The 55,677-nt window shown below is 36.1% G+C and overlaps 1 non-coding gene and 1 pseudogene across 1 annotated transcript; both read right to left on the bottom strand.

Moving 5' to 3' along the window:
- Positions 1–14,379: 14,379 nt before the first annotated feature.
- On the bottom strand, positions 14,380–14,492 carry LOC123323467 (annotated as a pseudogene).
- Positions 14,493–38,823: 24,331 nt separating this feature from the next.
- Positions 38,824–38,930, bottom strand: LOC123323449. Its single transcript, XR_006539394.1, has one exon. It is a non-coding gene; the product is annotated as a U6 spliceosomal RNA (small nuclear RNA).
- Positions 38,931–55,677: the final 16,747 nt, after the last annotated feature.

Raw genomic sequence — 55,677 nt, 5'->3', positions numbered from 1 at the left:
TTTTTTGAATTTTTCTTTTTCCCTTTTTCAACCAACATCTTATCAATTCCTTTTTTAAAAAACATTTTTATGTTTCATTTTTAGAGTCATATTCTATCCCTTCATAGTAGTTACCCTTATTTTTGACATATATATATGTTGTTCTCTCTTTAAAATGTTGAGATACAGTTTCTTCTAACAGATCAAAATATACCCTAAATCTCTAGTGTATGGCTTTGTTCTACTCTCCTGCCTGATCACATTCTCTCCCTTTTTTCTTTTTCTTTTTAAATCCTCTTCTTTCTTTTTTCAAACAACTTCTTATCAATTCCCTTTTATAAAATTTTTTATACTTTTCATCTTTACAGTTATATTCCATCCCTTCATCATATCAACCCATATTTTTGTACATATATAAGTTTTTCTTTCTTTAAAATTTTGGGAGGCACTTTCTTCTAACAGACCAAAATACACCCAAAAATCTAGTGTGTGGCACTGATCTATGCACCAGCCTGACCATATTTGAGCATATTCTGTTTTTTTGTGTTTTTTTCTGTTTTTGTTTGTTTTTACCTTTCTTTTTTTCTTTCTTTCCCTTTCTTCCCCCCCGGCTTCAGGTCTTTTCTGATTTGTTTAGACTATATTTTCTGAGGAGGCTGTTACCCTGTTATCATTTTGTTCTCTCATTCATCTGTCCTCCTCTGGACAAAATGACAAGATGGAAAAAAATCACCTCAACAAAAAGAACAAGAGGTACTACTGACTGCCAGGGACCGACTCAATACGGACATTAGTACGATGTCGGATCTAGAGTTCAGAATCATGGCTTTAAAGATACTAGCTGGGCTTGAAAAAAGCATGGAAGTTATTAGAGAAACCCTTTCTGGGGTTTCTCTAATCTAACCAAGTCAAAATCAAAAAGGCTATTAATGAGGTGCAATCAAAAATGGGGGCGCTAACTGCTAGGATAAATGAGGCAGAAGAGAGAATCAGTGATATAGAAGACCAAATGATGGAAAATAAAGAAGCTGAGAAAAAGAGAGATAAACAACTACTGGATCACGAGGGCAGAATTCGAGAGATAAGCGATACCATAAGACGAAACAACATTAGAAGAATTGGGATGCCAGAAGAAGAAGAGAGAGAGGAGCAGAAGGTATATTGGAGCAAATTATAGCAATGAACTTCCCTAATTTGGGGAAGGAAACAGGCATCAATATCCAGGAGGCACAGAGAACCCCTCTCAAACTCAATAAAAATAGGTCAACACCCCGACATCTAATAGTAAAACTTAAGAGTCTCAGAGACAAAGAGAAAATCCTGAAAGCAGCTGGGGAGAAGGGATATGTAACCTACAATGGTAGAAACATAGATTGGCAACAGACCTATCCACAGAGACCTGGCAGGCCAGAAAGGACTGGCATGATCTATTCAGAGCACTAAATGAGAAAAATATGCAGCCAAGAATACTATATCTAGCTAGGCTGTCACTGAAAATAGAAGGAGAGATAAAAAGCTTCCAGGACAAACAAAAACAGAAGGAATTGGCAAACACGAAACCAGCCCTACAAGAAATATTGAAAGGGGTCCTCTAAGCAAAGAGAGAGCCTAAAAGCAACATAGACCAGAAAGGAACAGAGACAATATAGAGTAACAGTCACCTTACAGGCAATACAGTGGCACTAAATTCCTATCTTTCAATAGTTACCCTGAATGTAAATGGGCTAAATGCCCCAATCAAAAGACACAGGCTATCAGATTGGATAAAAAAAAACAAGACCCATTGATATGCTGTCTGCAAGAGACTCATTTAAGACCCAAAGACACCCCCAGATTGAAAATTAGGGGGTGGAAAACCATTTACCATGCTCATGGACACCAAAAGAAAGCTGGGGTGGCAATCCTTATATCAGACAAATTAGATTTTAAACCAAAGACTGTAATAAGAGATGAGGAAGGACACTATATCATACTTAAAGGGTCTATCCAACAAGAAGATCTAACAATTGTAAATATCTATGCCCCTAACATGGGAGCAGCCAGTATATACGGCAATTAATAACAAAAGCAAAGAAACACATTGACAACAATACAATAATAGTGGGGGACTTTAACAACCCGCTCACTGAAATGGACAGATCATCTAAGCAAAAGACCAGCAAGGAAATAAAGACCTTAAATGACACACTGGACCAAATGGACTTCACAGATATATTCAGAACATTCCATCCCAAAGCAACAGAATACACATTCTTCTCTAGTCCCCATGGAACATTCTCCAGAATAGATCACATCCTAGGTCACAAATCAGGTCTCAACTGGTACCAAAAGATTGGGATCATTCCCTGCATATTTTCAGACCACAATGCTTTGAAACCAGAACTCAATCACAAGAGGAAAGTCAGAAGGAACTCAAATACATGGAGGCTAAAGAGCATCCTACTAAAGAATGAATGGGCCAACCAGGAAATTAAAGAAGAATTTAAAAAATTCATGGAAACCAATGAAAATGAAAACCCCACTGTTCAAAATCTTTGGGATGCAGCAAGGCAGTCCTAAGAGGAAAGTATATAGCAATACAAGCCTTTCTCAAGAAACAAGAAAGGTCTCAAGTACACAACCTAACCCTACACCTAAAGGAGCTGGAGAAAGAACAGCAAATAAAGCCTAAACCCAGCAGGAGAAGAGAAATAATAAAGATCAGAGCAGAAATCAATGAACTAGAAACCAAAAGAACAGTAGAACAGATCAACAAAACTAGGAGCCAGTTCTTTGAAAGAATTAGCAAGATTGATAAACCCCTGGCCAGACTTATCAAAAAGAAAAGAGAGGGTGCCTGGGTGGCTCAGATGGTTAAGCGTCTGCCTTCAGCTCAGGTCATGATCCCAGGGTCCTGGGATCGAGTCCCACATCGGGCTCCCTGCTCCTTGGGAGCCTGCTTCTCTCTCTCTCTCTCTCTGTCTCTCATGAATAAATAAATAAAATCTTAAAAAAAAAAAAAAGAAAAGAGAAATGACCCAAATCAACAAAATCATGAATAAAAGAGGAGCAATCACAACCAACACCAAAGAAATACGAACAATTATAAGGACATATTATGAGCAACTATATGCCAGAAAATTAGATAACCTGGAAGAAATGGATCCATTCCTAGAGATGTATCAACTACCAAAACTGAACCAGGAAGAAATAGGAAGCCTGAACAGACCTACAACCACTAAGGAAATTGAAGCACTTATCAAAAATCACCCAAAAAACAAAAGCCCAGGGCCAGATGGCTTCCCAGGGGAATTCTACCAAACATTTAAAGAAGAATTAATACCTATTCTTCTGAAACTGTTCCAAAAAATAGAAATGGAAGGCAAACTCCAAACTCGTTTTATGAGGCCACCATTACCGTGATCCCAAAACCAGACAAAGACCCCATCAAAAAGGAGAATTACAGACCAATATCCTTGATGAACATGGATGCAAAAATTCTCACCAAAATACTAGACAATAGGATCCAACAGTACATTAAAAGGATTATTCACCATGACCAAGTGGGATTTATCCCTGGGCTGCAAGGTTGGTTCAACATCCACACATCAATCAATGTGATACAATACATTAATAAAAGAAAGAACAAGAACCATATGATCCTTTCAATAGATGCAGAAAAAGCACTTGACGAAGTACAGCATCCTTTCTTGATCAAAATTCTTCAGAGTACAGGGATAGAGGGTACATACCTCAATATCATAAAAGCCATCTATGAAAAACCCACAGCGAATATCATTCTCAATGGGGAAAAACTGAGAGCTTTCCCCCTAAGGTCAGGAACATGGCAGGGATGTCCACTATCACCGCTGCTATTCAACATAGTATTAGAAGTCCTAGCCACAGCAATCAGAAAACAAAAAGAAATAAAAGGCATACGAATTGGCAAAGAAGAAGTCAAACTCTCACTCTTTGCAGATGATATGATACTTTATGTGGAAAACCCAAAAGACTCCACCCCAAAACTGCTAGAACTCATACAGGAATTCAGTAAAGTGGCAGGATATAAAATCAATGCACAGAAATCAATGGCATTCCTAAACACCAACAACAAGACAGAAGAAAGAGAAATTAAGGAGTTGATCCCATTTACAATTGCACCCCAAACCATAAGATACCTAGGAATAAATCTAACCAAAGTGGCAAAGGATCTATACTCAGAAAACTATAAAATACTCATGAAAGAAATTGAGGAAGACACAAAGAAATGGAAAAACGTTCCATGCTCATGGATTGGAAGAACAAATATTGTGAAGATGTCAATGCTACCTAGAGCAATCTACACATTCAGTGCAATCCCCATCAAAATACCATCCACTTTTTTCAAAGAAATGGAACAAATAATCCTAAAATTTGTATGGAACCAGAAAAGACCCCGAGTAGCCAGAGGAATGTTGAAAAAGAAAAGCAAAGCTGGCGGCATCACAATTCCGGACTTCCAGCTCTATTACAAAGCTGTCATCATCAAGACAGTATGGTACTGGCACAAAAACAGACACACAGATCAATGGAACAGAACAGAGAGCCCAGAAATGGACCCTCAACTCTATGGTCAACTCATCTTCGACAAAGCAGGAAAGAACGTCCAATGGAAAAAAGAGAGTCTCTTCAAGAAATGGTGTTGGGAAAATTGGACAGCCACACACAGAAAAATGAAACTGGACCATTTCCTTACACCACACACAAAAATAGACTCAAAATTGTTGAAAGACCTAAATGTGAGAGAGGAGTCCATCAAGATCCTAAAGGAGAACACAGGCAGCAACCTCTTCGACCTCAGCCACAGCAACTTCTTCCTAGACATATCACCAAAGGCAAGGGAAGCCAGAGCAAAAATGAACTATTGGGACTTCATCAAGATAAAAAGCTTTTGCACAGCAAAAGAAATAGTCAACAAAACCAAAAGACAACCGACAGAATGGGAGAAGATATTTGCAAATGACATATCAGATAAAGGGCTAGTATCCAAAATCTCTAAAGAACTTATCAAACTCAACACCCAAAGAACAAATAATCCAATGAAGAAATGGGCAGAAGACATGAACAGACATTTTTCCAAAGAAGACATCCAAATGGCCAACAGACACATGAAAAAGTGCTCAACATCACTCGGCATCAGGGAAATCCAAATCAAAACCTCAATGAGATACCACCTCACACCAGTCAGAATGGCTAAAATTAACAAGTCAGGAAACGACAGTTGTTGGTGGGGATGCGGAGAAAGGGGAACCCTCCTCCACTGTTGGTGGGAATCCAAGCTGGTGCAGCCACTCTGGAAAACAGTATGGAGGTTCCTCAAAAAGTTGAAAATTGAGCTACCATACGATACAGCAATTGCACTACTGGGTATTTACCCCAAAGATACAAATGTAGGGATCCGAAGGGGTACGTGCACCCTGATGTTTATAGCAGCAATGTCCACAATAGCCAAACTGTGGAAAGAGCCAAGATGTCCATCAACAGATGAATGGATAAAGAAGAAGTGGTATATAAATACAATGGAATATTATGCAGCCATCAAAAGGAATGAGATCTTGCCATTTGCAACGACGTGGATGGAACTGGAGGGTGTTATGCTGAGCGAAATAAGTCAATCAGAGAAAGACATGTATCTTATGACCTCACTGATATGAGGAATTCTTAATCTCAGGAAACAAACTGAGGGTTGCTGGAGTGGGGCATGGCGTGGGAGTGATGGGGTGGCTGGGTGATAGACATTGGGGAGAGTATGGGCTATGGTGAGCTCTGTGAATTGTGCAAGATTGTTGAATCACAGATCTGTACCTCTGAAACAAATAATGCAATATATGTTAAGAAAAAAAAAAGATAGCAGGAGAGGAAGAATGAAGGGGGCGAAATTGGAGGGGGAAACGACGCATGAGAGATGATGGACTCTGAAAAACAAACTGAGAGTTCTAGAGGGGAGGGGGGTGGGAGGATGGGTTAGCCTGGTGATGGGTATTAAAGAGGGCACGTTCTGCATGGAGCACTGGGTGTTATGCACAAACAATGAATCATGGAACGCTACATCAAAAACTAATGATGTAATGTATGGTGATTAACATAACAATAAAAAAATTTTTTTAAAGTACAGAAAAAAACAAAAAACATAAAACAAAAAAAAATGTTAAAGGAAGTTTCCAGGTCAAAGGAAATTGATAAGATATAAACAGAGGGAGAGGGAAATCATAAGAGTCTCTTAATCATAAGAAACAAGCTGAGGGTTGCTGGAAGGGAGGGGGGTGGGAGGATGGGGTAACTGGGTGATGGGCATTGAGGAGGGCACTTGATATAATGAGCACTAAATGTTATATATAACTGATGAATCACTAAATTCTACCTCTGAAACTAATACTGTATATGTTAACTAAATTGAATTTAAATAAAAAAAATTTTAAAAATAACAAATGGAAATCTAGGTCTACACAAAGGATTAAAGAGCACCAGAAATGGTAATGACCTGGGTAAATAGATGAAATTTTTTCTTACTATTTATATATCATTTTTAAAAGATAACTGTTTAATCAAAAATAATAACAATGTCTTGGTGGTTTATAAAATATGTATAAGTAAAATGTATGACAACAATAAAGACTGGGAGGGGAGAGATGAAAGTATACTATTGTAAGGTTCTTATAATATGTGTGATGTAGTATATCACTTGAATGTAGACCATGATAAGTTAAAGATGCATACTTTAATCTCTAAACCAACCACTATAATAACAAAACATTTATAGCTAAGAAGGCAACAAAGGAGTTAAAATAAAATCATAAATATAATCTGAAAAAAGGCAGAATAAAAGTAAAATGGGAACAAGGAATGGATTGGATGATTAGAAACCAAGAACAAGATGATAGACTTAAACCTAACTGTATCAATAACTACATGAATGTTCATGATCTAAACACCCCAACTAAAATGCAGAGATTGTGTAACACCCAGTGCTCATCACAACGCATGCCTTCCATAATACCCATTACCTGGCTACCCCATCCCCACACCCCCTCACTTCTGTAACCCTCAGTTTGTTTTCTGGAGTCCAGAGTCTCTCATGGTTTGTCTCCCTCTCTGATTTCTTCCCATTTAGTTTTCCCTCCCTTCCCATATGGTCCTCCACGCTCTTCCTTATGTTCCACATATGAGTGAAACCATACGATAATTGTCTTTCTCTGCTTGACTTATTTCACTTAAGCATAATCACCTCCAGTTCCATCCATGTCGATGCAAATGGTAGGTATTCATCCTTTCTGATGGCTGAGTAATATTCCATTGTATATATGAACCACATCTTCTTTATACATTCATCTGTTGAAGGACATCTCAGCTCCTTCCACAGTTTGGCTATTATGGATATTGTTGCTATGAACATTGGGGTGCATATGCCCCTTCTTTTCACTACCTCTGTATCTTTGGGGTAAATACCTAGTAGTGCAATTACTGGGTCGTAGGGTAATTCTATTTTTAACCTCTTTAGGAACCTCCATACTGTTTTCCAGAGTGGCTGTACCAGCTTGCATTCCCACCAACAGTGTAAGAGGGTTCCCCTTTCTTTACATCAAAAACTAATGATGTACTATGTGTTGGCTAATTGAACATAATAATAAAAAATAAATTTAAAAAGTAAATTAATTTTTAAAAAGATATTGTGCTGAATATCTTTTTTATCACCTACAAATGCATACATTGAATAGTGTTTTACTCATGACATTTTGACTCTTGGAATTAAATAAAGCAGTGACTTGATAGTTTTTATATTGAATTTTTTCAGATATCAACTTCAACTATTTTTCAGTACCTAATGTTAGGACATTCCATGTTCCTAATGATTTGCAGAGAGTTGCACGTATGTATAGTATCAAGCATATCTTATCTCCCCCAAGATAAATATGGAAATAGTGTTTCAAAGATCTTAAAATTAAAACCAAAAACATTATAAAATAAAATAAAATGCAGAGATTGTCAGATTGCACAAAAAAGCAAGACCCAGCCACATGCTGCCTACAAGAAATACATTATATACCTTATACACAAAAAAGCAGGTTAAAAACAAAAGAATGAAAAAATACATACCAAGCTAACAATCAAAAAAGCATAAATGGCTATTATAATATCAGATGAGGATTTCAGAGCAAAGAATACTACCTGGAATAAAGAAGGTTATTTTGTAATAAAAAAAAAAAAGATCAGTTAATGAAGAAGACATAAGAATTCTAAACATTTATGTACCTGATAAACAGAATTCAACATACATGAATTTGTACCATTTCTTACTTATACATTTGGTAGAATTCATCACTGAAATCATCTGGTTTTGAAGTTTTCCTTATGGTAAGATTATGAATCTACTAATTAAATGTTTTTTATAGATGCAGGAGTATTCATCTCATGCAAATCTTGAGTGAGATGGCAGTTTGTGTCTTTAAAAATTTGTGCATTTTCTTTAAGTTACTGATTTATAGACAAAATTTTTCATAGTATTCTCTTATATTCCATCTTGACTCTACTTGCTTTTTTACTTATCTACTCATTTATACATCTAACCTCCCATTAATCCATTTTATTTTCAAAGTAAATTGTGGGTATCAGTAAACTTTTCTGTAAGTACTTCAGTATGCATGTCATTAACTTGAATCTACTATTTGTTTACAGGTTTTCTAGTAAGGTAAAATTTACAAAAAGTGAAAATTAAAAAATCTGTACTAGATATTTGCTGAAAGTAATTGTATGTATATGTATATACCTGTGTAACACAAACACTTTTCAAGATATAAACATTGACTTCAAAAAAACAAAAACATTGCCTTCAGGGCGCCTGGGTGGTTCAGTCAGTTAAGCGGCTGCCTTCAGCTCAGGTCATGATCCCAGGGTCCTGGGATCGAGCCCCACATCAGGCTCCCTGCTCAGCGAAGAGTCTGCTTCTCCCTCTCCCTCTTCCTGCCGCTCTGCCTGCTTGTGCTCTTTCTCTCTCTGTGTCAAATAAATAAATAAAATCTTTTAAAAAAAACATTGCCTTCACTTCATAATGCTCCTTTATGGTTTTTTTCTGTTAAGTGCTCTTTCAACTTGCAGAGGCAATCATTGTTTTCTTCCCCCCACTGAAGCTTAGTTATGCTTATGAAACTAAATTTTGAAATAAATAAAAATATTACATACAAATAAATATCTATGGAATTATTACTTTATCCCTGAACCTCAGTGAACTACCTTTTATACCTCTTGGTTTACCCATCCACTGCTTTGAAACCCACTCCCCTAAAGTACAAATTGTGCTTCATTGTATCACTAATTAAAATCTCTAAATGGTTTCTATTTCAAAAAAAAACCTTCTTTGTGAATTTATTATCTTACTGGGGTTATATTTTGGTAGTGGATGTTGCTGATATTATTTCTTTTTGTTAATTATGTTTTAAAAGAAATGCGAGGTAACTAAAGCATTTATTGTTATTTTCCTATTAGAGAATATACTTTAGGAAGAAGGAGTAAGTGAGGGATACATAAGGTCCTCAGCTGTATATTTCACATTATGCTATGGAAAACCTGGGACTCTACCAATCACATTTTTCCTTTAGCAACTGGCTCCCTGTTAGGTACCACAGTGAGGTATCACAGAGAAGGGGTTTGCAACTTTCTGTCTGCTTCCTGTTCCTCTCAGTTTCACCTCAACAAAGCCTTTCATTTTACTAGAGCCATGTCGTCTCTGTAAGGACAGGAGGGTGACCAATTTTGCAGTTTTTCTGACTTTCCTAAAAGTCACTGCATGCTAATGACTTTCTCTCTTCAGAGGTCTGAACCCAACCCAGGGGAACCTCTGCTGAGATCCTATGGCTCAGCACCAGCTAGACAACTCATCCTCTACAGAGGTTGATTGCCAGGTATGCATCAGGGTCCCTGCTCAGAGCACATTTAGAAACCACCACTAACTGGGCAGCCCCCTTTCCACAGATGTCTGTGTCCCAGCACTGACGGGCCCTTCTTCCATATTATGGTTCCCCAGAAACCCCAGATCTTCCCTTGGCTTACCCAGCTCTAAGGGTGGAAGCTCTCTCCTGCTCTTATTTTTTTTTTCATTTTATTTTCTTTTATTTTCAGCATGATAAATGTACTCTTTAATTCTCATTTCCTATTTCACCAATTCACCCATCCACCTCCCCTCTGGCAACCATCAGTTTGTTCTCTATAGTTAAGAATCTGTTTCTTGCTTTGTCTCTCTCTCTCTCTTTCTTCCTTTGCTCATTTGTTTCTTAAATTCCACATATGAGTGAGATCATATGGTATTTGTCTTTCTCTGATTTATTCCACTCAGCATTATACTCTGTAGTTCTATCCATGTTGTTGCAAATGGCAAGATTTCATTCTTTTTGATGGTCAAATATTCCATTGTGTATGTATATTATATATATGCACCACACCTTCTTTATCCATTCATCAGTCAATGGACACATGGTCTGCTTCCATAACTTGGCTATTGTAAATAATGCTGCCATAAACATAGGGGTGCATGTATTATTTCAAGTTAATGCTTTTTTATTTTTTGGATAAATAACCAGTAGTGTGATTCCTGGGTCATAGAGTAGTTCTATTTTTAATTTTTTGAGGAACCTCCATACTCTTTTCCACAATGGCTGTACCAGTTTGCCTTCTCACCAACAGTACAAGAGGGTTCCTTTTTCTGCACATCCTTGTCAACCCTTATTTTTTCTTGTGTCGTTGATTTCAGCCATTCTGACAGGGGTGCGGTGATATCCCATTGTAGTTTTGATTTGTATTTCCCTGATGATAAGTGATGCTGAAAATATTTTCATGTGTTTGTTGGCCATCTGTGAATTTTCTTTGAAGAAATGTCTGTTCATGTCTTCTGCCCATTTTTTAATTGTATTATCTGTTATTGGGTATTGAGTTGTAACAGTTCTTTTTATGTTTTGGATACTAACCCTTTATTGGATATGTCATTTGTGAATATCTTCTCCCATTCAGTAGGTTGCCTTTTAGTTTTGTTGATTGTTTCCTTTGTTGTGCAGAAACTTTTTATTTTGATGTAATTCCAATAGTTTATTTTTGCTTTTATTTCCCTTGCCTCAGGAGACATATCTAGAAAAATGTTGTTATGGTCAATGTCAGAGAGATCATTGCCTATGCTCTCTTCAAGGATTTTAATGAATTCAGGTCTCACATTTAGGTCTTTAATCCATTTTGAGATCATTTTTGTGTATGGTGTAGGAAAATGGTCCAGTTTTGTTCTTTTGCATGTGGCTGCCTAGTTTTCCCAACACCATTTGTTGAAGGCACTTTCTTTTTCACATTGTATATTCATTCCTCTTTCATCAACGATTAATTGATATATAACTGTGCATTTACTTCTTGGTTTTTTATTCTATTTCCTTCTATTGATCTACATGTCTATTTTTATGCCACTACCATACCATTTTAATTACTACCCCTTAGCAATTTAACTTGAAGTCTGGAATTGTGATACTTCCAGTTTTGATTTTCTTTTCAAAATTGCTTTGCTAAATACCCAGTAGTGTGATTCCTGGATCATAGGATAGTTCTATTTTTAATTTTTTAAGGAACCTTCATACTATTTTCTTCAGTAGCTGCTCCAATTTACATTCTGAAGAACAGTGCAAGAGGGTTCCTTTTTCTGCATATCCTTGCCAACACTTGTTTTTTCCATACAAATTTTTGGTCTTATGTGGTTCCATACAAATTTTAGGATTGTTTGTTCTAGTTCTATGAAAAATGCTGTGGTATTTTGATAGGGATTGCATTTAATGTGTTGATTGCTTTGGGTAGTATAGACATTTTAACAATATTTGTTCTTCCAACCCATGAGCATGGAATGTCTTTCCATTTCTTTGCATCATCTTGAATTTCTTTCACCAGTGTTTTTTTTTTTTTAAGATTTTTTATTTATTTATTTGACAGAGAGAGACACAGTGAGAGAGGGAACACAAGCAGAGGGAGTGGGATAGGGAGAAGCAGGCTTCCCGCCAAGCAGGGAGCCCGATGCGGGGCTCAATCCCAGGACCCTAGGATCACGACCTGAGCCGAAGGCAGATGATTAACGACTGAGCCACCCAGGCACCCTTCACCAGTGTTTTATAGTTTTCAGAGTACAGGTCTTTCACGTCTTTGGTTAAGTTTATTCTGAGATATTTTATTGTTTTTGGTGTGATGGTAAACAGGATTATTTTCTTAATTTTATTTTCTGCTGCTTCATTATTCGTGTGTAGGAATGCAATAGATTTCTGTATATTGATTTTGTATTCTGTGACTTTACTGAATTCATTTATCAGTTCTAGTAGTTTCTGGTGGATCTTTCTGGTGTTCTCTATTTAGTATCATGTCATCTGCAAATAGTGAGAGTTCTACTTCTTCCTTATCAATTTGGATGACTTTTATTCTTTTTTCTTGTCTCATTCCTGTGGTGAGGACTTCCAGTACTATGTTAAATAAAAGTGGTGAAAGTGGACATCTTTGCCTTGTTCCTGACCTTAGGTAAAAAGCTCTGTTTTTCACCACTGAGTATGGTGTTGTCTATGGGAGGCCTTCATTATGTTGAGAAGTGTTCCCTTTAGACCTACTTTGCAGAAGGTTTTTATTATGAATGAATGGTGTACTTTACCAAATGCTTTTTCTGCATCTGTTGAAGTGATCACATGGTTTTTATCCTTTCTCTTATTGATGTTACATATCACATTGATTGTTTTGTGAATATTAAACCACCCGTGCATCCTAGAAATAAATCCCCTTTATTGTGATGTATTATTTTTTAATATATTGTTGGATTTGGCTTGCTAATATTTGTTGAGGATTTTTGCATCTATATTCATGAGAGGTATTGCCCTGTAGTTCTGTTTTTCTGATGTCTTTATCTGGTTTAGGTATCAGGGTGATACTGGCCTCATAGAATGAATTTGGAAGTTTCCCTTCCTCTTGTATTTTTTGGAATAGTTTAAGAATGGGTATTAACTCTTTAAATGTTTGGTAGAATTCCCCTATGAAGCCGTCAGGTTCTGGCCTTTTGTTTTGGGGGAGTTTTTTGATTACTGACCCAATTTCTTTTTTTTTTTTCTTTTTTCTTTTTCTTTTTTTTTATTATGTTATGTTAATCACCATACATTACATCAGTTTTTGATGTAGTGTTCCATGATTCATTGTTTGCATATAACACCCAGTGCTCCATGTAGAACATGCCCTCTTTAATACCCATCACCAGGCTAACCCATCCTCCCATGCCCCTCCCCTCTAGAACCCTCAGTTTGTTTCTCAGAGTCCATAGTCTCTCATGGTTCGTCTCCCCCTCTGATTTTCCCCCCTTCATTCTTCCCTTCCTGCTATCTTTTTTTTTTTTTTTTAACATTTAATGTATTATTTGTTTCAGAGGTACAGGTCTGTGATTCAACAGTCTTACATAATTCACAGTGCTCACCATAACACATACCCTCCCCAATGTCTATCACCCAGCCACCCCATCCTACCACCCCCCACCACTCCAGCAACCCTCAGTTTGTTTCCTGAGATTAAGAATTTCTCATATCAGTGAGGTCATATGATACATGTCTTTCTCTGATTGATTTATTTCGCTCAGCATAATACCCTCCAGTTCCATCCATGTCGTTACAAATGGCAAGATTCCATTCCTTTTGATACTGACCCAATTTCTTTGCTGATTATCGGTTCATTCAAATTTTCTATTTCTTCCTGCTTTAGTTTTGGTAGGTTATATGTCCCTAGGAACTTATCCATTTCGTCAAAGTTGTCAAATTTGTTGGCATATGGGTTTTCCTAATACTGTGTTACAATTGTTTTTATTTCTGGTATTGTTGTTATTTCTCCTCTTTCATTAATAATTTTGTTTATTTTGGTCCTGTCTCTTTTTTTAATGAATCTTACTAGAGGTTTACCAGTTTTGTTGATCTTTCAAAGAATCAGCTCCTGGTTTCCTTGATCTATTCTATTGTTGTTTAGTTTCTATATCATTTATTTCTGCTCTAATCTTTATCATTTCCTTCCTTTTTCTGGGTTTTGGTTTTGTGTGCTATTTTTCTAGGTCCTTTAGGTGTAAGGTTAGGTTGTTTATTTAAGACTTTTCTTGCTTCGGGCGCCTGGGTGGCTCAGTTGGTTAAGCGACTGCCTTCGGCTCAGGTCATGATCCTGGAGTCCCAGGATCGAGTCCCGCATCGGGCTCCCTGCTCAGCAGGGAGTCTGCTTCTCCCTCTGACCTCACCCCTCTCATGTGCTCTCTCTCTCTCAAATAAATAAAATCTTTAAAAAAAAAAAAAGACTTTTCTTGCTTCTTGAGGGAGGCCTGTATTGCCATAAACTTCCCTCTTAGAACCACTTTTGCTGCATCCCAAAGATTTTGAACCATTGTGTTTTTTTTATTTTTGTGTCATCCTTGCACAGGGGTCATGCTAATGTTCTCTGTATCATTCCAATTTTAGTATATGTGCTGCTAAAGGAAGCACTGTTTTCATTTTCATTTATTTGCACATACTTTTTTATTTCTTGTTTGAAAGGCAGCTATGCTCACCACTATACCACCAACGCTCATCTCCTTATTTTGTCTGACTTTCTGTGTCTGTATATGTGTTCTAAGAAAGTCAGCTACTTCGCTTGCTCTTAATGATAATAGGCTTATGAAGAAGAGGTCCTGTAGTGCCCTGCAGTACAGTATCCCCTGCTCCCCAGGGCCTGGTGCTTCGGTGAATGTCTGCTATGTATGTTGCGTGTACTCTGCTGTTGAGCCTTGGCCTCTTTTTCCTTCAGTCCAGTTGTCTATAGAGGTTCTCTTTACCTACTGTGTGCGATGTTTGGTCCCCAGCAGGGGTGGGGCACATTTTAACAAGGTGTTTGATGGCTTGCTTGCAAAATGAGACCCACTACCACTGCTGCCAGAACTGAGGCCCCACAAAAGCTGTGGGTCAGGAGACATGGTGCTGCTGAGGTTTGTACTGGTCCTCTGGGAGAGGGGACCCACAGTGCAGGGACTCAGGTGAGTGACTGGGAAGGGTGGATCAGTGGAAGCACGGGGTGGTGGGGCTTGTGGTAAACAAGTTAGGTAAGAAGTGTTGGCTCTGTGCTGGTTCCTGCAGGTGGCCTTTGTTTACTCTGGGGAGTGGGGGAGGGAAATGGCATCTGCCAGCTCCTTTGTTCCTGGAGGGGTCTCCCTGTGATCTTGTGTCTCTGGGCCATGCTCTAAGATGAGCAAATCACTCTTTGTTCTGTCCATCCTCATCGTTTTTCAAACTGCTGGCTCTACAAGGTATCTGCACAGACTGTTTGTTGTGCTATCTCTTTAAGGATCTCCACTTCCTAAAGCCATTGGGGTCTCCCAGAGGGTCTCCCCTCTGATATTTAAAATTCCAGGCTTTAAGTTCTACTGGTTTTAGGAACTCGTGAAATTTTGCCCCTGTCACTTTTAAAGGCAAATATTATAGAGATTTGTCCTCCCTGTTCCTGGGTTTCCTGATGTGAAAGTCTGTTTTCTGCCCATCTCTGCACCACCAACTTCCTCCACACCTTAGATGGCCCCAGTTTTGCTCCCAGATCATACCTTCACCCTTCCTATGGTCTTTGATGTGGCCTCTTCCCTGCTTTTAGTTGTGGAGTTTGTTCTTCCAGTCTTTGAGTCATTTCCCAGGTTATTTATACTGATATGGTGTTATCTAGTTTATCCATGGGACAAGGTGAACTTAGGATCCTCCTACTCTGCCATCTCTTTCCTACTATTCTTATATCTGTGTTACCTCATTGTTCCCTTTTAGCCATTTTCAATCTTAGAATAATTATTAAATCAAATAACTATTAAAATGTGTTTAAATAAGTGGTGTTGCTTCTTATTTCCTGACTGGACATGATACACATATTTTTTTTTTTATTCTAATCACTTTTGCAGTTTTCTCTTTAGCTTCTGCAGTTTCACTATGATGTGCCTAGTTGTGGCTTCCTTGTATTTATTTAGCTTCAAGTTTGTATCTTTTCCTGAATCTGTGACTTTTTAACTTTCATTACTTACAGAAAATTCTAGGCCTTTTTATCCTCCAATGTTGCTTTTGTCCAATTCTTTCTTCCTTTTTATAACTCCTGTTTCACATCTGTTTGCTGTTTTCACTGTGTCCCACGGGGCTCAATTGTTCTTTGTTGCTTTTTTCAGTTTTTTCTCTTCTTCATTTAACTATATATATTCAACTCTGACTTAACTTCCAGTTCAGTCATTTATATTTCCTGTGTCTATTCTACCATTTTACCCATTTAAAAAGTTATTAGTTTTATTAACCTTTGGTTTTAGTTCTAGAATTCCATTTGGAATTTAAAAATAATCTCTGTAGTTCTATTGGATTCACTTTGTAGATTTAAAACTTAGGTACATAAATGTTTCCTAATGAATACTTTTCTTTTATCATAATGAATTATCCTTCCAAGTTCCTTGCAAGGCTAATCTCTTTGCAAATGTACTATTTTCTGATATTAAATTAGCTAACACTTGATTTATTTTTGTGCTCAATGTCAATATATCTTTATCTGTTATCATTGTTTTTTGAATATTTTAAATTATTTTTCGAGGTAATTATAAACTTACATATAGTTATAAGAAATAACACAGTAAGATCCCTGGACCCTTCACCCAATTTCCCTCCATGGTAACAATTTTCACAACTGTAGAAGAATATCACAACCTGGAAATTGACACTGATGCAGTCTATTAATTTATTCAAAATTCAGCAGTTTTACATATATTCATTTGTGTGTATTTAGTTCAATACAGTATATCACAGGTGTGGATTGACATATCTACCACCACAGTCAAGATACAGAAAAGTTTCATCACCACAAGGATCCCTCAAGCTGTCCTATTATGGTCACATCTACTACCATTACCCTTAGACCCTGACAACCACTAATCAGCTCTCCATTTCTAGAATTCTGTCATTTTAAGAATGTTTTTTTCTTTTTCTTTTTTTTAAGGATTTATTTGTTTATTTTAGAGAGACAGAGAGCACGAGCAGGAAGGGCAGAGGGAGGGAGAGAGAATCCCAAGCAGACTCTGTGCTGAGCATGGAGCCTGATGCAAGGCTCAATCCCGTGACCATGAGATCACGACCTGGGCTGATACCAAGAGTTGGATGCTTAACTGACTGTGCCACCCAAGTGCCCCTCAAGAATGTTTTCTAAATGGAACCCTATATATGTAACTTTTTAGGATTGACTTTTTTCACTCAGCATAATTCTCTGGAGATTCATCCAGATTATTGCAGATTATTACTATTTATTACTGAATAGTATCAGTTTGTTTAACCATTCACCCACAAAGGGACATCTGGGTTGTTTCCAGTTTGAGGCTATTACAAATAAAATAACGAACATTGATGTACAAGTTTTTGTGTAAACTTAGATTTCCATTTCTATGAGATAAATACTTAGGAGTACAATTACTGGATCATATGGCAGTTGCATGTTTAGTTTGATAAGAAACTGCCAAATTGTCTTCCATAGTGGCTGAACCACTTAACATTCCCACTAGCAATGTCTCAGTGATGAAGTTTCTCTGCCTTATCACCAGTATCTCATGATGTCACTATTTTTTTGTTTTAGCGATACTGATAGATGTGTAGTAATGGCGCATCATGATTTTAATTTGCATTTCCCTAATGGCCAGTGATGTTCAACATCTTTTCAAGTGCTTATTTGCCATCTGGACATCCTTTTTGGTGAAACGTCTCTTCATGTCTTTTGCCAATTTTCTAATTGTATTTTTTGTGTATTTGCTGTTTTAAAGGTTCTCTATATAGTCTTGATATTAGTCCTTTGTTGAATATGAGGTTGCAAATAATTTATCCCTGTCTGTAGCTTATATTTCATCTTCTCAACAGGGTCTTTTGCAGAGTGATAGTTTTAAAATTTTATTAGGTCCTCCTAATTAATTTTTCCTTTGCTTTTGGTGCCTAGTCTAAGACCTATTTGCCCAGCCCTATATCCCAAAAACATTCTCCTGTTTTTTAAAGGTTTTGTAGTTCTACATTTTACATTGAGTTAATTTGTGTATAAGGTATGAGTTTTAGTTTGAGGGGTTTTGTTGTTGTTGTTGCATCTGTATGTCCAATTGCTCCAGCATCATTTGTTGAGAAGACATCTTTCCATTGAAATTTTTTTGCACCTTTGTCAGCAATCAGTTGGGCATATTTGTATGAATCTATTTCCAGATTCTTTATTCTGTTCCACAGATCGCTCCACCAACATCACATTGTCTAGATTACTGTACCTATATATTAATCCTTAATATTGTTACTTAAATAGTTCCAGATTTGTCCATTGGGACTTCTTTCAGTTGGCTCTTGTGTTCCTTTGATATATTCCCATAGGTTTGTTTTTGAGCACTTTTTAACTTTTTGGCACCCTGCCCCACCCCCTCAATCAGCCATTTCTCTAAGGACTCTTGGTTTCTTTTATTAAAGAGTGACATTAGAAGTAAAGATAGTGATGTTGGATGTACTCATATTACTGGATTGCCATTGCTTCTAGGCCTTCTCAGCAGTCAGGGCTTAGAAATATATGTGTATATGCTAACCCAAGTATACACATATATCTATAGTTATTTCTATACTCATCCATCTGTATATTTAGCTAAACATGAGTTTGTGCTGATGTTTCCAATTCTGATACATAATCACATGGTTTATTCTAGCCTTCACTTCATGCTTTGAATCTGTGGATCAAAATGGAAAGAATTGACTTCTTAACAATATTGAGGCTTCCAATCCATAAACATGAAATATCTTTCCATTTATTTATCTCTTTGATTTCTTTCATCAGTATTTTGTACTTTTCCACATATAAGTCATATACATATTTTTGGGGCGCCTGGGTGGCTCAGTTGTTAAGCGTCTGCCTTCGGCTCAGGTCATGATCCCAGGGTCCTGGGATCAAGCCCCACATTGGGCTCCCTGCTCAGCGGGAAGCCTGCTTCTCCCTCTCCCACTCCCCCTGCTTGTGTTCCCTCTCTTGCTGTGTCTCTCTCTGTCAAATAAATAAATAAAATCTTTAAAATAAATAAATAAATCATATACATATTTTTAAAAATATATACATTTTTAATTTTTGAGTGCTATTGCAAATGATTATTTTTTCAAATTTCATGGTGTAATTGTTCATTGCTAGTAGATAAGAAAGCAGTTGACTTTTGTATATTGACTTGTAAGCAGTGATTGTTGCTATACATGAATAGTTCCAGGAGTCTTTTGTAGATTCTTTCGGTTTTCTACATAGACATTCATGTTATCTGCAAATAAGGACAGTTTTCTTCCTTTCCAGTCTGCATAATTTTAATTTTTCTTCTTATCTTATTTTCCTAGGACTTCCGTTATGATTTGAATATGAGTGGTGAGAGAAGACATTCTTGTCTTGTTCCCAGTCTTTGGGGAAAAGACTTCCGTCTCCTTCTGTTAAATATAATGTTAGCTATTGGAGTTTTCTTTTAAGACTGATTTGAGGGGGGGGGCACAGTGGGGAGGAACAGAAGGAGCGGAAGAGAGAGTCTTAAACAGACTCTACACAGAGCATGGAGCCTGACTTGGGGTTCAATCTCATGACGCTGAGATCATGACCTGAGCTGAAACCAAGAATTAGACGCTTAACTGGCTGAGCCACCCAGCTTCCCCTAAAATTTTTATTTTTAAATAAAAGTATATTTTTAAAAACTCCAGTAGTGGGGCACCTGAGTGGCGCAGTTGGTTAAGCATTTGACTCTTGGTTTTGGCTCAGGTTGTGATCTCAGAGTTGTGAGATCGAGCCCCACATTGAGCCCTGCAAGGAGCCCTGCACTCAGCATGGAGTCTACTTAAGACTTTCTCCCTTTCCCCCTGCCCCTCTCCACCTCTCTCTCTCTCTCTCAAAAGAAAAAAATATATATATATAATATATAATAGAAGGGTGTATATATGTGTGTATAAGGGTGTATACACACACACACACACACACATATATACATACACACACCAAGACATATATATATATATATATATATATATATATCTTTTATTAACATGAGGAAATTCCCTCTATTCCTGGTTTTGGGAGTGTTGTGTTTTGTTCAAATGCTTTTTCTGCATCTACTAAAATAATCATGTGCTTTTTTTCTCAATCTTAATGCATTTCATTGACTGACTTACAAATGTCAAACCTGCTTTGCATTCCTGGAATGAATCCCCCTTAGTTATGGCATATTATGCTTTTAATATATTGTTAGATTTAATTACTAATCTGTTGTTAGTGATTTTTGTGTCTATCTCATAAGATACTGGTCTGCAGTATTTTTCTTTAAATGTCTTTATTTTTGGTATTAAGGTGAAACTCAATTTATAAGATATGTTGAAAAGTATTCCCTCTTCTTCTATTTTCTGGAATTGACTGTGAAAAATCAGTATTATTTCTTTCTTAAAGGTTTGGTAGAATTTACCAGTAAAACCATCTGAATGGTGATTTCTCTTTTTTAAGGGTTTTTAACAAGTAATTCAGTTTTTAAATAGATATAGGACTACTAGATTTATCCATTTCTCCTCAAGTGAATTTTAATAGTTTGTGTCTTTTAAAAGTGTTGCTGTGATGGTAGGGCATTCTATAATCTCATGATAAAGTCTCATTCTTTTAGTGGGCCTGTGTCTCGGAGTTATGACAAGTGTTTCTGTCTTACCTCCAGGGATATAGCTTTTTTCTGCCTTTGTTCCTGCTGTCTTCCTTGGCTCAGGGGCCCCAATCTATTTCCTTAAAACCCTGTCTTCTATTGACTATGTTTTTCTTCCCATTAGGTGAAACACAAAGACAGAAAGGCTGAAGAGGGCTAGAATGGAGTAGAATTCCCTTCCCCCAGGTGGGATAAACTTTCAGTTTACTCTGGTGAGTCTTTCTGATAGAAAATAGGCTTATGTTATGGAGAAGAGCCTGGGATGTTTCACAGTTGTTACTCTTCCCTTCTGGCTGCTAGAGATAAGTCTCTACATTTGAGAACATGATAGGGAACCTGGTAGGGTTCCTGAAAGAAAAGTTCATGAAAATGTGTGGAACCTTCTATGATTGCAGCCCCAAGGAGTTCCTTACTCTCATATTAGCCCACATTCAGCCTCCAGCAATTCATTAAATTTACTGGTAAATAAGTGGTTTTACTAATTATGGCATCCAGCGGCTTCTGTTCCAAGTAAGCTTATCTCAGATGTTATATATCTCAGAATATGCCTTTCTCCCAGATTTCAGTATGGTGTCTTGCCCTATGACACCAGTTATCTGATAAGTCAAGGAAAATTATTGATTTTCAGTTGTCCATTTTTTTCTTATTGTGAGAATGGGAGTGATGACTTCCAAGCTCTTTGCTTGTTAGGGTTAAAGTCATCTTATTATCCTTTTTATGACTTTAGACTCTATAATTACATGTACAGTTTCATTCGTGATATCAATGATTTGTGTATTTTTATCATCTTTTAAGAGTTAACATTTAATTGCATATATAAAACATAAATGACTTCTGAAAATTTACAATATTATATAATAATAATGTCCCAATTCACTACTTGCATCCATTCTAGTCAACTGCCTTTATTTGTAACTTTCATTAGATTTGTGCATACCCTTCTATATATGTATTTGTAGTTATATCTTAATAGAAAAAAATTAATATCATTTACCACATAAAAGAAGGTGCTAAGTTACTTTATTATAAAAATTTTGCAATTTTTAAAAAAATTTATTTTTTCCCAATCTATGGTAATATATTTAGACCTAACTCATTCTTTTTGATGGATGCATACTATTACATTTTGGCACTAGACCATAGATTTATTCATTTCTTCTTTATGGATTTCTTCTTTCTTTCCAGATTTTTAAATGACTAAAGATAATGTAATGAATAGTGGAAAAGCTCCCTGGAAGCATGAGCAGTACCTTGCTTTGAGCACAATTAAGGGATCTCTATAAGTGATGAAACAATTACTTGCCTAGTAACATTTACCTGAAGTTTGATAATTATGGAAAATACTCTTACCATTTTAATCCAATACACCATTACTGAAATAATTACAATTACAGGGTCTTTATAATTTTTTTTTAAGATTTTATTTATTTATTCATGAGAGACAGAGAGAGAGAGAGAGAGGCAGAGGGAGAAGCAGGCTCCCAAGGAGCAGGGAGCCCAATGCGGGACTCGATCCCAGGACGCTGGGATCATGACCTGAGCCGAAGGCAGACGCTTAACCATCTGAGCCACCCAGGCGCCCCAATTACAGGGTCTTTATGGAAGTCTCATCTAATGTGGTTTTATGGGGATTTAAGGGGTAAGGAAACATCTTTCAATAAAAGTTTGCCTGTTGCACTGTAGGCAGGAATATGTGTTCCACTGAGGAAATGGTCTGTAAAAGGGTGAAGATTCACATTGGAATTTTTAGAATTCTATCCAAATAAAAATAAAATTAGTGTATGAGGCTTTTTTATCAAGTTACAAATGTTTTGTACAACTTTTGTTGTTTCTTGCAAAGTGCCCTAAAGGTTTCTTTATGGATGTAAAGGTTTGTAAATTATTTATTTGTTCAAGGAGGAATTCAGAGATGGCCCTCCACATGAGAATAGGTTTTTGTATTTTTGGACATATGATAGAATTGGACCAAGTAAAACAAGCCTAAAATTTACATTTTTCTTTAGAAATCTGTGGAAATTTCATGATTTTCAGGCACTCGTTGCCATTTTTATTGTATACTTATAACGCTCCCAAAGGGCAAGACCTCTGATTGAAGATAACTATAAAACTTTACTGAAGAACATGAGAAAACCTGTATAGTTATAAATTGCAGTATTTTTAAGAGTTTAGACTTTTTTACAATGTAGGTATTTGTTTATTCTTATTTTTATGAAATACTTGCCTCAAGGAAGACTTTCCAAAGCTTATAGCTCACACTAAGATATTCTACTGTTTAGCAAAAGATGATAAATATTGGTATCATTATCTACTTATCTATCTCTAACATCTATCTAAATATCCATGTATTGAGTAAAGAAAATGGTGTTCCTACTGGCATAGAATATAAAATGGAAGATATTTGGAAGACTATAGGCAAATCTGCTTAAAAGGAAGCAGTGATGGAGAGGACAGGATAATTCAGTCTTTTTATCTTATAGATGTTTCTAATATTTTCTGCACATGTAATACTTTTGTAATCAGAAAAATAACTGAATTTAAAAATTGAAAATATGTTCCTTTAAACTAATTTACAAAGATTATTTAGATCCATAATAAAAAAATTAATAAAAAAATAATAATAATAAAATAAATTCCAGTTAGTTAACATGCTGTGTAATATTAGTTTCAGGTGTAGAATTTAGTGCATACAACACCCAGTGCTCATCACAAGTGTCCTCCTTAATCTCCATCACCTATTTCACCCATCCCCCTTCTCTGATCAATTTTTCCCAAAAAGGGGGAACAAATATTTAGTCAAACATCCTAGGAAATAAAAGTTTTCAAGGTTTGCAAATTAAAATAAATAAATAAATAAATAAATGAAATACAGTTTAGCTCACTAGAAGAACCATTTTTTAAAATATTTTATTTATTTATTTGACAGAGAGAGAGACAACGAGAGGGAACACAAGCAGGGGGAGTGGGAGAGGGAGAAGCAGGCTTCCCGCTGAGCAGGGAGCCTGATGTGGGGCTCGATCCCAGGACCCTGGGATCATGACCTGAGCTGAAGGCAGACACTTAACAACTGAGCCACCCAGGCGCCCCTAGAAGAACCATTTTAAACAGTATGTGGACATATATTTGAATAAAATAAAAATTTGCAAGTATATAAACCTGAACTTTGACACTGACCATCTCTCTGTGATGGAATTTCTGATGATACAGTATATATTTCCTTGATAGTCTTCAATATCTTATTAGATTTTTTAGTGAACAATCTTGCAATCAGAAAAAAAAAGGCTGAAGATAACATGTCTTTTGTTAACACACACATGCATACACAGCCATGTCTTTACATGAGGGTGAAATTTTTCATGGGCTAGAGAGTACTTCCTATTGTGACTACTTTCCTGCTGACTGGGTTGTTTCTAATACCTGGATGTTCAAGTCACAAAGCTACCTTCAGTTAGGAGGTAATCTTATCCATATATCAATGTTTTTCTCAGGAGAAAGAGAAAGAAAAATAGAAAGGGGGGGTAGAGAGAAATTTTTTTGTCAGTTTTCAAAGTGTACAATAAACTGTACTAATTCAAAGTGTAGAGTTCATTGAGTATTGAAAAACATATACTTCCATGTAACCACCACCAGATTTAAGGTAGAGAACATCTCCATCAACCCCAGAAGTTCCCTTTTGCCTCTATGCAGTCAATACTGCCTCCACCCACCCTAGGCAACCAGTAATATGATTTCAGTTGTTATAGAGTAGTTTATATTTTTTAAAACTCTAAATAAATTCTAAACGTGTGGAATTAGTGAGTCATGTGGTAAATTTATGTTTACATTTTCTAATGAAAAGCTCAAACAAGCAAACACACCACTATATTTCATCCCTGGAAAACAATTGCTGCTAGAGAATGAGCCTGTATATCTGATTACTACTGATCTTTTTCTGAATTCAATTTGGCTACAGGTTTAATTCTAGTCTAGCCCAGCCCTTCTCCTATGTATCACATTTGGTACAAGATAACTGCTTCTTCCTGTATATTTCCTGATTATAGATCCTGTTTCTATATCCTTTGCCTAATGACAGCAGAAACTCCCATTGAGAGATGGACTATATTTTCTCATCCATTGATTTTGAGTTTGTCCATTTCGTTGTATTGGCCAATGAGATGTAAGTGGTGGTGGCATTATCAGAGACATGAAGAGCACTTTTGCATTTCAGCCTTAATTCTTGTGCTTTGGCATCACCATGAGAATATGCCAAGACTAACCTAACGGGGCATAAAAGATGAGTACACCAGAGCCAGGCCTTCCTAGGTTTCTGAAATGAGGCCTATCCAAATAAGCCAACAGCCAAACAACACACATCCATGCAAGTGAGCCCAGCCATAATTAGGAAAACTGCCCAGTTGAATCCAGACTAAAATGCTCACCTGCAGACTCATGTTCTAAATGGTTATTGATATATGTCACTGAGGTCTATTGGGTTTTCTTTAATACAGCATTATTATGGCAATAGATAAGGAATGTAAGGCTAAAATTGATACAACTTAAAAAATGATCCTAGAATTAGGTCTGTTAGGGTAATGTGAAGCTAAGATTAAGAAAATGAGTTTTATTTTATTTTTTATTTAAAGATTTTATTTATTTATTTGACAGAGAGAGACACAGCAAGAGAGGGAACACAAGCAGGGGGAGTGGGAGAGGGAGAAGCAGGCTTCCCGCAGAGCAGGGAGCCCAATGTGGGGCTTGATCCTGGACCCTGGGATCATGACCTGAACTGAAAGCAGACGCTTAATGACTGAGCCACCCAGGCGCCCCAAGAAAATGAGTTTTAAATAAGGGAGATGAAGACCTCCCAACCACATCACTACATTCCATACTCAGATTAATAAAGTTAGAGAAAAGAGATGCAGTATAAAACAGCTTATCCAGTGTATGAGGAAATTAGTCACATGACTAGGAAGTTGTGAAGCCAAAATGGGAACCCCGATTTTTCTGCATCCATAGCAGGTGAACATACTCTCTCTACCAGTCATTACTGCTTCATAGACTAGGAATCTGGTCTTTCTTGTAGAACATATGTAGGAGGTCTTAACCAGGCTCCGTGCTTTCCAGTGAGAAGCATTTTAAACATTAAACCTCTCTCACAATTTACCTCCAAAAAAACATAGAAAATACAACCATGTGTTCAAGGCAGAACTGCAGCCAGCATTGCTAATTAGCAAGGAATTAGATCCTAGATCATCCTCAGCTACAACCACTATGCCTGTATGCAAATCTTCTTGAGTGCACAGGAAGTTCCACCACCCTTGGCTAGAGAGGAGTGTGTATTTAAGTTAATGTATGATGTTATTTTACAGTTGTGATTTTTCCCAAAAGATTCAATGTATACATTTCTGCAAATAAAAAAATTTTACATAACATTACATGATTTTATATCACTTTATAGCATTCAACCTACTTGGTTTTTTATTATTCTTTTAATATTTACTTTATTATCATGTCAATATAGTACAAATAACTATAGAAAAATGAGAAAATAATAAAATTTTAATAAAAATGTTCATAACCCCATTTATCCAGAGATATCCATTGCTAATTCTATAGTATTTATCCATCCAGATGTATCATATATGTGTATATACATATATGGAATCCAACCTAATGGCTTTAGACAGCTGCATTATTGCAGTTAATATTCTTGTGTATGTTTCTATATATTATGCCGTGTACGGTTTACTCATCTGGTATATGAAAATACATTTAATTTAATATCTTCTCTCTTCTGAGAAAACAAAAAACACATTAGTACACTTGCTTACCAGAGCTAAAACTGTGGCAGAGACAGACAAATGGCAAAGGAAGCAAACAGAAGAGAAGTAAAATGAAAGGCAGTTAAACAACTAGGCACACCCATATACAGGCAGCACACTCCAGCCTATAGAAAATTCTGCCCTCACCTAAATGTGTGTGTGTGTGTGTGTGTTTTAATAAAATGGGATAGGCTATTTTCAGCTCTATTTTAGTTAAAAAAAAAAAACCTGGTCAATAAATAATTTTAAAAGATGCTAAAAAATTCAGAAAATATACATCATCGGTGGTCACACAATTAAGATAATATTTGGATCTATGAACTTCTAAATTTTAATATTTTATAGGAACACTGTTATTATTTTAAACTTACTAGTCTGTTTTATAGATTCAACATAATTTGAGTATCATTTTGAAGAATATATGTTCATCTTTTAAGCTTATAAGTTGTAGTTGTTTTTCTGATTAAAAGGTAATAAATTTTGAAGATATAAAAGCAAGAAAATGATCAAATGAGGATTTTAAATTATCATGTCTCCTCACTCTTTAAAACCTTCCCAAGACAACATTTTAAAAATATGTTGTACAAATTCTTGTATGCATTGTTTCACATTTTGTGCCAATGGGAAAGTAAAAAATTATTTTTCTCTCATTCAATTTCAAGGTAGATATTGATGGATTAAAAAACCAATAATAGCAAAGTGATAATAACTTTAACATATTTTAGATACAATTAGCATAACATAAAATTAACTTATTTTAAGGGTAAAATTCAATAATTTTGGATTAAAGTTAGAAAGTTATGCAACCACCACCACAATTTATACATTCTATTCAATTTTAGAAAATTTCCAACACCTCAAAAAATCCTCTGTGCCTATTTGCAGTCCATCCCTGCTTCCTACCTCAGACCCAAGCAAATATTAATGCACCTTCCATTTCTATGAATTTGCCTTCTCTGGATATTTTATATCATTTGAAACATACAATATATGGCCTTTTTCACTGGCTTTTTTTACTTGACAAAATGTGTTCAAAGTTCATCTATATTGTAGCATGAATCTGTACTTCATTCTTTATATGCTCAAATCATATTTCACTGTATAGGTAGAATACATTTTATTTACCCATTCATCGAGGGACATTTGGGTTGTTAAATTTATTCCTAAATATTTTATTTATAACATGTTATTATATAAAGAACTGAATTCTTCATTTTTGGATTTTTCATTGCTAATATAAAAAAACACAACAGATTTTTATATATTGATCTCATATTCTGTAATCTTACTGAACTCAACCTTAATAATTTATTTTGGATTATTTAGGATTTTTTATCATTTAAGACCATGTCTTCTGCAAATAGAAATAGTTTTATTCGTCCCTTTTCAATATGCATGCCTTTTATTTCTTTTTCTTGGCTAATTGCCTTGGCTAGAACTTCCCAGTATATTATTAAATAGAAGTGGCAAGAGCAGGCATCCTTGTCTGCTCTTGATCTTAAGAGGAAAGCTTTCAGTCTTTCACCAATAAGTATGATGCTAGCTATGACTTATTTCCAGTCTCTCATTTATCACTGTCCTTTCTTGCTTTTTGTCCAGTATGTTGAAAACCATTATTTCATATTTTTTCTGATTATTTTGGTTGTTTCACAGGAATGTGTGGTAGGCTGAATTAGGGACCTCCAAATACCTCCACATCCTAACCCCCAGAATCTGTGACTATATTACCTTATGTTGGAAAAAAAAAAAAAAAGGCTTTATGGGTGTGATTAAGTTAAGGACCTTGAGTAGAGAGATTATCCTGCAATATTTGGGTCAGCCCCATGTAATTACAAGTGTCCTTATAAGAGAGAAGACAATGTGAAGATGGAAGTAGAAAAAGATTTGAAGATGCCACCCAACTGGCTTCGAAGATGGAGGAAGGAGTCATAAGCCAATGAAGTAAATATATACATCTCTAGAAGCTATAAAAGACAAGGAGACAAATTCTTCCCTAGAGCCTCTGGAGGATCATGGCCTTGCCAAAATCTTGGTTTCATCCCGATGAAACCTATTTCAGACTTCTGAACTCCAGAACTGTAAGATGATAAATGTGTGTTGTTTTAAACCACTACATTTGTGGTAATGTGTTACAGCAGCAATAGGACACTAAATTTTGTTTCTGTTACTCCATAATCTGTGGAAACAGAAAGCAATAATATTCGTTCTGCATAAATTATTCTTGAGGAAAAAGAAGAGACAAAACAATTCCCACCTCATTACATGAAGCCAGCATTACCCTGAAATCAAGAAAGAAAACTCATGACATGAAATAGAAACTATAGCCCAATATGCCTCATTAATTTAAATGTGTTTTTTAGCAGATTAAAGCAGCAGTACATAAAAGAATAATATATTACGCTCAAGTAGAGTTCATTCTAGGAACAGGAGTGTGGTTAACTTGCTTCCCTTCTTCCAGATACATGTCTCCAGGTGGCACTCCTTATGAGCATAGCCTAACAGTGAACCAGGTAGCAAATCAGAAACAGAGTTAGCAGAGACCACACTTGTGTCACAGAGTAGAGTCAGAAATGTAAAGCTGGAAGATTTAAATAGGCATTATACCAACTGCTTATTAAAGCATAGTTAATACAAAGGAAACAACAATAAGTACTTTAAATAATCTGCTTTTCTTAATTAATAAATAGGAAAAAACATAATGAATAGGAAACATAATTAATAAATAGGAAAAAAACTATTACATCAACAAAATCACAATAAAAATTCAACCACTGAGACCAAAAGCTTTATTAAGGCGCTTGTACTTTATGCATATAGTAATGAAGAGCCATTTACAGATTTTAATTAGTTACATAATAAGTTAAAATTTTTCCTTTATAACTGTAATTTTCCAAAGTGGTGTTCGGGTAACTAGGAGGTGTGCAAATAATCCACTTCAGTCCAAGAAAAAATGCATTAGTATTTCTATTATATTCATGGTATCTCACCATTCATTTTCTTCAAAGTTTGTGCATTCATAACTTAACCATTCCCAAATTTCCTTAATATATGAAGATATATTATAAATGAAGATACATCTTTCAGGGGTACTACAAAAATATTTCATGGAGAGCGGTGCATAGTCAAAAACAATTTACGAACTTTGGCTTTACAGAATCTGAGATCACAGAGCCCTCACACTACGGGGGTGTCATCCAAGGACATAGAAACAAGGGAGGAAATGGAATAACTAGTGACTCAGCCTCTTTAGTCTGTTCTCAGCAGTGGCTGCCAGCCTCCCCTCAAAACAGGAATAATCAGCCTTTATATTTGCAATCATATATTTAATTACTCTCCCCCCACAAACCCTCCCATATACACAACACTCATGGTGATGGGAGACACCCAAATTATCTTATTTTGATGCAAGTATCACACATTTTCTGTCTGTGAACATCCAAGTTAAATGTTTTTCTTCCAGGGTAAGATAACATAGTTCAGGTGTCATGGAAACCAAAAGTACATTATGTTTCTATGGTTGACATCAGTTTTCTATGGCAACTGGATAGGGCAAATTCATCCTCAGAGGCAAAATTTTAATCTCTACCTCAGACACTGGAGCCTCCCAATCCAATAAATGAATGAATAAATATTAGAGGAAACACCACAAATTTACTGCAGGGATATGTGTTGGAGGGAAAATATTTCTATACAATGCTTTAGGGAATCAATTTAAATAGAAAAGTTGACAAGTTTGGCTTTCCTGTCAGGCACACACCTGTGTTCCAGCCCCAACTCAGCATACTTACAAGACTTTTATAATATATGCTGGGTCTAAAGGAGGTCTCAGAAGTCACCCATTCCAAATTCCACTCTCATTTTCACATGGCACCCAATGATGTAAATTCTCAACAAGAGAGAAAATCCGGGCATATCTGAGACATTTTCATATCCCTACAGTAAGTGCCTCAGGTGTGACTCACATGGCAGAAGGGATCAGAACACTTCTGTCTACCTTCAAATAGAACCTTCACTCATAAACACACAGACAAGGGTTACTTGGAACTCCAAATACCAGAAGCTGGTTTACAGATGTTTCTGTCAGCACATGCCTTTGCCAAAGATCTCTACCTCTGTGAAATATGTAGTGCATCCCAGTCATCATAGAAATTAGATTGTCCTATAAGTCATAAGATTAACTTCTCCGTCCTATAAGTCATAAGATTAACTTCTCCATCCTCTGGCACCCGAAATTATCTTTAGAGCCAGAGCCTAAAACCATAATTCTGTCATTCAAAATATCCATATGCTTAGGGGCACCTGGGTGGCTCAGTCAGTAAAACAGCCAACGCTTGATTTTGGCTCAGGTCATGATCTTGGGGTCCTGGGATAGAACCCCATGTCAGGCTCTGTGCTCAGTGGAGAGTCTGAGGATTCTCTCTCTCTCTCCCTCTACCCCTACCACTGCTCATGCTCTCTCTTTCTATAAAATAAATAAATTTAAAAAATATCCACATGCTTAAAGAAAAGAAATATTTACAGGATTTGTCATTAAATTATGTCATGACAAAAAAAACCCTGACAAAATCAAAGCTGCCACAAAAGGAGGAATAACAGGGGCATCTGGGTGGCTCCGTTGGTTAAGCATCCAACATGATTTTGGCTCGGGTCATGAACTCAGGGTCATGGGATCGAGCCCCACTTTGGGCTCCATGCTCAGCAGGGAGTCTGCTTGAGATTCTCTCCCTCTCCCTCTGCCCCTACCCCTGCTTGTGCACACTCTCTCTCTCTCTCAAATAAATAAATCTTTAAAAAGGAGGAATAACAATAAACAGTGGTATATTCAGAAATTAAATTCTGTATATCTATTATGAAGATGAGGGCAGGGGCACCTGGGTGGTTCAGTCAGTCAAGCGTCTGCCTTCAGCTCAGGTCATGATCTCAGGGTCCTGGGATCAAGTTCCACATCAGGCTCTCTGCTCAGTGGGGAGGCTGCTTCTCAATCTCCTTCTATGCTCTCCCTCTCTCTCTCTCAAATAAATAAATAAAATCTTTAAAAAAAAAGATGAGGGCAAATTAAATGTACTAACAAGAAAAATAGTAAAATAAAGTCAAGTTACAGCTACTGTTGAAAACAGTATGAAGATTCCTCAAAAAATCAGAAATAGAAAAAAAATATGATCCAGTAATTCCACTACTGGGTAGTTACCCAAAGAAAATGAAAACACTAATTTGAAAAGATATATGAACCCTATGTTGATTGCAGCATTATTTGCAATAGCCAAAATATGGAGGTAAGCTAAGTGTCCATCAATAGACAAATGGATAAGGAAGATTTGGTATATATATGAATGGAATAGTATGGAATGGAGTGGAATATTACACAGCCATAAAAAAAGATGGGATCATGCCAATGACAACAACATGGATGGACCTAGAAGGTATTAAGTTAAGTGCAATAAGTCAGATTGAGAAACAAATACTATATGATTTCACTCATATGTGGAATCTAAAAAACACAAGTGAATAAGCAAACAAAAAGCAGAAACAGACCTATAAATAGAGAGAAAAAACTGAAGGTTGCCAGAGGGGAGGGGGGAGCAAAATGGGTGAAAGGGAGTGGGAAGTACAGGCTTCCAGTTATGAAATGAATAAGTCATGGGAATAAAAGATACAGCATAGGGAATATACTCAATAGTAATGTGATAGCATTGTACGGTGACAGATGGTAGCAACATTTGTGGTGAGCACAACATAACATACAGAGAAGTTGAATCACTATGTTGTGCACCTGAAACTAATGTAACATTGTGTGTCAACTATACTCAAATAGAAAATTTTTTAAAAATCAAGTTACAGTTGGGGAACCGAGTGGCTCAGTTGGTTAAGCATATGCCTTTGGCTTAGGTCATGATCCCAGGGTCCTAGGATCAAGCCCTTTATGGGGCTCCCTGCTCAGCGGGGAGTCTGCTTCTCCCTCTCCTCCTCCCCTCCCCCACATGCATGCTCTTTCTCTCAAATAAATAAATAAAATCTTTTAAATTTTTTTAAAAAATCAAGTTACAGAAATAATTTTAAAAAGTGTGAAGCATTATAAAACACATTGAAAATAATGCTGTATGTTTCTTCTTAAAACATAACTATGCACAGATAAAAGAACTTGAAGGGTATACACTAAACTGTTGAAATTGTATATAAAGGCAGGAGAGTAGCACTATAGGAGGTTTAGTGAAATGAAACTTCAGAATTCCTTTAATTTTAAGTACTTCACAAGGAAAACCAATTGATGTTTTACAAATGCTACTAAATATTACAGGCATACCTCATTTTATTGCATTTGGCTTTATTGCACTTTACAGATATTATATTTTATACAAATCAAAGATTTGTGGCAACCTTGCATCAAGCAATTCTATCAGTGCCATTTTTCCAATAGCATTTGCTCACTTCATGTCTGTCATATTTTGGTAATTCTCACAATATTTCAAACTTATTCATTATTATTGTATTTGTTATGGTGATCTGTGATCAGTGATTATGACTCACTGAAAGCTCAGGTGATTAGCATTTTTAGCAATAAAGTATTGTTTAATTAAGGCATGTACATTTTTTAGACATAATGCTAATGCACACAATAGAGTATAGTATAAACATAACTTTTATAAGCACTGAGAAGATAAAAAATTCATTTGACTTGCTTTATTGTAATATTTGCTTTATTGCAGTGGTCTGGAACTGTACCTCCAATATCTCCAAGGTATGCCTGTACTTTTTTTTCTTTTTTATAAACAACAAAAATTTATTTCTCACAGTTCTGGAGCCTGGGAAGCCCAAGATCATGGCACCAGCAGCTTCAGTGTCTGATGTGAGTCTGCTGCCTCACTGAGAGCCCTTTTCTCACTGTAAGCACGTGGTAGAAGGGGTATGCCTGTACTTTTAAAAGCACTATACAAAGACAAGAAAAGATAAATCGGTTATATGTGAAAGAAAGAACCAAACAAATGTAGTGATTTTAGTATCAGATAAAATAAAATTCAAGGAGAATAGATTTGAATGGACTTACAGGACGATTTTAAAATATAAAAAGAACTACTCATAACAAACTTTTATGTACCCCAAAACAAAGATTTTTATTTATACAGAGAATCTGCTAGAACTACAACAAATTAAGATTCCATACATATAGTAGGAAACTAAAACACCATGTTTAAAAATGAATTGACTCATGTATATATTTTGGAGAACCCAAGTTGAATTGTGTCCCCCAAATAGATATATTGAAGTCTTAACCCATGGTGCCCACAAGTGTAACCTTACTTAAAAGCAGGGTCTTTGCAGATAGAATCAAATTAAGATGAAGTCATTAGAGTGGGCCTTAATCCAATATGACTGGTGTCCTTATAAGAAGAGGAAGGGTACCTGGGTGGTGTAGTCAGCTGAGCATCCGACTCTTGGTTTTAGCTGGGGCCATGGTCTTGGGGTTGTGAGATTGGGCCCTGCATCAGGCTCTGAGCTCAGTGCAGAGTCTGCTTAAGATTCTTCCTCCCTCTCCCACTCCCCACCCCCCACTTGTGCTCTCTCTCTCTCAAATAGATAAATAAGTGTTTTAAAAAAATGAAGAAGAGGAGATAGAGAACAGAGATACATTCAGGAAGAATGCCAAGTGACAATGAAGGAAGAGATTGGAATTATGCTGCCACAAACCAAAGAATGTCTGGGGTTATCAGAAGCCAGAAAAGGCAAGAAAGGATTTTTCCCCTGGAGGCTTTAGAAGGAGCATAGCCCTACTAACACCTTGATTTCAGACTTCTAGCTTCTAGAGCTTAGAGACAATAAATTTCTGGTTTTAAGCCACTCAGTTTGTGGTTTCAGTGGTCCTGGGAAACTAATACAATGCTCTTTATCAAATTGAGAAAGTTCTCTTCTATTTGAATTTTTCTGAGAGTTTTATTTCTTATCATGGATAAGTGTTGGGTTTTTTTGGGTTTTTTTCTGTATAGATTGATAGGATCATATAATTTTCACTTTTTATGTATGATGGATTAAAATGACAGATTTTAAAATATTGAACCAACCTTGCATCTCTGGAATAAACCCCATTGTGTATAATTATTTTTCTACATATGCTAACATTTTATAAAGAATTTTCATCAGTATTCATGACAGGTATTGGTATATAGTTTTCTTTTTTGTATGCTGTCTTTGGCTTTTATATAAGTATGATATTAACTTCATAAAATAAACTGGGAAGTGTTCCCTCCATTTCCATTTTTTGGAAGAGATTGTATATAATTTGTATTAATTCTTTAAACATTGATCAGAATTCTCCAATGAAATCATCTTGGCCTGGAGATTTCTTATTTGGGAGGTTTTTAGAATAGACTTTTTGGGCACCTGCGTGGCTCAGTCAGTTAAATGTCTCCCTTTAGCTCAGGTCATGATCCCAGGGTCCTGGGATCGAGTCCCACATTAGGCTCCATGCTCAGCGTGAAGCCTGCTTCTCCCTCTGCCTGCTTCTCCTTCTGCCTGCCATTCCCCCTGCCTGTGCTCTCTCTCTCTGACAAGTAAATAAATAAAATCTTAAAAAAAAGAATAGACTTTATTTGGTTGTGATGAGCACTGGGTGTTGTATGAAAGTGATGGATCATTGAATTCTACACCTGCAACTAATCACTTCCATACAACACCCAGTGCTCATCACAAGTGCCCTCCTTAATCCCCATCACCTATTTAGCCCATCCTCCTGCCCACCTTCCCTCCAGCAACCCTCAGTTTGTTCTCTGTAGTTAAGAGTCTGTTTCTTGGTTTGCCTCTCTTTTTTCCCCTGCATTCATTTGTTTTGTTTCTTAAATTCCACATATGAGTGAAATCTTATGGTATTTGTTTTTCTCTGACAGACTCAGTTCACTTAGCATAATACTTTCTAGCTCCATCCATGTCATTGCAAATGGTAAGATTTCATTCTTTTTGATGGCTGAGTAATATTCCATTGTCTATAACTGCTTTATCTATTTATCAGTCGATGGACATTTGGGCTCTTCTATAATTTGGCTATTGTTGATAATGCTACTATAAACATCTGGGTGCATGTTTTCCTTTGAATCAGTATTTTTGTATCTTTGGGTAAATACTTAGTAGTGCAATTGCTGGGTCATAGGTAGTTCTATCTTTAACTTTTTAAGGAACCTCCATACTGCTTTCCAGTGTGGCTGCAGCAATTTGCATCCCACCAATAGTGTAAGATGGTTCCCTGTTCTCCACATCCTCACCAGCACCTTTTGTTTCCGGTGTTGTTAATTTTAGCCATTCTAACTGGCATAAGGTGATAGACCATTGCAGTTTTTATTTGTATTTCCCTGGTGATGAGTAATGTTGAGCATCTTTTCATGTGTCTGTTAGTCATCCGTATGTCTTCTTTGGAAAAATGTCTTTTCATGTCTTCTGCCCATTTTTAACTGGATTATTTGTTTTTTGGGTGTTCAGTTGTATAATTTCTTTATAGATTTTGGATACTAACCTTTTATCAGATGTCATTTGCAAATATCTTCTTCCATTTCATAGGTCGCCTTTTAGTTTTGTTGATTGTTTCCTTCGCTGTGCAAAAGCTTTTTATCTTTTTTTTAAATTCATTTAGCCAACTTATAGTACACCTTTGGTGTCAGATGTAGTGTTCAATAATTTATCAGTTGCATATAACACCCAGTGCTCATCACATCATATGCCCTCCTTAACTTGATGAAGTCCCAATAGTGTATTTTTGCTTTTGTTTCCCTTGCCTCAGAAGATGTATCTAGAAAGAAATTGCTATAGCCAGTGTCAAAGAGGTTACTGCCTGTGCTCTCCTCTAGGATTTTAATGGTTTCAGGTCTCACACTTAGATTTTTAACCCATTTTGAATTTATTTTTGTGTATGGTGTAAGAAAGTGGTCCAGTTTCATTCTTTTGCATGTTGCTGTCCTGTTTTCCAGACACCACTTGTTGAAGAGATTGTCTTTTTTCCATGGATAGTCTTTCCTGCTTTGTCAAAGATTAGTTGACCATATAGTTGTGGGTCCATTTCTGGTTTCTCTGTTCTGTTCTATTGATCTATGTGTCTGTTTTTGTGCCAGTACCATACTGTCTGGATGACTACAGCTTTGTAATATAGCTTGAAGTCCGGAATCATGATGCCTCCAGCTTTGCTTTGCTTTTTCAGGATTGCTTTGGCTATTCAGGGTCTTTTGTGATTCCATACAAATTTTAGGATTGTTTGTTCTAGCTGTGTGAAAAATGCTGGTGGTATTTTGATAAGGATTACATTAAATGTGTAGATTGCTTTGGGTAGTACAGACATTTTAACAATGTTTGTTCTTCCAATCCATGAGCATGGAATGTTTTTCCATTTCTTTGTGTCCTCTTCAATTTCTTTCATAAGTGTTCTATAGTTTTCAGAATACAGATCTTTTACCTCTTTGGTTAGATTTATTCCTAGGTATCTTATGTTTTTTGGTGCAATTGTAAATTGGATCAATTCCTTGATATCTCTTTCTGCTGCTCCATTATTAGTTTATAGAAATGCAACAGATTTCTGTATGTTGATTTTGTATCCTGTGACTTTACTGAATTTGTGTATCAGTTCTAGCAATTATTTGGAGTCTTTCAGGTTTTCTATATAGAGTATGATGTCATCTGCAAATAGTGAAAGTTTGACTTCTTCCTTGCCAATTTGGATGCCTTTTATTTCTTTTTGTTGTCTGATTGCTGAGACTAGGACTTCCGGTACTATGATAACTAACAATGGTTAGTTAGTGGACATCCCTGTCTTGTTCCTGACTGTAGAAGGAAAGCTCTCAGTTTTTCCCCACTGAGGATGATATCAGCTGTGGGTTTTTCTTTTTCTTTTTTTTTTTTTAAGATTTTATTTATTTATTTGACAGAGAGAGAGCGAGAGCAGGAACACAAGCAGGGGGAGTGGGAGAGGGAGAAGCAGGCTTCCCGCCGAGCAGGGAGCCCGATGTGGGACTCAATCCCAGGACCCTGGGATCATGACCTGAGCCGAAGGCAGACGCTTAACGACTGAGCCACCCAGGTGCCCCAGCTGTGGGTTTTTCATATATGGCCTTTATGATGTCAAAGTATGTTCCCGCTAATTGTACTTTGTTGAGGGTTTTTATCATGAATGGATATTGTACTTTGTCAAATGCTTTTTCTGCATCTATTGAAAAGATCATATGGTTTTTATCCTTTCTTTTACTAATGTGGTGTGTCACATTGATTGATTTGCAAATATTGAACCACCTTGCAGCCCAGGAATAAATCCCACTTGATCATGGTGAATGATTATTTAACTGTACTGTTGGATTCAATTTGCTAGTATTTTGTTGAGAATTTTTACATCCATGTTCATCAGGGATATTGGCCTATAGATCTTTTTTTTCAGTGGGGTCTTTGTCTGGTTTTGGAATCAGAGTAATGCTGGCCTAATAGAATGAATTTGGAAGTTTTCCTTCCTTTTCTTTTTTCTTTTTTTTTTTTTAATAGTTTGAGAAAAATAGGTATTAACTCTTCTTTAAATGTTTGGTAGAGGGCGCCTGGGTGGCTCAGTCAGTTAAGCGTCTGCCTTCAGCTCAGGTCATGATCCCAGGGTCCTGGGATCGAGTCCCGCACTGGGCTGGGAGTCTGCTTCTCCCTCTGCTCCTCTCACCCACTCATGCTCTCTTTCTCTCTTGCACGTGCTCTCTAAAAAATAAATAAATACTTTTTTTTTTTAATAAATGCTTGGTAGAATTCACCTGTGAAGACATCTGTCCTTGGACTTTTGTTTGTTGGGAGTTTTTAAATTACTGATTCAATTTCTTTGCTGGGTTTTGGTCTGTTCAAATTTTCTATTTCTTACTGTTTCAGTTTTTGTAGTTTATTTCTAGGAATTTATCCATTTCTTCCAGGTTGTCCAATTTGTTGGCATATAATTTTTCACAATATTCTCTTATAATTGTTTATATTTTTGTGGCATTAGTTTTTATTTCTCCTCTTTCATTTGTGATTTTATTTATTTGGGTCCTTTGTTCTTTTTGATAAGTCTGGCTATTTCTTATTATTTTTTTCCCAAAGAACCAGCTCCTGGTTTCATTGATATGTTCTACTGTTTTTAGTTTCTATATCATTTATTTCTGCTCTAATCTTTATTATTTCCCTTCTTCTGCTCCTTTAGGCTTCATTTGTTTTCTTTTTCTAGCTCCCTAGGTGTAAGATTAGGTTGTTTATTTGATTTTTCTTGCTTCTTGAAGTAGGCCTGTATTGCTATATACTTCCCTCTTAGGACTGCCTTTGCTGCATCCCAAAGGTTTTGACCATCATGTTTTCAAAAATATAGAATGCTTCACAAATTTGCATGTCATCTTTGCACAGGGACCCTGCTAATCTTCTCTGTATTGTTCCAATTTTAGTATATGTGCTGCCAAAGGAAGCACTTAATAAAATTTTTTTAAAAAGCAAAAAAAGGAAAGGAGACTTTATTTAAGAATGGCTGTACATTTACATTAAAATTGAAAGGATGGTGCAGAGTTCCCATATATCCCCTCACATGGTTTCTCCTATTATCGACAGCTTATGTTATTATGGTACGTTCACTGTAATTAATGAACCAATATTAATACTCTATTTTTAACTAAAGTACATAGCTTATTCAAATTTCCTTGGTTTTTACCTGATGTATTTCTGCTCCAGAACCCCATCCAGGATTCTATATTACGTTTATTGTTGTGTCTCCTTAGGCTTCTCTTGGCAGTGAAAAGTCCTCAAATTTTTCCTATTCATGGTGACCTTGGCAGTTTTAAAGCATATTGGTCAAGTGTTTTGTAGACTATCCTTCTATTGGAATTTTTATAATTTTTAAACCATGATTAAACTAGGATTATGGTTTTTCTTTTTTGAGGAATACAACATAGGTAAGTTGCCATTTTCATCACTTCGTATAAAGATAAATACTCTCAACATGACTTATCACTATTGATACTGACATTGATCACTTAGCTGAGGTAGATTTTGCCAAACTTCTTCACTGGAAAATTGTCCTTTGTCCATAGCCCCCTTAAAATACTGTATTTTGGAAAAGGAATTCACTTCACTCAGCAGGCTATATTTAAGGTGTAGGGATTTATGCTCTCTTTCTTTTAGTGCAAAGTATCTATACAAGTCATTTAGAATTTTTATGCAAGAAAAAATATGCTTTTAGTTCATTTAGCATCCTTATGACATGTTTTGAATTCTTTGTCTGGTAACTCATATATCTCCATTTCTTTCGTGTGAATTTCTGGAGATTTATTTTGTTCCTTCAACTTGGCCATATTTCCCTGTTTCTTTGTATGTCTTGTTATCTTTTGTTGGGACTTGAGCATTTGAAAAAACAGCCACTTCACCTAGTCTTTACAGTCTAGCTTTGTATAAGGATGACCTTCACCAATAAGCCTACTTTGAGATTCTGGAGGCCTCTCAAGCCTTTTCTGGAGGTGCATCTTTTCTGGGTTTGTATGCATAACCTCATATTTGAAGATGTTTCCCTGTTTCTACTCAGAAACTTCCCCTGATGTCTGTTTGTAGTCCTAGAGTTTTGCTGGTGTTGTAGCAAGCTGTAGCACATGAGCTCTACCTAGTGTCTGTCCTCAGTACTGTAGATTATTTGGCCTTAGACCATAAATTGATCTTTGTTCTCAGCAGCCCTCAACCTGGTGCCAATTCCTGTCAGTGTTTTGACCCATGTAAGAGAACCCCAGTCCCTAATGCAACCCCCTGAAAAGTCAGAATGTTTGCTGTGCATTCCACTCTTCTCTTTGCCTCCCTGGAAGGAAGCCAGGTGTTGGAAGTTTTCTCATTACCACACTGTGCTGTACCAGAAGTGGGAGCTTTGGTGAGTAACTACCACCAATTTTCTGTCTTCAATGTGGTTCTTCTTAGGCATGTGCTGGCCTGTAGTTCAGGAACTTCTTAACTGGTTTTCATGAAAGCAGTCGGTCGGTGCAATGTTATGTTCATGTTTCTGTGGGATAAGGAGGATCTGGGGCTTTCTGTTCTGCCATCTTGGTGACAATATTCCACTAACATCCTTTTAATACAGATTTGGAGATATTTATTAGGATTTCGCTGAATTTCTAGATTATTTTGAGGAGAATGTATAACTTCATAAGTTTTTCCTCAAGTTATCCATCAGGTATTCATAGTTTATTCATAATGCTTAAACGGTAATAATTACGACCTTGAAAATTGTGAAACTGCCCTCTCATTTCTTAAAGAAATGGAAAAGTTTAGACTTTCCCCTTACATTCTAAATATAAATCTGTGAACAAATACAAGTAACCATTCCAGCTAACAAGATTTCACAATAAGAGCTCAATTTTGCTATCCTTTAATTAAAAATAAACCATCGCAGAGAATTTCAGTTCTGCCAAAGTGAAGTTGCCCTACTCCTCCCAGGACCTACCCATGAAAGAAAAAACTTTCTGGACATAACACAACAAAAAAACATAAGAAGACTCTGAAAGAACTCAAAGGGGCACAGCAGGGAGCTAATCTTCCATTCCCCATCTGAAGCTGGCAGTGCTCTGGTTCCCCAGCAATGGTAGTATTAACAGGTTTCAGCAACCATTTAATTCTCTACCCCACACAATGTCAGTAAGACTGAACAAGGTGATACAAGTTGGAGCCATTTGGCAATCCACTTTATCCCCAGTAGGAAGCTGAGCCTTCCCCCTTAATCCCGCAATCTCATCCAGCATCAGCAAGACTATATAAGGAAAAGTAACATGAGGTGGAGCTAGTCATTATTCTGCCCATCCTCTACCAATATCAGTTTGGAAGTGTAACCTCTTTTTAAATTTTTTAGAAGCATTTAAGAAAGATTGGTGTTAATTATCCTTTAACGGTTCGGGAGAATTCACCAATGAAGCTATCTGATCCTGGGTTTTTCTTTGCTTTTAATTTCTGAATCACTCCTTACTCATTGTTGCTCTCTTCACATTTTCTATTTATTCATGTTTCAATCTTGATAGGTTGTGTGTTCCTATGCTTGTATCCATTTCTAATAGATTATCCAATTTGTTGGCATTTAATTATTCATAATAACCTCTCATAATCCTTTTTATTTCTGTGGCATCAGTTGTTATGTCCTCTTTTGCATTTCTGATCTTATTTGAGTCTTCTCTCTTGTTTTCTTAGTCAAACTAAGGGTTTGTCACTTTTGTTTATCTTTCCAAAAAAATAATTCAGTTTTGTTAATTTTTTCTATTGTTTTTTTATTTTCTATTTCATTTAGTTCTGCTCTGATCTTTATTATTTATTTTCTCCTGATAACTTTGGGCTTCGTTTGTTCTTATTTTTCTAGTTCCTTGAGGTGTGAAATTGGGTTGCTTATTTAGGAGCTTTTCCCTTTTTTTAATGTAGAGGATCACTATAAAATTCCCTCTTAGTATTGCTTTTGTTGCATCTCAGGAATTTTGCTCTGAGTGAAAAGGCAACTTAAAGAATGTGAGATATTTACAAACCATATATCTGATAAAAGCTTAATATCCAAAATATATAGGGAAGTCCTACAACTCAACAGCAAAACAAAACAAAAAAATATATAGTAGTTCCCCCTTACCTGCAGTTTCACCTTCAGTTACCTGTAATCAACTGCTATCCAGAAGCAGATGATCCTCCTTCTGACATATTTTCAGAAGGCCAACAGTAGCCTAATACTACATCACAAGGCCTACATCATTCACCTCACTTTATCTTGTCACATAGGCATTTTATCATCTCACATCATCACAAGAAGATATTTTGAGAAAGAGTACATTCCCATCGCATTTATTACAGTATATTGGTATAATTGTTCTATTTTATTATTAGTTGTTAATCTCTTACCATGCTTAATTTATAAATTAAACTTTATAAAAGTTATGTATATATAGGAAAAACATAGTATATATAGGGTTCAGTACTATCTGAATTTCCAAATATCCACTGGGGTCTTGGAATGTATAAGGGGAGATACTGTAACACAATTTAGAAATGGAAAAAGGGGGCGCCTGGGTGGCTCAGTTGTTAAGCGTCTGCCTTCGGCTCAGGTCATGATCCCAGGGTCCTGGGATCGAGTCCCACATCGGGCTCCCTGCTCCACGGGAAGCCTGCTTCTCCCTCTCCCACTCCCCCTGCTTGTGTTCCTACTCTCGCTATGTCTCTCTCTGTCAAATAAATAAATAAAAAATCTTTAAAAAAAAAAAAAAAAAAAAAAGAAATGGAAAAAGGACTTAAATAGACATCTCTTTAAAAAAGACGTTCAAATGATCAACAGGTATATGAAAAAAGTGCTCACCATCACTAATCATGAGGGAAATGTAAATCAAAACCACAATTAAATATCATCTTACTCTTGTTAGGATGACTATCTTTAAAAAAAGAGATAACAAGTGTTGACAAGGATATAAAGAAATGAAACCCTTGTACACTGTCAGTGGGAATGTAAAATGATGCCAATGCTATGTAAAACAGTATGAAGGTTTCTCAAAAACCTAAAAATAGAACTACCATATGGTCCAGAAATCCCACTTCTGTGTATTTATCTGAAGGAAATGAAATCAGGATTTTGAAGAGATATCTGCACTCACGTGTTCATTGCAGCATTATTCACAATAGTCAAGAAATGGAAACAACATAAATGTCCATTGACAGAAGAATATATCAAGAAAATGTGGTATATACATACATAAAATGAAATTCTATTCATCCTTAAAAGAAAAGGAAGGAAATCCTGCCATTTGGGACAACATAGATGGACCTGGAGGACATTATGCTAGGTGAAATAGCCAGTCACAGAAGGACAAATACTGCATGATTCCACTTATATGAAGTATCTAAAATCATCAATTTACAGAAACAAAGTAAAATGGCTGTTTTCAGGGTCTGGGGGAAGGAGAAATGGAGTGTTGCTGTTCAACAAGTATAAAGTTTTAGTTAGGCAAGATGAATAAATTCTACAGATCTGCTGTACGACATTGTACTGACAGTTAACAATACTGTATTTTGTACTTAAAGAAGTAAATAAGAAGACTGTTGAATCACAGACCGGTACCTCTGAAACAAATAATACATTATATGTTAAAAAAAGAAGAAGATAGTAGGAAGGGAAAAATGAAGGGGGAGAATCGGAGGGGGAGATGAACCATGAGAGATGATGGACTCTGAGAAACAAACTGAGGGTTCTAGAGGGGAGGGGAGTGGGGGGATGGGTTAGCCCGGTGATGGGTATTAAGGAGGGCATGTACTGCATGGAGCACTGGGTGTTATACGCAAACAATTAATCATGGAACACTACATCAAAAACTAATGATGTCATGTATGGTGATTAACATAACATAATAAAATTTAAAAAAAGAAGTAAATAAGAGGGTAGATATCATGTTGTGCTCTTACCACAATAAAAAAAAAAGGAGAGGAATTATTTGTTGTCAGTAATTAGTTTAAATGTAAACAGATTAAGCCCTTAAATAAAAGGTTGAAATTAGCCAGCGGGTTTTTAAAGAACATGATCCAATTATATTCAGTTTAGAAGAGACACACTATAGATAAGTTTAAAGTAAAAGGGTAGAAAAAAATATTTCATGCAAATAGTAACCAAAAGAGAGCTGGGGTGGCTATACTAATATCAAACAAAAAGAACTTTAAAAGATATTAAAGACAAGAAAAGACATTATTTATTCATAAAAGTGTCAATCAGAATGATATAGCAATTAGAAACATATACCCACATAAAAACAAAACCCCAAAATATAGGAAGCAAAAATTGACAGAATTGAAGGGAGAAATAGTTAATTCTACAATAACAGAGGTTTCAATTTCCCTCTTTCAAAAATGCAAAGAACAGCTAGATAGAAGATCAAAAAGGAAATAGAGGCCTTGAACAACACAATAAACCAATTAGATTTAATCGACATATGCAGAACACCCCACTCAACAGCAATATCAGAATACACATTCTTCTTGGTGTACATGAAACATTCTCCAGGGTAGAGCATATGTTAGGCCACATAACAATTAATATATTTTCTTTTTTTATTTAAATTCTATTAGCCAAAATATAGTACATCATTAGTTTTGATATAATGTTCAATGATTCATTAGTTGCGTATAACACCCAGTGCTCATCACAATTAATATATTTTAAAAGTGAAATTATATTAAGTATTTTCTTTGACCACAATAGGGGAAAACTGGAATCAATAACAAAGAAAACTGGAAAATGTGCCAATACATACAAATTTTAAAATACTAAACAAAAAAAGAATGGGTCAAAGGGAAAAGCACAACTGATATTAGAAAAAACAGTAAAATGAGTGCATATGTAAACAAAACATACCAAAATTTATGAGGTATAGTGAAAGCAGTGCTCAACAGGAAATTTATAACTATAAATGCCTATATTTAAAAATAAGAAAAATCCCAAATCAGTAACCTAACTTTACAGCTTAATGAGATTAAAAAATGAAGAGCAAGTAAACCCAAAGCTAGGAGAAAGAAGGAAATAATAAAGATCAGAGCAGAGGTAAATGGTAGATAATATAAAAACAATAAAGAGAATCAACAAAACCAATAATTGGTTCTTCGAAAAGATAAACAAAATTAACAAACTTTTGTCTAGACTGACCAGAAAAAAGAGGACTTAAGTCATTAAAACCAGAAAATGAAAGTGGGGACATGTTATGAGCTGAATTGTGTCACACCAAAATTCATATGTTTTAGTTCTGGCCCCTATTACCTCAGAATGTGACTGTATTTTGAGAAACAATCTTTAAAGAGGTAATTAGTTTAAATGAAATCATTGAAGTGGGCCCTAATCCAATATAATCGGTGTCCTTATAAGAAGGGGAAATTAGAGTGCAGCTGCACATATGAAGACCATATGAAGACAAAAGGAGAAGATGGCCATCTACAAGCCAACAAGAGAGGCCTCGGGATGAAATTAATTTTGCCAACAACCTGATCTTGGATTTCTAGCCTCCAGAACAGTGAGAAAAATATGTTTCTGTTGTTTAACCCACCCAGTCTGTGTTATGGCAGACCTAGCAAACTAATAAATAGCATTACTACAAACCTTACAGAAATAAAAAGTAACAGAAAAGTATGAACAATTATAGGCCAACAAATTAGAAAAGGAATGGACAAATGTCTAGAAACAAAAATTACCAAAACTGCCTCAAGAAGAAATAGAAAATCTGAATAGATCTATAACAAATAAAGAGATTGAATCCATAAGCAAATGTGTCCCAACAAAGAAAAACCCAGGATAAGATGAGCTTCATTGGTAAGTTCTATCAAACATTTAAAGAAGAGTTAATACATTCTTAAACTTCCCAAAATATCAAAGAGGAAGGAATACAACCTAACATTCTATGAGACCAAAATTACCCTATTACAAAAGCCAGATCAAAACATCACATTAAAAGAAAGATATAAACCAATATTCTTTATAAATATAGATGCAAAAATCCTCAACAATATACTAGCAAACCAAATCCAGGAGCATATTAAGAGTATTATACAAATGATCAAGTGGGATTTATCACAGGAATGAAATAGTAGTTCAACATAAGAAAGTAAATCAATGTAATATATCATGTTAATAAAAGGAAGGGGAAAAACATAGGATCAATTCAATTAATGCAGAAAAAGGATTTGACAAAACCCAATACCATTTCATGATAAAAGCACTCAACAAACTAGGAATAGAAGGTAAGTACCTCAACATGAAAAATTAAATTTATTTTTAAAAAAATCCACAACTAACTTTATACTCATTGGTGAAAGAAAGAAAGAATTCCAGTTATGATAGGAACAACACAAGAATGACCACATTCACCACTTCTATTCAGCACTGTGCAGGAAATTCTAGCCAGAGAAACTAGGCAATAAAAAGAAATAAGCAACTAAATTGAAAAGGAAGAATAAAATTATCTCTATAGCATATCTCTATTTTATGTCAAATGATCTTATATATAGAAAATACCAAAGAATCAACAAAAAACTCTTGGAGCAATGAACACATAGAGCAAAGTTGCAGGATATGAGATCAATACACAATTATCAGTTGTATTTCTATACACTAGCAAAGAGCTATCCAAAAAGGAAATTAACAAAACAATTCTCTCCAAAGAAGATATACAAATGGCCAAGAAGCACATGAAAAGATGATCAATATCATTAATCATTAAGGAAATGAGAATCAAAACTGTAATGAATTACCACTTTATAACCACTAGGATGGCTATAATCAAAAAAATGGAAAATAATAAGTGTTGGAGAGAATATGAAGAATTTTGAATACTTGTACATTGCTGTTCAGAATGTAAAATGGTTTAGTCTCTATGGAAAAAAAAGTTTAGTGTTCCTCAAAAAGCTAAATGTAGAAGCACACCACCTGGGCCTTTCAATGGGGCCCTAAATTTATCCTCAGAAGTGTAACCTTACAGAATACCTCAATTGCTCACATATGTTTTACAATGCTAAAACTGAATGAATGAATGAATGAATGAATGAATGAGTTATGACAGAAAATGTCAAAGTGTGCATGCAATAGTTTCTTGTGGCTGGCGTAACAAATTACCACAAACTTGATGGCTTAAAACAATAGCAATTTATTCTTTCAAGGTTCTGTAGACCAGAAGTCAAAAATAAAGGTGTCAATAGGTCTATTTTCTTAAAAGTCTCTAGGGGAGAATCCTTTCTCGTCTCTTCCAGCTTCTGGTGGTGCCAGGCATTACTTGGCTTATGGCTGCCTAACTCCAATCTCTGCTTCCATTTTCACAAGGCCTTCTCTTATTTCTCTCATAAGGACATCATTTGGGCGCCTGGGTGGCTCAGTTGGTTAAGCAACTGCCTTCGGCTCAGGTCATAAGGACATCATTGGATTTAAGACCCACATAGATAGTCCAGGATGATCTCTTCTCAAGACCGGCAACTTAATTATGTCTGTAAAGACCTTTTTCCAAATAAGGTAACACACAGGATACAAGTATTAAGATTTGAATACATCTGTTTGGGGGCCACCATCAAACACACTACACTGCATATAGAAAGCCAAACCTGAGGAATATGTGGGAATCAGATTTAATTTATGTAGAAAGTGGAGATTCAAGAGAGAAGAGAGAAGGAAGGAAGGAAGGGGGGAGGGAGGGAGAGGAGATTCTCTGGTCACAACAGTCCTCAAGGTCTGTCATGATGCCAGGTAGGTTTGTACAAGTTGACTACCCAAAGACTCTTGACCACTTTGGAATAATATAAGGAGCAGAGAACATAGTGAGAATGAGTCCCTTGGGTTCAGAGAAAGGCAATCCAGACACTCAAGCACTGACATAGCCAACTTTTCAAGGCAATCAGAAATTACTAATTCATCCTCAGTGGCAGTTGGAAAATAATTCCCCCTTTAGTATAGATCATATGCAGAAAAGCCTGACCTTTACTGCTTCTAAACAGAATACACTAGACCAGTGTATATGAAAATGGTTGTGAGAGAAAAATAATTCCCTTGAAGAGAAACACCCACAGTGCCCTGTGTAATAGGGGTCCAGGGAGATAATATCTGATGTATCTCATTGGGGAAATTGAATGCCACAGGAAATGCTGAAACTTACACTTTAACAATGGATAATGATGTCAGAGACCATGGTAAAAAATGTAAATAAAATTAAGTAGAGTTGATGAGAACTGTATAAATTTGTCATCAGAGTAAAAGCATTTCCTGTCACATACGGTTTTTCAGACTAGACAGGCAGAATCAAGTCTTCGTGGTAGAACCCAGGAAAGGGCCCTTAACTATGCTATGTGCTAATTCATGAGCTGCATTTCAAAATATTAATTCTCTTCAAAGGTTAGAAAACACAAATCAGTATCCAAGTTATACTTGCATCTTTTATTTCAAGGTTGTAAGAAAGCAGACCTGAACCACCAGCCACGTATAGACTCTGTGTGTGTATACAAATTTCTTGTGTGAACAGAAAGACTCACTTTCCATAGATAAAGACAAAGGTGTGGGGGAGTGTAACCTGTGGAATTACTTTATTTTTTATTTTTAATGCCATTGTTTTTTTTCCCCAGATGTTAGACCATTCAATTCATGTTATTCTGCAGTTTGCTATTTTCATACAACTTGACATCATTCCATGTAACTTCTTCAAGTTCCACCTCATTATTTTAAACAGTTACATTACTATTCCACTATTTATACATATGTATCATGCCACACAACAATTCACTACCCCCTTTAAAAATTTTAATAACTTCTCTCTCCTCTGAGTTTATATATAATTACAGATAGTGCTACCTGCTTACAGGAGCCAGCACTGTGGTCTGAATAGTGAGATGGAAAGAGAAAAACACTCAAGGCAATCAGGCAACTAGTGACACTGAGTGCATATGTAGCAACCTCCAGATCCATGGAAAATTCCATCCTCACCTAAAGACACAGTTATGTGTGCATGGGGGGAGGGGATATCATGATGTAGGAAAATGATATATGCCATATTTAGCTCAATTTTTCTGGTTATAAAAGTGGTAACTGAAAAATCTAAAACGATGATAAAAATTGTAAGGAGGACAAACAGCCAGAGACATTTTGTGTTAACACTTGGGTTTATATACTTAAAATTTTTACTTTCTTCATACATACATATTTGAATGAACTATTTGCGAATTTTCTCTTTTAAACTCAAAAGTGGATTTTTCATATTGACATCCATCCATTTAAATGGCAGAGTAGGAATTGCAGGTGCCTGTTCCTTCTCTGAAATACCTAATAACCTGGCAAAAACTGTCAGAATCAACCTTATCAAAACACTATAAGATAGTTAAAGATTAAACAGCAACCAAAACAGTTAACTAGAAGAAAGGCCACTGAAACACAGCACTCAAAGAAATCTCTGTCAAACCTCTAGCTTAGCTTAGCATTAAAGTAAAATAACAACAGTCTTCAGAGACAGTACTAGACAAAGTACAGTCTTTACAAAAAATTGCTTAGAAGAAACACTAACAGTGAACAAATAAAACCTACAACAAGCAACAACAAATCACAAGGAGGATGAAGCATCTGAATTTCAGAGTTAACACATCATAATGATTAAAATGTCCAGTTTTCAACAACAAAAAAAAATCATGAGGCATGCAATGAAATGAGAAGTATGGCCCGTTCACAGGAAAAAATAAATTAACAGAAACTTTCTATGCAGAAGTACAGACATTGGACTTAATAGAGCTAGGACTTACTAGAAAACTCAGCTGTCTTAAATATGCTTAAAGAACTAAAGGAAACCACTGACAATGAAATAATGGAAACTAAAAGAATAGAGTCTCACAAAATAGAGATTAATAAAGAGATAGAAATTATATAATGCAACAAAATAAAATTCTGGGGCTCAAAAGTACAATAACTAAAATGAAAAATTCATGACAGAGGTTCAACAGCAGATTTGAGCAGGCAGACTAAATATCAACAAACTTGAATAGGTCAGTTGAGATTATTAAGTCTGAAGAGCAGTAAGAAACTATAAAGAATAAAAATGAATAGAACCTAAGAGACTTGTATGACACCATCAAGTGAACCAACATATATATAGTAGGGGCCTCAGAAAGAAAGGAGATAGAAATAAGGGGAGAAAGACTATATAAAGATATAAAGGCTGAAAACTTCCCAACTTTGAAAAAAAGGGCACAAATCTACACATCCAAGGAACTTCATATACCTCTAAGTAGGATACATTCAAAGAGATCTACACAAAGACACATTCAAATCAAAACCTCAATGAGATACCACCTCACACCAGTCAGAATGCCTAAATTAACAAGTCAGGAAACGACAGATGTTGGCGGGGATGCGGAGAAAGGGGAACCCTCCTCCACTGTTGGTGGGAATGCAAGCTGGTGCAGCCACTCTGGAAAACAGTATGGAGGTTCCTCAAAAAGTTGAAAATAGAGCTACCATATGATCCAGCAATTGCACTACTGGGTATTTACCCCAAAGATACAAAAGTAGGGGTCCGAAAGGGTATGTGCACCCCGATGTTTATAGCAGCAATGTCCACAATAGCCAAACTGTGGAAAGAGCCAAGATGTCCATCGACAGATGAATGGATAAAGAAGAAGTGGTATATATATACAATGGAATATTATGCAGCCATCAAAAGGAATGAAATCTTGCCATTTGCAATGACGTGGATGGAACTGGAGGGTATTATTTTGAGCGAAATAAGTCAAACAGAGAAAGACATGTATCATATGACCTCACTGATATGAGGAATTCTTAATCGCAGGAAACAAACTGAGGGTTGCTGGAGTGGGGGGTGGGGTGGGAGGGATGGGGTGACTGGGTGATAGACACTGGGGAGGGTATGTGCTCTGGTAAGCGCTGTGAATTGTGCAAGACTGTTGAATCTCAGATCTGTACCTCTGAAACAAATAATGCAATATATGTTAAGAAAAAAAAAAGAAGAAGAAGAAGAAGGTAGCAGGAGGGGAAGAATGAAGGGGGGGAAATCGGAGGGGTAGACGAACCATGAGAGACAATGGACTCTGAAAAACAAACTGAGGGTTCTAGAGGGGAGGGGGGTGGGAGGATGGGTTAGCCTGGTGATGGGTATTGAGGAGGGCACATTCTGCATGGAGCACTGGGTGTTATGCACAAACAATGAATCATGGAACACTACATCTAAAACTAATGATGTAATGTATGGGGATAATATAAGAATAAAAAAATTTTAAGAAAATACAGAAACATGAAAGCAGCAAGAGAGAAGGAATATTCATATACAGGGGATCCTCAATAAGATTAATAGCCAATTTTTCACCAGAAATCATGGAAGGCAAAAGGCAGTTGATGACATATTTTAAGTGCTGAAATTAAAAACAAAAACTGTCAACCAAGGACACTTAGAATCAGCAAAATTAAATACAAATTACTGCATTCCCAGTTTACAAACAAAAAGGCTAAGGAAGTTCCTTGCTAGTACATCTTCTCTGAAAGAAATGCTAAAGAGTCTTTCAGATAGAAATGAAGGGACAGTAGACAGTAATTCAGTGCCATACAAAGAAATAAAAAACATAGAAAATGTAACGACATAAGTAAATATAAAAACCAATATTATTATATTTTTGGTTTGTAACACATCTATTTTTCTTATATGATTTAAAAGACAAATGCATTTGAAATTATAAACTAATATTAACGGGCACACAATGTAGAAAGATGTAACTTCTGAGAATAACAACATAAAGGAGGAGTAACAGCAATGTATAGAGAGTTTTTAATGCTTTTAAAGCAAAGTTGATATTTATTCAACTAGGTTGTTATTAGTTTAAAATGTTCATTGTAAGCCCCAAGGTAACCACTAAAAAAAATTTTTTTAAATAAAAATAAATGAGAAAAGAATTAAAATGATATACTACAAATAATCACAGATGAAGGTAGTAACAGAAGAATTAAGGAGCAAAATAAGTATGACATATGAAAAACAAATAGAAGGGGCGCCTGGGTGGCTCAGTCGTTAAGCGTCTGCCTTCGGCTCAGGTCATGATCCCAGGGTCCTGGGATCGAGCCCCACATCGGGCTCCCTGCTCGGCGGGAGGCCTGCTTCTCCCTCTCCCACTCCCCCTGCTTGTGTTCCTACTCTCGCTATCTCTCTCCCTGTCAAATAAATAAATAAAATCTTAAAAAAAAAAAAAGAAAAATAGCAAAATGTCAAAAGTAATCCATTCATTATTAATAATTGCTTTAATGTAAAAGGATTAAATTCTAAGTTAAAAGTCAGAAGTTGGCAGAATGAATAAGTAACGTGTTCCAGCTGTATGCTGTTTATAAGACTTACTTTGTATCCAAAGATGCAAATAAGTTGAAAGTAAAAGAATGGAAAAAGGTATTCCATGCAAACAAATAGTAGCCAAAAAAAGAACTGAGATGGCTATATTAATATGTGACAAAAGGGAATTTAAGTCAAAATTGTTACAAGAGACAAAGAAGGACATTATATATTGATAAAAAGATTAGTCCATCAAGAATATATAACAATTATACACATATAGATGGGCATACCTCATTTTATTGCACTTTGCTTTATTTTGCTTTGCAGATATTGCACTTTTTTTTTTTTTTTACAAATTGAAGGTTTATGGCAACTGCATTGAGCAAGTCTATTGGCACCATTTTTCTAACAGCATTTGCTCTCTTTGTGTCTCTGTGTCATATTTTGGTAATTCTCATATTTCAAAATTTTCATTATTATTACATTTGTTATGATGATCTATGATCAGTGACCTTTGAGGTTACTATTGTAATTGTTTTGGGGCACCACAAACTGCAACCATATAAGACAGTGAACTTAATCACCAAATGTTGTGTATGTTCTGACTGCTCCACTGATTGGCCATTCCCTCATCTCTCTTTTTTCTCCTTGGGCCTCCCTATTCCTTGAGACAAAAAAATATTGAAATTGGGCCACTTAATAACCCTACAACGGCATCTAAGTGTTAAAGTGAAAGGAAGAGTCACACGTCTCTCACTTTAAATCAAAAGCCAAAAATGATTAAGCTTAGTGAGGAAGGCATGTCAAAAGCTGAGACAGGCCAAAAGCTAGGGCTCTTGCACCAAAGAGCCAAGTTGTGAATGCAAAGGAAAAGTTCCTGAAGGAAATTAAAAGTGCTATTCCAGTGAACACAAGAATCATAAGAAAGCAAAACAGCCTTATTGCTGATATGGAGAAAGTTTTAGTGGTCTAGATAGATGATCAAACCAGCTACAGGCTTAAGCCAAAGCCTAATCTAGAGCAAAGCCCTAGGTCTCTTCAATTCTGTGAAGGCTGAGAGAGGTAAGAAAGCTGCAGGAAAGAAAGGTAGAATCTAGCAGAGGTTGGTTCATGAGGTTTAAAGAAACCATTTCCATAAGATGTAAAAATGCAAGGTGAATCATTGTGCTGATGTAGAAGCTGTAGCAAGTTATCCAGAATATATAGCTAAGATAGTTAATGAAGGTGGCTACATTAAACAACAGATTTTTCAATGTAAATGAAAGGACCTTCTTTTGGAAGAAGATGCCATCTAGGACTTTCATAGAAAGTCAGTGCTGGGCTTCAAAGCTTCAAAGGGCAGGGTCACTCTCTTGTTAGGGTCTAATGCAGCTGGTGCCTTCAAGTTGAAGTCAATGCCCATTTACCATTCCAAAACTCCTGGGATCCTTAAGAATCATGCTAAACCTACTCTGCTTGTCTCTATAAATGGAAGAACAAAGCCTAGGTGACAGTTCATCTGTTTACAACATGGTTTATTGAATATTTAAAGTTCACTGTTGGGACCTAGTGCTCAGGAAAAAAAAAAAAACACTTTTTTTTTTCAAAATATTACTGTTCAAGAAGAAGTCAAACTCTCACTCTTTGCAGATGACATGATACTTCATATGGAAAACCCAAAGGACTCCACCCCTACACTGCTAAAACTCATACAAGAATTCAGCAACTTGGCAGGATATAAAATCAATGCACAGAAATCAGTTGCATTTCTATACATCAACAACAAGACAGAAGAAAGAGAAATTAAGGAGTCAATCCCATTTATAATTGTACCCTCAATCTTAAGAATAAATCTAACCAAAGAGGCAAAAGATCTGTACTCAGTAGACTATAGAATATTCATGAAAGAAATTGAGGAAGACATAAAGAAATGGAAAAATATGTCATCCTCATGAATTGGAAGAACAAATATTTTTATTTTTTTATTTTATTTTTTTTAAAGATTTTATTTATTTATTTGAGAGAGAGAGAATGAGAGACAGAGAGCATGAGAGGGAGGAGGGTGAGAGGGAGAAGCAGACTCCCCGCTGAGCAGGGAGCCTGCTTCTCCCTCTGACCCTCCCCCCTCTCATGTGCTCTCTCTCTCTCATTCTCTCTGTCTCAAATAAATAAATAAAATCTTTAAAAAAAAATAAAATAAAAAAAAAATAAAATAAAATGTCCATGCTACCCAGAGCAATCTACACATTCAATGCAATCCCTATCAAAATACCATCGACCATTTTTCACAAAGCTGGAACAAATAATCTTAAACATTATATGGAACCAGAAAAGACCCTGAATAGCCAGAGGAATGTTGAAAAAGAAAACCAAAGCTGGTGGCATCACAATGCCAGACTTCAAGCTCTGTTACAAAGCTGTAATCATCAAGACAGTATGGTACTGGCACAAAAACAGACACATTGATCAATGGAACAGAATAGAGAACCCAGAAATGGACCCTCAACTCTATGATCAACTAATCTTTGACAAAGCAAGAAAGAATATCCAATAGAAACATGGTAGTCTCTTCAACAAATGGTGTTGGGAATATTGGACAGCCACATGTAGAAGAGTGAAACTGGACCATTTTCTTACACCATACACAAAGATAAACTCAAAATGGATGAGAGACCTAATTGTGAGACAGGAATCCTTCAAAATCCTAAAGGAGAGCATGGGCAGCAACCTCTTCAACCTTGACACAGGAACTTCTTGCTAGACATATCTCCAAAGGCAAGAGAAACAAAAGCAAAAATGAACTCTTGGGACTTCATCAAGAGAAAAAGCTTCTGCACAACAAAGGAAACAGTCAACAAAACTTAAAGGCAACCTACAGAATGGGAGAAGATATTTGCAAATGACATATCAGGTAAAAGGCTAGTATCCTAGGTCTATAAAGAATTTATCAAACTCAACACCCAAAAAACAAATAATCCAATCAAGAAATAGGCAGAAGACATGAACACACATTTGTCCAAAGAAGACATCCAAATGGCCAACGGACATATGAAAAAGTGCTCCACATCCCTTGGCATCAGGGAAATACAAATCAAAACCACAATGAGATATCACCTCACACCAGTCAGAATGGCTAAAATTAACAAGACAGGAAACAACAAATGTTGGCTAGGATGCAGAGAAAGGGGAACCCTCTTAGACTGTTGGTGGGACTGCAAACTGGTACAACCACTCTAGAGAACAGTATGGAGGTTCCTCAAGAAGTTAAAAATAGAGCTACCCTATGACCCAGCAATTTCACTACCAGGTATTTACCCCAAAGATACAAATGTAGTGATCCAAAGAGGCACCTGCACTCCCAATGTTTATAACAACAATGTCCACAATAGCCAAACTGTGGAAAGAGCCCAGACATCCATTG

This window comes from Neomonachus schauinslandi, chromosome X (assembly GCF_002201575.2).
Source record: "Neomonachus schauinslandi chromosome X, ASM220157v2, whole genome shotgun sequence".
Lineage (NCBI taxonomy): Eukaryota > Metazoa > Chordata > Mammalia > Carnivora > Phocidae > Neomonachus > Neomonachus schauinslandi.
This window is presented reverse-complemented; position numbering and strand designations above follow the sequence as displayed.